Source organism: Marmota monax, unplaced genomic scaffold (genome assembly GCF_021218885.2).
Source record: "Marmota monax isolate L192 unplaced genomic scaffold, Marmota_monax_Labrador192_F-V1.1 WCK01_AAM20220418_F8-fsc00117, whole genome shotgun sequence".
NCBI lineage: Eukaryota > Metazoa > Chordata > Mammalia > Rodentia > Sciuridae > Marmota > Marmota monax.
In genome coordinates, this window is record NW_026693023.1 from 217,723 (window position 1) to 282,664 (window position 64,942).

The 64,942-nt window shown below is 40.7% G+C and overlaps 1 pseudogene; it reads right to left on the reverse strand.

The window, feature by feature from the left end:
• Window positions 1–485: 485 nt before the first annotated feature.
• Window positions 486–39,364, reverse strand: LOC124098473 (integrin alpha-V-like; annotated as a pseudogene).
• Window positions 39,365–64,942: the final 25,578 nt, after the last annotated feature.

Below are 64,942 nucleotides of genomic sequence, written 5' to 3' on the forward strand. Positions count from 1 at the left end.
ACACAATCCGCATTCACCCCTTTAATTGTGTTTGCATCTCTCAGATAAAGTCTTTGCTATTAGCTACTGACACAATGGTGCCATTTGATTTTCATTTGTGACTTACTGCTCCTGAACTGAGCCACAGTTAACAAAATTAAAGCCATGAATTTTTTCCCTACTTAGACATTTGTGACTTCCATAAACGACACTGGAATGTATAAGATGTAGGTTTCATGAATAGTCCACATCAATAGAACTGCGTGAAATCATTTGGAAACTTAAATTTAGATTCAATTGGTATTTTAGAGTTGATCCTCAGTGAATAGGAAACATTAAAAATAAACTCAAAACACCAAGCAATTTGGCATTATTCACTGTATCATGCCAATTCCCTTTATTTGAAAACAAACATTTTGCAAATCAACAATTCTTCCTTTAAATTCAAGCACTAAAAAGAAAGTAGACTTTTGATTGCTCAAGAAGGAAATGCACTTGCCCCCTGGTTAGCAGATTAGCAACAGCCCAGGGAGATCTCGCTTTGTGATGAGATGGTTCTGGTCACCTTGCCCAGCAATTGTGTCATTCTTCTTAGTTGTTTGTAAAGATGAGATCTTGATTCTTAAAGGGTTGATCTATATATCTGAAGTACAATTCATTGGCCCATCAATGTCTTAATGAAGGATGTTGTTGTTATGTTTATAAGGCCACTGAAGATTTAGCATGGCTTTGCTGAATGAACTTGAACCATTGTTTCTCAGCTCATAAATGTGCTGAACAACTGGTCTAATGTCTTATTCAGTCTTGGGTTTCTCCATGTGCTCCCCAATTTGGAATAGGAAGAAAGATATGATCAGAACTTGAGACTCCTCTTATCTCAACAGCAGCTATAACAGCAAGGTCAACTCTGTAAGATACAACTGGACTTACTTTATCAAAAAGATTAGAACTTTGACATTGTAAATAAAATTTCACAATCTCTGATTGCTGATGTAACACTGAATCAAAGACCAGCTAAAAGTTGAGTTCCAGCCTTCATTGGGTTTCCTATGTCACATAGCACTTGGTGGGTTTGGCTTTCTGTCTTAACTGCATGAGAAAGTCTTGCTAATCCTTCACTGTTCCAGTCAACCCTGATGAAATCAGCCTTTGGTGGCATGGAAATGCTGAGCTCAGCTTCATAGCCATGTTCTCCTTGATTCTGAGCCTTAACAATCAATGTGAGAGGGTTGTTGTCTCCAACATAGATCTTCTTTTGATCACTATATACAGAAACTTCCAGTTTGGGTTTACAGACATTGTCTTCACCACAGTCAAGTAGAAAATGAGTGCATCCACTGATGTTGGCAGGGGTGAACTGGTTAAGGATGGGTCACAAGCTGTGGCATCAGCAGCTGTCCTATAATGCAACTGATGCTCCATAAAAATAATAATTGGAGTAAGTTTGTCTCTAAATTCAGATTCATCCCGCAGATATGCTATCAGCTCTTTCACACTGCATCTGCTCCCTCTAGAAATTGTCATGTTCTTGGAGTGACCTGGGAACCTGTTATGGAGAAACAGTGCTTGCCGAATTGATCCTTTTTGCTTGAGTATATACAAAAGAAGCTCCATCTGGAAGTTAAGTTTCCTTGGAAGTGCTCCTTTGCCATCTTCCTTTAAGCAAAACCTGACATTAAAACAGGAAACTTTGAGAGCTGTCCCAGGCAATGGGCAGGTTTTATTGTCTTGCGGGTATACTTGAAAGCCAGCATTTATGGTGATAACAGGTCTGGTCCTGTATAAGACAGCTCCATCTACACAAAAAGCTCCTACAATGAAATCTGGATATCCATTCTTGTCTATGTCTGTGGCTCCCTTCCTGGAATAGTCAAAGCTTGGTGGCATGCTCTCTGCAGCCCAATGCCCTTCAAGGATCTGAGATGGCACCATGTTCAAGCCTGTTGATCTTCCATTGAAGATATAAACAATTCCTTTTTTATCTTCACCCCCATTTGGAGCAGCAATTGCAATATAATTGAAACCATCCTAGTCCAGATCTCCCAAAGGAGCTATGGCACTACCAAACTGTGCTAAGACCTCAAACCCATTCAGCTTGGTAGTCTGGAATTCTCCTGAAGCTTTCTGCAGAGACACAGAGACCTGCCCCACCTCTTGGAGTTTGACATCAGAGCCTCAATCCATGAAAAATGGTGCTCCAATAAACACATCTGCATAATCATCCCCATTAAAGTCAGTGGCAGCTACAGAAAATCCGAAATATGCAGCCATCTGCTCACCAGTAAAATTGTGCAAGGAAGACATGTTTTTCCCATCATAAAAATAAACCACTCCCAGAGTCCTTGCTGCTTTTGTAACTCTCCAAACAAAGTCATTTATGCCATTACCATTGAAATCTCCAACAGCCAGTGAGTAACCCAACTAACTGTCATCAAAAATTGCTTGAACATTGGGGTCATATTTCGATAAGATTTCTGCCAATTGATCCAAGATGAGCTGACATTGTTAATAAAAACTACCAGGGCCACCAAGAAGTACTCTGTCAGCTTTAGTAAAATCAATGCTGAATCCTCCTTGACAAAATCCCTGTCCATCAGCATCAATATTTTTTGACTTGCATGGAACATACTCATCAGTCTTTATTCCATCTTGAAGAAAGCAAATTCCAACAGGCTCTCTCTCGTGTTTCAGCTCACTCCTCCAGTGGTACAAGGGAGCACAGGCCAAAAATTTATCCAGTTTTGACCCCACAGTTGCTCTAAACCACTGGCGGGATTTAAACTCCCATGGATCATCCTTGGCATAATCTCTATTGCCTGTTGCATCAAATTCAGTTGGCTGGCACTTGTGGCTAGAAGGCCAGTCACATTTGAGGACTTACCTTCCTTCTACAATCCCGAGCTGGGTAGTGTTTGCTTAAAGGAGCTTCTACCAGAAAGGCGCTGGGCACGAAGAAGAAGAAATCCACCGCTTAAACAAAGTAACTTCCCTCTGGATCAGAGTACTCTGCAGGACTGTTCACTCTAGGTTGAAGGCGCTGCAGAGGCAGCAGGAGTCCTGAGATAGAAGAAAGAGGAGGCAGGGGCCAACGCGCACTTGGCCAAGTGCGCCCAAAATGCCAAGCTTGGAGCGGCCGCCACTACTGGGGCTCACGGTGCCAGGGGCACGCTGCCTGTGCGCGCCCAAACTTTTGGACTCGCTTCCTAGCTAGCCTGGGACAACACTGGGAGAGGCAGGAGGGCTGTTTCCAAGAGGCTGTCCTGGAAGGGAGGCGCAGGGTGCAAGAGTTGGGGTCAACAGTGCGGGTGCCCCTCGCCTCCTCTGAGCTCTGTTCAATGCAACATCACAGGCTGGGGACTCTAAAATAGATTTTAAAATATAACTTTTCATAAGTTTAAACCTTGCACAACTTTTATTCATTCTCACTTGCAAACACTAATATCCCATTCATACTTCCTCTGTAATTCATTGATTTTACTATGGCTTCAAGAATTGTTGCATCTTTGTTTTCCTTTTCCTTTTCTTTTTTTTGCAGTCTATATGGTGATCTGAAAAGAACATGTTAAAACTATCAAATATGTAAACTACAGTATTCCAAGAGCTTGTGCACAGCAAGGAAAAAAATTCAAGAAATTAAGTAATTCTCATAAGGAAGACGGGAGAAAAATGCTATAAAAGCATGCTTCCCAATTTCCAACAGAAATACCCAATAATTGGATAGGATACCAAATTTCACAGCACCAATGAATCTCCTGGTTACAGAATGAGAAAGATACCCAAGCAGGATTAGTGGCTTACAGTTAAGATAGGCTGTTATATCTACTCTTGCTAACAGCAATTTCACAAGAAAAATTAAAATAAATATGGGAAACATTATGGATCAAAGCCAAGGAATGCCTTAAATATAGATTTCTTCAGAAATATGCATGAATACTACCACATCTTTAAATGGAAATTTTTAAGAGATTGTCTTCAAAATACATGATGACTCATGATGTAATAATTGTCCTCTTTCCATCACCTTTTACAAATTAGAATTCTTGGAAGATCCCATGTCCTAATCTGCCTCCCAATTACAAGAAAAAAAATTTTTTCTGGTATTGGGAATTGCACCCCAAGGGCACTTAACTACTGAGTCACATCTCCAACCCTTTTAAAAATATTTTATTTAGAGACAGGGTATCCCAAGTTGCTTAGGGTCTCACTAAGTTGCTGAGGCTGGCTTTAAACTCCTGATCCTTCTTCCTCAGCCTCCAGAGCCACGGGTATTATAGGCGTGCACCCCTGTGCCTAGCTCAAGAAGAAGAAGGAAGTTCACCTTTTCACATTTGTAGTGCAATGCTTACTCTGTCAAGTCTATAGTTGATCTGGACATGTTTCTTTTTTAGAAAAGTTAACAAGAAGAATGAGGTTATTCTTCAAATGACTTTGATGAAATTCAGTCTTTATACTTGAGCTAATAACTCTTTTATTTCTTCATTGTCTTCCTCCCCTCCTTTTCTTCTTTCTGCCTTCTTTCCTCCCTCCTCTCTCCCTCCCTCCCTCTCTCCCTTCTTTCCTTCCTTCCTTTCTTCCTTCTGTGGTTAATCCATGAAACACTCCAGCTATGTCATTCTGATTGTACTAAGAACTTGAAATCCAGTTTTAATTTCCATAAATTTGCCTTATTCCTTGGAAATAATTAGCATCAGTTTTAAAAATCTGTTTGCCAGATCCTTATAGACTTGACAAACTTGACAAGATCATTTTATATAATGTGCATACACAGCATTACTGTATGCTATTAATACATCTATTCTCTTTCTATAACACCAAGTTTCTAGATGTTTCCCACTCTTGAACAAAAAGCAGTTCATACTGAATTCATCTATTGTCAGTCACCTTTACCAAATATGCACAAACACAAATATATACATGCACAGAGAAGTTCTAGTTTTTAAATTCCACATTCCTTAAAAATTCTTACATGTAAGACAAAGATTATGCTAAATATAATCTTTCTCTAGAGCATTTGCTCTTTGACAGTCGATGGAAAAGTAACAGAGAATATCACTCTTCTTGGAGCTGTGGGCTTCCCTAGACTTTCTAATTCTTCATGAATGCACAGTTATTTTTCTAAGATACTAGAATGTCCCCCATGCAAACTTAACAGATAAATGGATACAGAAATAGAGCTATAAATGTCTTACAGCTTTTCAGTAATGGCAGCTGAGACCTGGAAAGGATGACAACACATGGTCTGTGGTGAGGGCTGAGTGCAGATGCTAGTAAGCTGGGGGCTAACAGAGTGGAATGTCTCTCCAGACTGACTGATAAAATCAGCATGGTGAAGCTACGGGAAAGCCATGGCCCTCTGCCACCCCGAGCCATATGTGTGGTGCTGCGGACTTGACCACGAGGACAGCTGACATGCTTCTATATTTGCACCCAAGCCTAAAATTTAACCATCATCAGCACATCATGTTAGTTTCAAGCCAAAGCATTTTGTGGGACCCTTCTCTGAATGGTATAGCTTTCCAACTTACCACCTGGGATTTAAATAGTGTCCATCATCTCCACATCTATGTCACATGCTGACTGCATGTGCATAAAACAGGAATAAGACAATCCTCCCTGTGTTTTGTTATTTCAATTTCTTCCCCATTGATTGCTATTTGGTAAGGACAGCAAAGAGTGGACTGAGGATTAGGGTAAGTGAGTTCTAGGCCCAGTTCTGCCTCTTCTTAACTGTATGATCTTAGTAAATCACTTGCTACTATCTTGTGGACCGTTTCCTTATCTGTGACATTAGACATTTAATTTAATGTGAGATACTTCTTCAAATTTCAATGGTTTCTACTTTATTGGTAGTTTTCTCTTTTGAACCTGTATTCATTCCTCCATTTTTATTTTATGAATTTTTAATCTTTCACCTCCCACCTTCAAAAGTTGCCTGTCCAGGGGAAATATGACCCCTCTATACTTGGAGCCTCTGTAGCTCCCAGCACATTGCATTTGGATAACTCTTCCTGTATAGTCAATTTCTTTCAACAAAGACTTTTTGTATCTTATTTATAATATGTTCCCAAGTTCTTGGCACTTAGCCATGCATTCAATGAATATCTTTGGAATACCTGACCTTCCTAGCCTTCTCTTGGAGGGTCCCTTTAGGCAAAGGCAGAGGTCAAGAGGAGTCTAAGTTTGTTTCTGGCTAACTCTGTTCACAAGGAGCCAGGTTAGTGTTCAGACTTGTCTGAGTTATGAGTGTTCACAGGTGATTGTAATGACTAACCAGTTTGCATTTATTCACTTACAAATGTGAGCATTCACACACTATTATGTCAAGATCCAAGGAATATATTCCAAAGATAATAAAGTCCAAAATATGTTATCTCATAACAATTGAACAGTTTTCTATTACACTAGACTGTGTATTTGGTCATGGAACAGGCCATATTTTCTTCAGCCCTCTACAGTTCCTTCTTTATCTCCTTCCTCTGCCCAGTTCCTAATGAAGTTTGGGGAATACATTTTTACCAAAAGTTAGTTTGAAGTTTAACAACATCAGATCCAATCTCCTCAAAAGTATTCTGTGTACTTCTCTGTAAAAATATGCAGGTGCCCAGTTTAGCCTATCAGTCTCAGCTTATCAACATGCTCTTTTAGAGTATGGATATCTTCATTGCATATTTCACAGATTCACACCCAAGGCCCAATTTAGAAGCACTAAGTGTAGAGACTCTCTGCTTTATTTTTTACATTTCTCTTCTGAAGCCCCAGGAATGTTGGCACTTAAGATACCCCTTTTACACAAGGAACATAATAAAACAGTCCAATAGCCTGAATCTGGGTAAAACAGTTAGGATGGCTTTGGAAGAAGTGGAGTAAGAAGTTAGGTGGCCCAACTGCAGGAACTAAAACTACAATAACATAGCTTTTACTTAACAAGCCACTGCACATTGAAGCATGCCTTCACACTCATAAAAGTGTGAGCTCCTACCCAAGGACTATATTTTGGAGTGGCTCTAATGTAGATATTTAAAATTCATGAGCTTGATCAAGCTTTTGCATACAAATTATTTCTTGGACATGACCAACTGATTGCTGAAAGATTTGACGTTGGAGCAAATTTTAACAGCAGTATTAAATTTAAAGATATTAACATAGGAAATAATTCATAGTCTTAGAATCATAAAGGAATAAATTTTCTTGGTGACTAATCTACAACTACTCAAGAATGAAAAAAATCATTGTAAAACATGCTTGAAATCAGAGTTAATAATTACATTTAAGCATCATTTTGATATTATCATGAATACATCAATTTAAGAAAGGCCTGAAAAATTATGCTTTTTCTGTAGTCATTAACATCTTTGAGACCCTGAGTTAAGAATACAATTTACTCTCTAGGTGCAGTGATGCACCCCTATAATTCCAGCAACCACAGAGGCTGAGGCAGAATAATAGCAAATTCAAGGCCAGCCTCAGCAAATTAATGAGGCCCTAAGCAACTTAGTGAGACCCTGTATCAAAATAAATTAATAAAAAGGGCTGGGATGGGCTCAGTGATTAAGCACCCCTGGGTTCAATCCCCAATACCAAAAAAAAAAAGAATGTAAGGTAATTTCCTCAGAAGGAAACAATTTTCCTGCAATGGTCATATTGGTACATTTCTTATACTTAGTTGAAAATCTATTTGTTGACTCAAATACTACCCCATCATATTTTGCTAAAGGCGTGTATTTTGAATTTTTTTCAATCAAGAAGAATACATGCAGATTTAGGCTTCAGAAACACACACTGGAAGAGTTTCTGTCCTGCTTTATAGTCAAAAAATAATGGATTTTTAGGCTCTTTGTCCAGAAAAAAATTTAATGCTTTAAAATTGTTGAAATAAAGCTACTGGCTGGAAATAAGTTTGAAATAAATTCAAGGGTTTCTGAATTCACAAATCTTTAGAAACATGCACACAAAACATCACACCAGTGCTTCCGTTTATCAAGAGAGTGTATTTAGTCACCCAAACTCTTACCACATAAATCCCACCTACTACTTCATCTGCTGAAGAGAAAACAGTTGCAGATGCTGGCATATCACGAGGCTAGAGAGTGAAACGAGTAACAAAATAGGATGCTCAAGTTTGGGGAAATAATTACTATAGAAGTCATCTTGCTCAAAATACAGTGGAAATTATGCATTCCAGTAGTAAATGATATACTATTATCAGTCTAAAAGGCAGAAGAAGTAGTGAGGGTGTAGTCATGTGTATATGGTCATATTGCTTCTGCTTTGCTTTCAATCTCATAACTGCCTATTAATTAATGGTGTGATTCTATATGGCCCACGACCATGCCACCAAAAATGGAGTTCCATGAACTACTTAAAAAATAGTGTGCTGGGTGCAAAGGCACAAGCCTGTAATCCAATGGCTTGAGAGGCTGAGGCAGGAGGATCACAAGTGTAAAGACAGCCTCAGCAACTTACAGAGGCCCTAAGCAACTTAGCAAGACCCTGTTTCAATAAAATAAAATAAAAATAAAAAGGGCCCGCAATGTTGTCCAGTGGTTAAGCACCCTGGATTAAATCACTGGTAAATAATAATAACATAATTATAAAATTTTAAAAATAGTGCAGTGAATTAGGGTGGGAGAAGGAAAGGGGAGGGCAAAGGAAAGAAAAGAACAGAGAAAAAAGGAGGAGGTAACCTCTGGAAGCAAATATCAGAGAATGTCTAATATATAAAACTTTTCTAATTTAACTTCTCAATAATCAGGGGGGAAAGGGTAGAATAGGTGCTTCTTCTCACTAGAGCTTTATGCAAATAAAAATATTAGAGATGATTTGTTATGTTTTTATACTATTCCTCTGAGATGCATGATATAATGAAAAACTCAGACTGTCAGAATACTAAATTATCCTGATTTAGAAATATACCAGCAAAATATTTCAATTTGTTATTGGTCAAAATAGGTTGAAGCCAACATCCAGCACTAGGGATCACACTGAAAGTAATCTTACTTGTTTTATATTAAAAACTTTCTACATGGGAAATATCAAGAGGCCCATATAGTCAACCTAGAGTTAATGCATGTGAGTATTACAGGAAGGAAGAAAATTTTGCAGATATTTACTCACAAATACAGATATGAGAAAAAATGTGAGATCTTCCTACTATAAAAATATTGTCATCATCATAATTCCACATGGCATTTTAATACATGTCTTCTCACCCTTTGAACTCACTCACATATCACTGTCAATGTATGATAATAATTATTACACACTATTTGCTAATTGCCAAAGCATTTCACTTACCTTATCTTATGATGCTCATCATGGTACTTTGAAAATGATTTTCATCATTTTTCAGAAAAGTACATAGAATTTTAAGAACACATAACTAAATTACCTCTACTCATAAAGCTATTAAATGGGATTCAAACAAGATTTTCAATCCCAGCAATGTGTCTTTTCTATAATATTGTGATACATGCAAGCTTGATAAATTATTTTGAAAAATATATATTTTTTGGTTTTGCAACTGAAGTTGTTTGGCTTTAAGACTTTTGAATAAAATGAATAATCAGGCAAGATACTATCAAGAAATTTTTAAAAATAATTATTACCTATGGTTCTGAACATATCTTCAGAAGAACATTTTATTTCGAGTTTTGAATAATAATAGTTCTCATTGGATTCTTAGCACACTTCAGAAGTAACAGATTTATATTATAATAATGATTAGCATAACATTTTGCATAAAGTAGACAATAAATACTATCAGAAAAATTTTAAAGGAAGTATAAGGTTTCCTAACAAGTATGCATTCTCATCATAAAATTACATACAGAAATTAGGGATATAAAATTGATACAGATTCTCCTAAAATAGCTTTGTGGAATTATGTCTTTACATTTCACACTGTCCTTCCACTTTAGCTTAAATAACTAAACTAAGATGTAGACCAATATTTTTCTACTTTCCTCAAAATCTTTGACATTATTTATCAATTAATAGAAATAGAATATAAATAAATAGAAAAAACAACATCAAAACAAAAAGTAGTATTAGGATGCTTATTAAATATACTGTAGTCATTACAATGGAATATTATTATTCAGATAGAAAGATTTTATTTCAAAAAGCTTTACTTATACATTCAAGATTTTTTATACAGACCTACCCAGAAAAAGGAAGATCAAAATGAAAACTATATATACTATAATGTAAAAGGTGACAATTTCTGGTTGCTAAAACTACTTAAAATTTTCTTCTTTTAAAAATATTTTTATAGAAACACTTAGGATATTTTAAAAATCAGTATATTTTCCTGAAGAGGGTGGTATTAGAAACTTTATCACTGAGCTACATCCTCAACTATATTTATTATTTTTATTTTGAGACAGGGTCTTGTTAAGTTGCCAAGGCTGGCCTCAAACTTGTGGTCCTTCTGCCTCAGCTTCCAGAGTCACTGGGATTACAGGTGTGTGCCACCATGCCCTGCTAAAATCACAATCTTAAAAATGGTCAAAATTAATTTAGTTTTTACCGTGTATCAGGCATAGATATAACTTTTTTTCACATATTATCTAATTTAGTTTTTGTAAAAACCATTTACACACACACACACATGTATGTGTGCTAAAAAAATTAAAAGTAAAAAATGAAAACAAACCTGTTTAAGGCCATGCACTTGATAAAATAGAAGATCACAGAAACTAACATCTTTAAATATTTAAAGCACTATTATTTTATTTTCTAACACAGATTTGACAACTGCTAGATATTTGAGTTGAATTAGAATGTGCATTTGAATTTGAGGAAAGAAGTTGACTGATGTTATCAACCTAAATGCATTCAAGAAGCAGCTACATGACCTAGATTTTAACACAATGAAACTTCTTGCATGGAGATTTAATTCTACTTAATGCATACACATATTTGATATCTATATCTAAAATCTATAAAAAATATAGACAGGATCATTTTTATCTAGAGATTTCTTTGTGGGGAATGAGACATCATGTTGTGAGTATCCTGGTTGGTCTTAATTATGAAAATTGATTATTATTTTCAGACAGCTCAGATGAGATTTCCACATATTTTTCAAAAATTTAAAAAATATTTAATTATGTAATTAAAACAAAAAAAAACCTGTCCTGGAGCACAGTGGCACATGTCTGTAATCCCAATAGTTTGGGAGGCTGAGGCAGGAAGATCACAAGTTCAAAACCAGCCTCAGCAACTTAGAAAGGCCCTTATAAATATAGGGAGAGTGTAAGCCACTTTGTGAGACCCTGTCTCCAATAAAAAAAAATCAATAAATGGAATATAAATGTGGCTCAGTGGTTAAGCACCCCTCAATTCCTGGTATCAAAAGAGAGGAAAAAAGTTTTAAATAGTTTTAAATTAAAAACTTGTCCTGGGACTGGGGATGTGGTTCAAGTGGTAGCGCGCTCACCTGGCATACGTGCGGCCTGGGTTCGATCCTCAGCACCACATACAAACAAAGATGTTGTGTCCACCGAAAACTAAAAAATAAATATTAAAAAAAAATTCTCTCTCTCTCTCTCTCTGTCTCTCACTCTCTCTTAAAAAAAAAAAAAACTTGTCCTAGAAATGTTTAAAAAAGGCAGTTTCTGCCAGCCGTGCAAGCACCGTACTCAGGGCTGAATTCTGGGTTCAAGACAGGGGAAGGAAGCGGTCCATCTCGGTTCTCCACACCGGTCAGACCACAGAGGAGGCCAGCAGCCACCATGTTGGAAAGCTGACGTCACCATACCTGTTTTCGACTGACCGCAGCTCATTCAGCCATAGAACAGGTAATTTCAGGCTGCCATTCACCTGCGGCTTGCAGACAGATTGCTAGGGTTCAGTGCCTGGGTGCTTCTTAGAACCTGATCTTATTGGAGCGAACACCGAGCACGGGGCGGCCGAGTTCCGGCTCCTGGAACCGCCCTGGCCCAGGGCTGCGGAGCCTGCGGAGGCTGCTTCTTGGACCCTGCTCCTTTCAGAGCATACACCAAGCACTAAGCGGCCGAATTCTGGCTCCCGGAACTGAGCCCACGGGGACTGCTTCTTGGAGCCTACTCTTATAGGAGCTTACACCGAGCACGGAGCGGCCGAGTTCCGGCTCCCGGAACTTCCCTGGCCCGGGGCTAGGAGCCCGCGGAAACTGCTTCTCGGTCCGGGTCCTGCTGAGGGCCGGTCAGGACTCACCTGTTGCTTTGGTTGCCCGGCAAGGGGAACAAAATGCTGCCATTCGCATAGGATACCAACATGGCAGAGATCTGATGTCATCAGAAAGCGGTGGAGGAGAGAACTTCATCAATACCAGCGGCGACAGAAACAGTTGGTCTCCTGGTAGGGGGGGTGAGGCACAGACACCCGAGTATCCTCAATTTGTCCTCGAGCCAGAGGGGAGGAGCCAGGCTGCCGCCAGTGCCCGGAGCAGGCCCAGCGGCTCGCCAGCGTGGTGACCACGTGACCCCAATTGGAGAGGGGGCGGAGCGGAGCCGCCACCCGCACCCGCAAGGTGGGCAGACCCGCGACCCAGTGGTACATGGGTGTGGTAGGAGGGGCAGGGCAGACCCGCCGTTCACGCTTGCAAGGTAAACAGACCTGTGACAGCCTGGCGGGTCAGGCCCAGTGGCCTGCCAGTGTGGTACACACGTCACCCCAACAGGAGTAGGGGCAGAGCAGATCCTTCTCCCACGCCCGGATCAGGCCCTGCCGGTGTGGTGGCCACGTGACCCCAATTGGAGTGGGGGCGGAGCAGAACCGCCACCCGTGCCCGCAGGGTGAGCAGACCTGTGACCAACCTGCAGATCAGGCCCAGGGGTCCGCAGGCATGGTAGGAGGGGCAGGGCAGATCCACTGCCCACGCCTCCAAGGTAGGCAGACCTGCAACAGACCAGCGGATCAGGCCCAGGAGCCTGCCGGCGTGGTACACACACCACCCTAATTGGAGTAGGGGCAGAGCAGAGTCGCCGCCCGTGCCAGGAACAGGCCCAGCGTCCTGCAGGCGGGGTAGTCACGACACCCCAATTGGAGTAGGGGCAGAGCAGAGCCTCCACCCGTGCCCGAAAGGTGGGCAGATCTGCGACCGACCAGCGGGACAGGCCAAGTGGCCTGCCGGTATGACAGACACGTCACCCCATTTGGAGTAGGGGCAGAGTAGAGCCGCCGCCCATGCCTGCAGGGTAGGCAAACCTGCAACCAACCGGCGGATCAGGCCCGGTGGCCTGCCGGCGTGGTACACTCGTCACCCCAATTGGAGTAGGAGCAGAACAGAGCCGCCACCAGCGCCAAGAACAGGCCCAGTGACCTGCTGGCGTGGTAGCCACGACACCCCAATTGGAATAAGGAGAGAGCAGAGCCGCCGCCCGTGCCTGCAGGAAAGATACGCAAGCAGTATGAAAAGACAAGGAAAGAAAGGACCACAAGCAATGCAGGTCAACGCAACTTTAGAAGAGGTAACAGCTGCAGCAGATGGAATGTCAGATAAAGAATTCAGGATATACATGCTTCAGATGATCTGGAGTATCAAGGAAGACATTAAACAGCAAAATCAGACAATGAAAGATCACTTCGACAATGAATTACACAAACAAATCCAGGAAGCAAAGGATCAACTATACAGGGAGATAGAGGTTATAAAAAACAAACAAACAGAAACCCTAGAAATGCAGGAAGCAATAAACCAACTTAAAAACTCAATGGAGAATACTACCAGCAGAGTAGAACACTTAGAAGATAGAACATCAGACAATGAAGACAAAGTATTTCAACTGGAAAAGAACATAGACAGCTCAGCAAGACTGTTAAGAAACCATGAGCAGAACATCCAAGAAATATGGGATAACATTAAGAGACCAAACTTAAGAGTCATTGGGATACAGGAAGGTACAGAGCTCCAAACCAAAGGAATGAGCAGTCTATTCAATGAAATAATACGAGAAAACTTCCCAGACTTGAAGAATGAGACAGAATCCCAAATCCTAGAAGCCTACAGGACGCCGAATGTGCAAAATCATAAGAGATCCACACCTAGACACATTATAATGAAGATGCCCAACATACAGAATAAGGAGAGAATTTTAAAAGCTACAAGAGAAAGGAAGCAGATTACATTTAGGGGTAAGCCAATCAGGATAACAGCTGATCTTTCAACACAGACTCTGAAAGCTAGAAGATCCTGGAATAACATATTTCAAACACTGAAAGAAAATGGGTTCCAACCAAGAATTGTGTATCCAGCGAAATTAAGCTTCGGGATGGAAGATGAAATTAAAACCTTCCACGATAAACAAAAGTTTAAAGAATTCGCAGCTAGAAAACCATCTCTTCAAAACATCCTCGCCAAAGCATTACAGGATGAGGAAATGGAAAATAACAATGAAAATCAACAGTGGGAGGTAGGACAGTAAAGGGGGGGAAAATAATCAAAGAGGAAAACAAACCATGTTTAGTAACAGAAATAAACAAATATGGCTGGAAGAACAACCCATATCTCAATAATAACCCTAAATGTTAATGGCTTAAACTCACCAATTAAGAGACACAGGCTAGTAGAATGGATCACAAAAAAAGACCCAACAATATGCTGCCTACAGGAGACGCATTTGATAGGAAAAGACATACATAGGCTGAACGTGAAAGGTTGGTAAAAATCATATCACTCATATGGACTTCGGAAACAAGCAGGAGTGTCCATACTCATATCAAATAAAATAGATTTCAAGCCAAAGTTAATCAAAAGGGATAAAGAGGGACACTACATACTGCTTAAGGGAACCATACACCAACAAGACATAACAATCATAAATATTTATGCCCCAAACAATGGTGCAGCTATGTTCGTCAAACAAACTCTTCTCAAGTTCAAGAGTCTAATAGACCACCATACCATAATCATGGGAGACTTCAACACACCTCTATCACCACTGGACAGATCTTCCAAACAAAAGTTGAATAAGGAAACTATAGAACTCAATAACACTATTAATAACCTAGACCTAATTGACATATATAGAGTATACCACCCAACATCAAGCAGTTACACTTTTTTCTCAGCAGCACATGGATCCTTCTCAAAAATAGATCATATATTATGTCACAGGGCAACTCTTAGACAATATAAAGGAGTAGAGATAATACCATGCATCCTATCTGATCATAATGGAATGGAACTGAAAATCAACGATAAAAGAAGGAAGGAAAAAGAATACATCACTTGGAGAATGAACAATAGGTTACTGAATGATCAATGGGTTATAGAAGACATCAAGGAAGAAATTAAAAAATTCTTAGAGATTAATGAAAACACAGACACAACATATCGGAATCTATGGGACACATTGAAAGCAGTTGTAAGAGGAAAATTCATTGCTTGGAGTTCATTCCTTAAAAAAAGAAAAAACCAACAAATAAATGATCTCATACTTCATCTCAAAATCCTAGAAAAAGAAGAGCAAAACAACAGCAAAAGAAGTAGAAGGCAAGAAATAATTAAAATCAGAGCTGAAATTAATGAAATCGAAACAAAAGAAACAATTGAAAAAATTGACAAAACTAAAAGTTGGTTCTTTGAAAAAATAAACAAAATTGACAGACCCTTAGCCATGCTAGCGAAGAGAAGAAGAGAGAGAACTCAAATTACTAACATACGGGATGAAAGAGGCAATATCACAACAGACACTTCAGAAATACAGAAGATAATCAAAAATTATTTTGAATCCTTATACTCCAATAAATTAGAAGATAGTGAAGGCATAGATAAATTTCTTAAGTCATATGATCTGCCCAGATTGAGTCAGGAGGATATAGAAAACCTAAACAGACCAATATCAATTGAGGAAATAGAAGAAACCATCAAAAGACTACCAACTAAGAAAAGCCCAGGACCGGATGGGTATACAGCAGAGTTTTACAAAACCTTTAAAGAGGAACTAATACCAATACTTTTCAAGCTACTTCGGGAAATAGAAAAAGAGGGAGAACTTCCAAATTCATTCTACGAGGCCAACATCACCCTGATACCTAAACCAGACAAAGACACTTCAAAGAAAGAAAACTACAGACCAATATCTCTAATGAACCTAGATGCAAAAATCCTCAATAAAATACTGGCCACTCGGATACAAAAACATATCAAAAAAATTGTGCACCATGATCAAGTAGGATTCATCCCTGGGATGCAAGGCTGGTTCAATATACGGAAATCAATAAATGTTATTCACCACATCAATAGACTTAAAAATAAGAACCATATGATCATCTCGATAGATGCGGAAAAAGCATTCGACAAAGTACAGCATCCCTTTATGTTCAAAACACTAGAAAATCTAGGGATAACAGGAACATACCTCAATATTGTAAAAGCAATCTGTGCTAAGCCTCAGGCTAGCATCATTCTGAATGGAGAAAAATTGAAGGCATTCCCTCTAAAATCTGGAACAAGACAGGGATGCCCTCTCTCACCACTTCTGTTCAACATAGTTCTCGAAACACTGGCCAGAGCAATTAGACAGACGAAAGAAATTAAAGGCATCAAAATAGGAAAAGAAGAACTTAAATTATCACTATTTGCAGATGACATGATTCTATACCTAGCAGACCCAAAAGGGTCTACAAAGAAACTATTAGAGCTAATAAATGAATTCAGCAAAGTGGCAGGATATAAAATCAACACGCATAAATCAAAGGCATTCCTGTATATCAGCGACAAATCCTCTGAAATGGAAATGAGGACAACCACTCCATTCACAATATCTTCAAAAAAAATAAAATACTTGGGAATCAACCTAACAAAAGAGGTGAAAGACTTATACAATGAAAACTACAGAACCCTAAAGAGAGAAATAGAAGAAGATCTTAGAAGATGGAAAAATATACCCTGTTCATGGATAGGCAGAACTAACATCATCAAAATGGCGATATTACCAAAAGTTCTCTATAGGTTTAATGCAATGCCAATCAAAATCCCAACGGCATTTCTTGTAGAAATAGAGAAAGCAATCATGAAATTCATATGGAAAAACAAAAGACCCAGAATAGCAAAAACAATGCTAAGCAGGAAGTGTGAATCAGGCGGTATAGCCATACCAGACTTCAAACTATACTACAGAGCAATAGTAACAAAAACAGCATGGTACTGGTACCAAAACAGGCGGGTGGACCAATGGTACAGAATAGAGGACACAGAAACCAATCCACAAAACTACAACTACCTTATATTTGATAAAGGGGCTAAAACCATGCAATGGAGGAAGGATAGCATCTTCAACAAATGGTGCTGGGAAAACTGGAAATCCATATGCAACAAACTGAAACTGAATCCCTTTCTCTCACCATGCACAAAAGTTAATTCAAAATGGATCAAGGAGCTTGATATCAAATCAGAGACACGCCGTCTGATAGAAGAAAAAGTTGGCTACGATCTACATACTGTGGGGTCGGGCTCCAAATTCCTCAATAGGACACCCATAGCACAAAAGTTAATAACTAGAATCAACAAATGGGACTTACTCAAACTAAAAAGTTTTTTCTCAGCAAAAGATACAATAAGAGAGGTAAATAGAGAGCCTACATCCTGGGAACAAATCTTTACTCCTCACACTTCAGATAGAGCCCTAATATCCAGAGTATACAAAGAACTCAAAAAATTAGACAATAAGAGAACAAACAACCCAATCAACAAATGGGCCAAGGACCTGAACAGACACTTCTCAGAGGAGGACATACAATCAATCAACAAGTACATGAAAAAATGCTCACCATCTCTAGCAGTCAGAGAAATGCAAATCAAAACCACCCTAAGATACCATCTCACTCCAGTAAGATTGGCAGCCATTAGGAAGTCAAACAACAACAAGTGCTGGCGAGAATGTGGGGAAAAGGGTACACTTGTACATTGCTGGTGGGACTGCAAATTGGTGCAGCCAATTTGGAAAGCAGTATGGAGATTTCTTGGAAAGCTGGGAATGGAGCCACCATTTGACCCAGCTATTCCCCTTCTCGGTCTATTCCCTAAAGACCTAAAAAGAGCATGCTACAGGGACACTGCTACATCGATGTTCATAGCAGCACAATTCACAATAGCTAGACTGTGGAACCAACCTAGATGCCCTTCAATGGATGAATGGATAAAAAAAATGTGGCATTTATACACAATGGAGTATTACTCTGCATTAAAAAATGACAAAATCATAGAATTTACAGGGAAATGGATGGCATTAGAGCAGATTATTCTAAGTGAAGCTAGCCAATCCCTAAAAAACAAATGCCAAATGTCTTCTTTGATATAAGGAGAGTAACTAAGAACAGAGTAGGGGCGAAGAGCATGAGAAGAAGATTAACATTAAACAGGGATGAGAGGTGGGAGGGAAAGGGAGAGAGAAGGGAAAATGCATGGAAATGGAAGGAGACCCTCAGAGTTATACAAAAGTACATACAAGAGGAAGTGAGGGGAAGGGGAAAAATAATATAAGGGGGACAAACGAATGTCAGTAGAGGGGGCAGAGAGAGAAGAGGGGAGGGGAGGGGAGGGGAGGGGGGATAGTAGAGGATAGGAAAGGCAGCAGAATACAACAGACACTAGTATGGCAATATGTAAATCAATGGATGTGTAACTGATGTGATTCTGCAATCTGTATATGGGTTAAAAATGGGAGCTCATAACCCACTTGAATCAAATTGTGAAATATGATATATCAAGAACTATGTAATGTTTTGAACAGCAAACAACAAAAAATTTAAAAAAAAATACATGCAAATTTGATTGTTCCAACAATACATAAACAACCTGATCGTTCTGAGAGAATAGTACCAGACTGCATCCCATCCCCAGGTTTAAAATATCATATTTCTTGTCTCAGTGGTCCTTGAGGATTGGACAACCAAAAGTATGACAACAGTGAGGTTGTTACAGATCATAATGAATGAGACATTCTTAGAGATGAAAAGTCTGTGTTGATAATTTTTTTTCTATTTCTATGTCTTGACCTAGTCTCTTTGCCCATAGACCTATGAAACCACTTCGTTGAGGCCCTTTTGCCATTCCCTTGGACAACAGACTCTATGGCGTTCCTGAGGCAGATCCTGTGGCAGCATTGACATCAACTGGCCCTGTGTTCCCATGTGTGCAGTGCAGGTGTCCTTCTCAAGCATCATCTCTAGAATTAAGGTTTCCTAAGGTTCTTGTGTAGACATCAGGCAGGCATGGAGGCTTGTGCTGCAGTCATGTTCATTGATGTCCCAATGGCCATCCTTAGTCACTTGGTCCATACTCCCAAGGACCCATCTTTCATATTTAGCTGCTATTTTATTGGGCCATTCAATCTTGAAATTAATCTACTGAAGCTGTGTTATAAGGTAAGTGGAAATGTCAATGTATGTACAAATTCTCAGCTCTTCCTGTACCATGAGGCCTGTAGGGGTCATTGTCCATGTCTGTATGAGCAGCATACACATTGTCTATATCTGTAGGAGCACCATACACAATGCCAAGCAAGTTAAGCCTTGTATGTTTACCTTCTGTGTGTCCCTTTTGCAATCAAATGCCTATAGCATCTCAGTATGTCTATCCACACACCCTAGGGCAAACTTAAAAGCTTTTAGCAGGGGCAAAGGTCTAAGTGAATTCTAGCTGCCACTATTGGACAGTTGCCTACCTTGACTTGCCTTCCCATCACCTGAGGCACAGATCATGGCTCTTTTATGGAGCAAAGGAAACCTCAAACACACATATATTGACTTACATTCAAGTCCATAGGACAGTTGTCCAGGGAGCTCTTATTCTTCATTTTGGGTGGAGAGTTTTCTTTTTCTTGTGACCTGTCTTTATATATAGCCAAATGATCACATCTTCAGCTAGTACATTTCCAGCTATGCTTAAGTTGTCTACTTCCTGATTCTCTGGTGGAAAAGCTTAGTTGTGGGATGCCATATAATACACTGTTCCAAAAGTGACAGTTGATTTCAAATGTCTTTGCATATCTTTGCCCCCTTCTATAGCTGTAACTAGGCCCTAAGGGAATTCATTTATTGCCCTTATATTGCCACATGACCAACTCAAACACTTCAGGGAAGCAAAAAACATCCAATTCATAGGGCTGTTCATGGGCTATATACCCAAGTCTTATAATTTCCATAATTTTTGTTTTAGAAAAGGTCTTTAAATGTTCAAGTTCTCAGTCCCACCAGGCTAATCTTTTTATTAAATTATGCGATATTTTTAACATTAGTGATAAGTATGAAATTGAGTGATGCCAACATCTCAACATTCAGGAAGGTCTGTGACTGGAAGAAGGGAAAAATTGGACTTTAACTACAACAGCGAGGCCTAACCAGATAACCCCCAAACACTTGATAGACAGGCCAGGTCCTTGTAACTGGGAGGAGCTGACATCCCATCTTCTGTCTTGGAGGTGTGCCACCACTGTTTGAACTGCTGTCTCTAGGGCAGAGAAAGACTCAGAAGTTAACATCACATCATAACAAAACATTGTTACTGCTTCTGGTTTGGTCCACCAAGCCACAGCTGCCACCACCATCCCATAACTTTTGGTCAGGCTATGTAAATACCTTTGTGGAAGATCAAAGTTCATTGTTGACCTTCCCACATGAAAGCACATTGTCTTTGCTGTTTCTCATTGGACCTTTTATATTTCCTTTGCCCTCTATTTCTTCTAACTTTCCAAACTATACTCTGTATTCCTCACTTCCTGATCTTTTCAGTTGATCCCATACAGTCACATCTGTGTGGCTTGAAAAATAGGAAATCCCACTCAAGGGCTCAGGTTTGATCCCATAATGCTGCCTCACAGACACCTGGAAATGGTCCTTCATTTTTGCTGTGAATGGTTCACTATCAGGACCAGTGCCTGCTTCATTCCTGACTCTCTTAGAAAGTCTTGCAGTTCTTCCATAGATTTCCATCACAGGAATGCCATGGGTGACTCTCCCATATCACACCAAGCATTGTTACAGGCAGCTATCAGCCAAGAAAAAAAAAAATATGGCAGGGTCCTTGTCCACAGCTGAATATGAACACTGCTGTGGGGTAGGGTGTGCAGTAACTGATTTGATTTTACTCGTTTCACTTCATTCCCTATGATGAGTACAACTTTAGCACCAGTGTCCTAAAGCCACAGCAAGCATTCTGTTACATTTTTCCCTAGCTTCCTATATAAACTGTAACCAGTTATACCAACTGAATAGAGTATAATCTCTATAGACATATACATGTGCCAGTGGGGAAGAGGCAGGTGCTCAACATATACAAACACTAACCATGTTTGGTTTTCAACTTTTGAGTTATAACCCCTGGCACTGGAACCTAAGTCAGCTAATCCAGTTCCCATCATCTTGCTCAGTATACAAGTGTCCCACTTATGGGGGTTTCAGTCCTGAGCAGGTAAACTAGGCTACAGAGCTCATGATATCTGGTCATCTCTTTTTTCCTTGTCTAAAGGAAACAATATTGAGGGGGGAAAGCAAGCGATAGAGTGAGCGCACACGCGAAAACTCCTGGCAGTTTTTGGCGGACACAACATCTTTGTATGTGGTGCTGAGGATCGAACCCCGGCTGCACGCATGCCAGGTGAGCGCGCTACCGCTTGAGCCACATCCCCAGCCCCCTGTTTGATTCTTTTTTTTTTTTTTTTTTTTTTTTTTTTTTTAATTTTTTATTGTTGGCTGTTCAAAACATTACATAGTTCTTGATATATCATATTTCACAATTTGATTCAAGTGGGTTATGAGCTCCCATTTTTACCCCATATACAGATTGCAGAATCACATCAGTTACACATCCATTGATTTACATATTGCCATACTAGTGTCTGTTGTATTCTGCTGCCTTTCCTATCCTCTACTATCCCCCCTCCCCTCCCCTCCCCTCCCCTCCCCTCCCCTCTCTCTGCTCCCTCTACTGACATTCGTTTGTCCCCCTTATATTATTTTTCCCCTTCCCCTCACTTCCTCTTGTATGTACTTTTGTATAACTCTGAGGGTCTCCTTCCATTTCCATGCATTTTCCCTTCTCTCTCCCTTTCCCTCCCACCTCTCATCCCTGTTTAATGTTAATCTTCTTCTCCTGCTCTTCGACCCTACTCTGTTCTTAGTTACTCTCCTTATATCAAAGAAGACATTTGGCATTTGTTTTTTAGGGATTGGCTAGCTTCACTTAGCATAATCTGCTCTAATGCCATCCATTTCCCTGTAAATTCTATGATTTTGTCATTTTTTAATGCAGAGTAATACTCCATTGTGTATAAATGCCACATTTTTTTTATCCATTCATCCACTGAAGGGCATCTAGGTTGGTTCCACAGTCTAGCTATTGTGAATTGTGCTGCTATGAACATAGATGTAGCAGTGTCCCTGTAGCATGCTCTTTTTAGGTCTTTAGGGAATAGACCAAGAAGGGGAATAGCTGGGTCAAATGGTGGCTCCATTCCCAGCTTTCCAAGAAATCTCCATACTGCTTTCCAAATTGGCTGCACCAATTTGCAGTCCCACCAGCAATGTACAAGTGTACCCTTTTCCCCACATCCTCGCCAGCACTTGTTGTTGTTTGACTTCATAATGGCTGCCAATCTAACTGGAGTGAGATGGTATCTTAGGGTGGTTTTGATTTGCATTTCTCTGACTGCTAGAGATGGTGAGCATTTTTTCATGTACTTGTTGATTGATTGTATGTCCTCCTCTGAGAAGTGTCTGTTCAGGTCCTTGGCCCATTTGTTGATTGGGTTGTTTGTTCTCTTATTGTCTAATTTTTTGAGTTCTTTGTATACTCTGGATATTAGGGCTCTATCTGAAGTGTGAGGAGTAAAGATTTGTTCCCAGGATGTAGGCTCTCTATTTACCTCTCTTATTGTTTCTTTTGCTGAGAAAAAACTTTTTAGTTTGAGTAAGTCCCATTTGTTGATTCTAGTTATTAACTTTTGTGCTATGGGTGTCCTATTGAGGAATTTGGAGCCCGACCCCACAGTATGTAGATCGTAGCCAACTTTTTCTTCTATCAGACGGCGTGTCTCTGATTTGATATCAAGCTCCTTGATCCATTTTGAATTAACTTTTGTGCATGGCGAGAGAAAGGGATTCAGTTTCATTTTGTTGCATATGGATTTCCAGTTTTCCCAGCACCATTTGTTGAAGATGCTATCCTTCCTCCATTGCATGGTTTTAGCCCCTTTATCAAATATAAGGTAGTTGTAGTTTTGTGGATTGGTTTCTGTGTCCTCTATTCTGTACCATTGGTCCACCCGCCTGTTTTGGTACCAGTACCATGCTGTTTTTGTTACTATTGCTCTGTAGTATAGTTTGAAGTCTGGTATCGCTATACCGCCTGATTCACCCTTCCTGCTTAGCATTGTTTTTGCTATTCTGGGTCTTTTGTTTTTCCATATGAATTTCATGATTGCTTTCTCTATTTCTACAAGAAATGCCGTTGGGATTTTGATTGGCATTGCATTAAACCTGTAGAGAACTTTTGGTAATATCGCCATTTTGATGATGTTAGTTCTGCCTATCCATGAACAGGGTATATTTTTCCATCTTCTAAGATCTTCTTCTATTTCTCTCTTTAGGGTTCTGTAGTTTTCATTGTATAAGTCTTTCACCTCTTTTGTTAGGTTGATTCCCAAGTATTTTATTTTTTTTGAAGATATTGTGAATGGAGTGGTTGTCCTCATTTCCGTTTCAGAGGATTTGTCGCTGATATACAGGAATGCCTTTGATTTATGCGTGTTGATTTTATATCCTGCCACTTTGCTGAATTCATTTATTAGCTCTAATAGTTTCTTTGTAGACCCTTTTGGGTCTGCTAGGTATAGAATCATGTCATCTGCAAATAGTGATAATTTAAGTTCTTCTTTTCCTATTTTGATGCCTTTAATTTCTTTCGTCTGTCTAATTGCTCTGGCCAGTGTTTCGAGAACTATGTTGAACAGAAGTGGAGAGAGAGGGCATCCCTGTCTTGTTCCAGATTTTAGAGGGAATGCCTTCAATTTTTCTCCATTCAGAATGATGCTAGCCTGAGGCTTAGCATAGATTGCTTTTACAATATTGAGGTATGTTCCTGTTATCCCTAGTTTTTCTAGAGTTTTGAACATAAAGGGATGCTGTACTTTGTCAAATGCTTTTTCCGCATCTATCGAGATGATCATATGATTCTTATTTTTAAGTCTATTGATGTGGTGAATAACATTTATTGATTTCCGTATATTGAACCAGCCTTGCATCCCAGGGATGAATCCTACTTGATCATGGTGCACAATTTTTTTGATAAGTTTTTGTATCCGAGTGGCCAGAATTTTATTGAGGATTTTTGCATCTAGGTTCATTAGAGATATTGGTCTGTAGTTTTCTTTCTTTGAAGTGTCTTTGTCTGGTTTAGGTATCAGGGTGATGTTGGCCTCGTAGAATGAATTTGGAAGTTCTCCCTCTTTTTCTATTTCCCGAAGTAGCTTGAAAAGTATTGGTATTAGTTCCTCTTTAAAGGTTTTGTAAAACTCTGCTGTATACCCATCTGGTCCTGGGCTTTTCTTAGTTGGTAGTCTTTTGATGGTTTCTTCTATTTCCTCAATTGATATTGGTCTGTTTAGGTTGTCTATATCCTCCTGACTCAATCTGGGCAGATCATATGACTTAAGAAATTTATCTATGCCTTCACTATCTTCTAATTTATTGGAGTATAAGGATTCAAAATAATTTTTGATTATCTTCTGTATTTCTGAAGTGTCTGTTGTGATATTGCCTCTTTCATCCCGTATGTTAGTAATTTGAGTTCTCTCTCTTCTTCTCTTCGCTAGCATGGCTAAGGGTCTGTCGATTTTGTTTATTTTTTCAAAGAACCAACTTTTAGTTTTGTCAATTTTTTCAATTGTTTCTTTTGTTTCGATTTCATTAATTTCAGCTCTGATTTTAATTATTTCTTGCCTTCTACTTCTTTTGCTGTTGTTTTGCTCTTCTTTTTCTAGGATTTTGAGATGAAGTATGAGATCATTTATTTGTTGGTTTTTTCTTTTTTTAAGGAATGAACTCCAAGCAATGAATTTTCCTCTTAGAACTGCTTTCAATGTGTCCCATAGATTCCGATATGTTGTGTCTGTGTTTTCATTAATCTCTAAGAATTTTTTAATTTCTTCCTTGATGTCTTCTATAACCCATTGATCATTCAGTAACCTATTGTTCATTCTCCAAGTGATGTATTCTTTTCCCTTCCTTCTTTTATCGTTGATTTTCAGTTCCATTCCATTATGATCAGATAGGATGCATGGTATTATCTCTACTCCTTTATATTGTCTAAGAGTTTCCCTGTGACATAATATATGATCTATTTTTGAGAAGGATCCATGTGCTGCTGAGAAAAAAGTGTAACTGCTTGATGTTGGGTGGTATACTCTATATATGTCAATTAAGTCTAGGTTATTAATTGTGTTATTGAGTTCTATAGTTTCCTTATTCAACTTTTGTTTGGAAGATCTGTCCAGTGGTGATAGAGGTGTGTTGAAGTCTCCCATGATTATTGTATGGTGGTCTATTAGACTCTTGAACTTGAGAAGAGTTTGTTTGATGAACATAGCTGCACCATTGTTTGGGGCATATATATTTATGATTGTTATGTCTTGTTGGTGTATGGTTCCCTTGAGCAGTATGTAGTATCCCTCTTTATCCCTTTTGATTAACTTTGGCTTGAAATCTATTTTATTTGATATGAGTATGGATACTCCTGCTTGTTTCCGAAGTCCATATGAGTGATATGATTTTTCCCAACCTTTCACCTTCAGCCTATGTATGTCTTTTCCTATCAAATGCGTCTCCTGTAGGCAGCATATTGTTGGGTCTTGTTTTGTGACCCATTCTACTAGCCTGTGTCTCTTGATTGGTGAGTTTAAGCCATTAACATTTAGGGTTATTATTGAGATATGGGTTGTTCTTCCAGCCATATTTGTTTATTTATGTTACTAAACATGGTTTGTTTTCCTCTTTGATTATTTTCCCCCCTTTAGTGTCCTACCTCCCACTGTTGGTTTTCATTGTTATTTTCCATTTCCTCTTCCTGTAATGTTTTGCCAAGGATGTTTTGAAGAGATGGTTTTCTAGCTGCAAATTCTTTTAACTTTTGTTTATCGTGGAAGGTTTTAATTTCATCTTCCATCCTGAAGCTTAATTTCGCTGGAAACACAATTCTTGGTTGGAACCCATTTTCTTTCAGTGTTTGAAATATGTTATTCCAGGATCTTCTAGCTTTCAGAGTCTGTGTTGAAAGATCAGCTGTTATCCTGATTGGCTTACCCCTAAATGTGATCTGCTTCCTTTCTCTTGTAGCTTTTAAAATTCTCTCCTTATTCTGTATGTTGGGCATCTTCATTATAATGTGTCTAGGTGTGGGTCTCTTATGATTTTGCACATTCGGCGTCCTGTAGGCTTCTAGGATTTGGGGTTCTGTCTCATTCTTCAAGTCTGGGAAGTTTTCTCGTATTATTTCATTGAATAGATTGCTCAATCCTTTGGTTTGAAACTCTGTCCCTTCCTGTATCCCAATGACTCTTAAATTTGGTCTCTTGATGTTATCCCATATTTCTTGGATGTTCTGCTCATGGTTTCTTAACAGTCTTGCTGAGCTGTCTATGTTCTTTTCAAGTTGAAATACTTTATCTTCATTGTCTGATGTTCTGTCTTCTAAGTGTTCTACTCTGCTGGTAGTATTCTCAATTGAGTTTTTAAGTTGGCTTATTGCTTCCTGCATTTCTAGGATTTCTGTTTGTTTGTTTTTTATAACCTCTATTTCCCTGTGTAGTTGATCTTTTGCTTCTTGGATTTGTTTATGTAATTCATTGTTGAAGTGATCTTTCATTGTCTGATTTTGCTGTCTGATGTCTTCCTTGAGACTCCAGATCATCTGAAGCATGTATATCCTGAATTCTTTATCTGACATTCCATCTGCTGCAGCTATTACCTCTTCTAATGTTGAGTTGACCTGCATTGCTTGTGGTCCTTTCTTTCCTTGTCTCTTCATACTGTTTGCGTTCCTTTCTACTTAGTGAAACTGTTGTGTTATTGAATTTTCCCCCTATATATTTATATTGGTCTTGTATAGTTGCAAAGTCTCCCTCGCAGGCGCGGGCGGCGGCTCTGTCCCTCTGCGGGCCGCTAGGCTTGTTCTGTGGGTGGTCACAGTTCTGTCTACTTTGCAGGTGCAGGCAGCGGCACTGCCCCTCTGCAGGCCTCTGGGGCTGTACTGCCAGTGGGTCGCAGGTCCGCCTACCTTGCAGGTGCGGGGGGAGGGGGGCGGCTCTACCCTTCCTCAGGCCACTGGGCCTGTTCTGTCTCTCGGTTGCAGGTCTGGCCTGTTCTGATGGTGGTCACAGTTCCACCTACCTGGCAGGCGCGGGGGGTGGGGGGCGGCTCTGCCCCCCAGCAGGCCCCTGGGCCTGCTCTGTGCGTGGTCACAGTTCCCTCTACCTTGCCGGTGCAGGGGGAGGGGGCGGCTCTGCCTCCCAGCAGGCCGCTGCTCCTCTTCTGCCAGTGGGTCGCAGGCCCGCCTACCTTGCAGGAGTGATTGGAAGCTCTGTCCTGCCGCGGGCCACTCGGCCTTTTCTGTCGGTGGTCACAGTTCCACCTACCTGGCAGGCGCGGGGGGTGGGGGGTGGCTCTGCCCCTCAGCAGGCCGCTGGGCCTGCTCTGTGCGTGGTCACAGTTCCCTCTACCTTGCCGGTGCAGGGGGAGGGGGCGGCTCTGCCTCTCAGCAGGCCGCTGCTCCTCTTCTGCCAGTGGGTCGCAGGCCCGCCTACCTTGCAGGAGTGATTGGAAGCTCTGTCCCGCCGCGGGCCACTGGGCCTTTTCTGTCGGTGGTCACCTGGCAGGGGCGGGGGGTGGTGAGTGGCTCTGCCCCTCAGCAGGCCGCTGGGCCTGCTCTGTGCGTGGTCACAGTTCCTTCTACCTTGCAGGTGCAGGGGGAGGGGGCGGCTCTGCCTCTCAGCAGGTCGCTGCTCCTCTTCTGCAGGTGGGTCGCAGGCCCGCCTACCTTGCAGGAGTGATTGGAAGCTCTGTCCCGCCGCGGGCCACTGGGCCTTTTCTGTCCGTGGTCACAGTTCCCCTACCTGGCAGGCGCGAGGGGTGGGGGGCGGCTCTGCCCCTCAGCAGGCCGCTGGGCCTGCTCTGTGCGTGGTCACAGTTCCCTCTACCTTGCCGGTGCAGGGGGAGGGGGCGGCTCTGCCTCTCAGCAGATCGCTGCTCCTCTTCTGCCGGTGGGTCGCAGGCCCGCCTACCTTGCAGGAGTGATTGGAAGCTCTGTCCCACCGCGGGCCACTGGGCCTTTTCTGTCGGTGGTCACCTGGCAGGGGCGGGGGGTGGGGGGTGGCTCTGCCCCTCAGCAGGCCGCTGGGCCTGCTCTGTGCGTGGTCACAGTTCCCTCTCCCCTGTTTGATTCTTGAAATTGAGAGAAGAGTGTGTTTGATAAAACTTGGAGGCGGGGGAAGATGGCCGCTGCGTACGGGGGTTGCTGAAGTGCTGAGCGTGGTGCTCAGAGCAGTGGCTTTAATCGAGATTTCGAGCAGCTTGTTAGAGCTCCTTTCACCGTTAATCTGTAGCAGACCACTTTGCCAAGCAGCAGGAAGAACAAAGAGATCGAAAAAGAGACGCTTGGCTCCCAGACGCTTTGCTTCCCAGAGCCGCGGGGGCTTTGCTCCCATCTGCTTCCTCTTTCGCTTCGCTCCGGGCAGAGAAGCTGAATGTGTAATCAGCAGTGGATTGTAAGTACCCGAGGCAAAGAAAGCTCAGTGCACCCTGCCTTTTTTTTTTTTTTTTTTTGAATATTTTTTATACAGGGAGAGTTTGTGGATTGGGATTGTTGGCGGGGCTGTGGTTTCTGTGCCGAAAATCCACTCCGCGGGAGCCGCCATTTGCTTTCTGATTGCTGTCTTGATGGCTCTGTCTACACTGTCCGGCAGCCGCATCTAGAGGTTGGAGCTGGGCTGCGTGCTGAGCCCTGTCCTCTGAAGGCTGGACCGCGGCCTCAAGTGCCTCGGTTGCCTGTTCGCCGCTACACCTTCGGGCAGAGCCTGCTCTGGGGTCATTCTGCACCCCCTGCGAGGGGACCCGTGCTCCGGAGGAGGGGGCCGGAGACCCGCGGCAGCAGCCGCTTGGGCCCCAGGGGCCGGGCAACGGGCAGAGGAGCGGCGGAGGCCATGGAGGCGTGGCGCCCGTGAGCACGGCCCAGACGCGGAGGCGACAGCGGCAGGGTTTCATTTCCAGAAATCTGGACTGGAAACAGAAGCAGCAGTTTGTATAATCCCAAGAACTTGCTTATGCCAGGAAGCTGTAAGGGTAACATGAATATCATTGAGGAGATCTAACATGGCGGCGGGTGGAGAGATCAAGTCTCTGACCCCTTCAACTGCGCGGGCATAGGGAGCCGTAAATTGTCTAAATGCTGTTTGCTCAGGATCACTAGGCAATGCTGAGCTGATGTGGATCTGGGGTGTACAGTCTGGGCCCCTCAGAACACACACACCGAGCCTGGATCGGCTGCATTCAAGCTCCAGTTCGCCTGCTTCTTGTGACTCAGCACTAATGATCCCCCTGAAATAACTGGTCGGCCCTTATGAACTTACAGAGGTAAAAGCCAACTGAGCCTTCATAGGCAGTGGCCACAGGATTGAAACGGGGATTGGGAGAGACAGTCAGGACCCACCCGTTGCATTGGTCACCCAGCAAAGGGAACGAACGGTCACCATTTGCATGGGATACCACCTTGGCAGAGAACTGACGTCACGGGTGGAGGAGATAACTTCATTGAAACCAGCGTGACAGGTGGGTAATCCCCTAGCCATCTCTCTCCACACAGCGGGGAAAACTTAAGGGACCTCCCAGCTCTCCCATAAGGGCCCCTCCCAGCTCTCCTGTGAGTGCAATAGCCAGATGAGGGAATCAGGAGTGGCGCAGGACTCGTGGCACGGAACTCCCGGCTACCGCTCCAACCAGTGTTGACAACTGAGGTCTCTTGCACCAGCTACCGGGGACGTGACTACCGGAGGGCAAGAAAATTCGCTGGGGGTTCTCAGCCCCAAGCTCTACAAACTTAGGGTCTGAGGGAGGCAAACAGGGAGAGTGTGCCCAGGCGTTCATGAAAACAGGGCTCCCAGGAGCAGCAGACTGGCGTGTAGCCAGTATTGTGGTGAGCATCACAGGTGAGCGGGGCCTGGCTTGAGGAAACACAAGAGAAGGCCCTAGGCACTCAGGATTGGAGACCCGCCCAGTCTGGGAGGAAGAGCTGCTGCACAGTGATTGGTTCCCACCTATTGAGAGGAGAAGCTTGACCCAGTGGGCACAGCTCCACCTACTGGAAGAGAAGTTAATCGAACTCGAGGACTGCATTTATTATTATTATTATTATTATTATTATTATTATTATCATTTTTTTTCTTTTTCTTTCATTTTCAATTTTTTTTGTTTGTTGTTGTTCTTTAACTTTTTTTTAATGTTTTTAATTTTTTTAATTTTTTTATTTTATTATTATTATTTTAAATTTTAATTTTCATTTTTTTATTATCATTATTATTTTTGTAAAAAATTTTTTTTCTTTTCTTTCTTTATTTTCTATTTTTTTTTGTTTTTGTTTCTTTTGTCTTTTCATTTCTTTTCAATTTTCTTATTCCCCCTTCCTTGAATTCTACCTGTCTACTCTCATTCTCTTTAGTGACTTCTTCCCTTCCCTTCTAATATCTTTCCTCCCAAGCATCAAATAAATTTATAAGAGTAAACAGTAACTCAGCAGTCAAACAAAACAAGAAGTAACATGAGCAGCATAAAAAAGCAAGGAAGAAAAGGAGTACAAACAATGAAGGACAGCCTAAATATTCAGGAGGACCTAGAGTCAGCAGAAAAATGGTCATATAAAGAACTCAAGGAATACCTTAGACAGATGGAATGGAACCTTAAAGAGGATATGAGACAGCAAATCCAAACAGTGAAAGAACACTTTGAAAATGAATTACATAAACAGATAAAAGAAGAAGTTAAGCATCTTTATCAGGAGATAGAGATTATAAAAAAAATCAAACAATAATTCTAGAAATGAAGGAAACGATAAACCAAATTAAAAACTCAATTGAGAGTATCACTAACAGAGTGGAGCAAGTAGAAGCCAGAACATCAGATAATGAAGACAAAATATATCATCTTGAAAAGAGCCTAGCCAACTTAGAAAGGCTGGTTAAAAATCACAAGAAAAACATCCAAGAGATATGGGATAACATAAAAAAACGAAACCTACGAGTCATCAGGTTAGAGGAAGGTACAGAGATTCAAACCAAGGGAATGAGTAACCTGCTGAATGAAATAATTACAGAAAACTGTCCAGAAATAAAAAAGGAAACAGATATACAAATTGTAGATGCATACAGGACACCGAGCACACAAAATCACAGTAGACCAACGCCAAGACACATTGTTATGAAGATATCCAATATACAGAACAAAGAGAAAATATTAAAAGCTACAAGAGAAAGGAGGCAGATTATATTCAGGGGTAAACCAATAAGGTTAACAACGGATTTTTCATCACAGACGCTGAAAGCGAGAAGATCCTGGAACAACGTATTTCAAACACTGAAAGACAATGGATGCCAACCAAGAATTCTGTATCCAGCAAAATTAAGCTTCAGGTACGACAACGAAATAAAAATCTTTCATGATAAACAAAAGCTAAAACAATTTGCAGCCAGAAAACCAGCATTGCAAAGCATCTTGAGCAAAACACTACATGAGGAAGAAATGAAAAACAATAACCAAAACTATCAGTGGGAAGTGCCTCTATAAAGAAAGAGGGTGGGGGGAAAGCTAACTGTGGAGAAACAAACTAAATTTAAAAAAAAAGAAGAAGAATATAAATAATCAAACATGGCTGGAAGTACAAACCATATATCAATAGTAACTCTAAATGTTAATGGCTTAAACTCTCCAATAAAGCGACATAGGCTGGTAACATGGATTAAAAAAACAAATCCAACAATATGCTGCATCCAGGAGACACATCTGATTGGAAAAGACATACACAGGCTGAAGGTGAAAGGTTGGGAAAAAATATACCACGCACACGGTCCTCGTAAGCAAGCAGGGGTGGCCATCCTCATATCGAATAAAATCGACTTCAAGACTAAGTTAATCAAAAGGGATAAGGAAGGACATTATATACTGTTAAAAGGAACCATTCACCAACAAGACATAACAATTATCAATATTTATGCACCAAATAATGGTGCTGCGACGTTCATAAAACAAATTCTCCTCAAGTTCAAGAATCAAATAGACCACAACACAATAATTATGGGTGACTTCAACACACATCTCTCACCATTGGACAGATCCTCCAAACAAAAGTTGAATAAAGAAACTATAGAACTCAATATCACAATCAACAACCTAGACTTAACTGACATATATAGAATATATCAACCATCATCAAGTGGATATACTTTTTTCTCAGCAGCACATGGATCCTTCTCAAAAATAGACCATATATTATGCCATAGGGCAACCCTCAGTAAATATACAGGGGAGGAGATAATACCATGCATTTTATCTGATCATAATGGAATGAAACTGGAAATGAATGATAAAAGAAGGAAGAAAAAATCCTACATCACATGGAAAATGAACAATATGTTACTGAATGATCAATGGGTTACAGAAGACATAAAGGAGGAAATCAAAAAATTCTTAGAGATAAATGAAAATACAGACACAACATATCGGAATCTCTGGGACACAATGAAAGCAGTTTTAAGAGGGAAATTCATCGCCTGGAGGTCATTCCTCAAAAAAAGGAAAAACCAACAAATAAATGAGCTCACACTTCATCTCAAAGCCCTAGAAAAGGAAGAGCAAAACAACAGCAAATGTAGCAGAAGGCAAGAAATAATTAAAAATCAGAGCGGAAATCAACGAAATTGAAACAAAAGAAACTATTGAAAAAATTAACAAAACTAAAAGTTGGTTCTTTGAAAAAATAAATAAGATCGACAGACCCTTAGCCATGCTAACGAAGAGAAGAAGAGAGAGAACTCAAATTACTAACATACGGGATGAAAAAGGCAATATCACAACAGACGCTTCAGAAATACAGAAGACAATTAGAAATTATTTTGAAAACCTATATTCCAATAAAATAGAAGATAGTGAAGACATCGATAAATTCCTTAAGTCATATGATTTGCCCAGACTGAGTCAGGAGGATACTCACAACTTAAACAGACCAATATCAATAGATGAAATAGAAGAAGCAATCAAAAGACTTCCAACCAAAAAAAGCCCAGGACCGGATGGGTATACAGAGGAGTTTTACAAAACCTTTAATGAAGAATTAATACCAATACTTTTCAAGTTATTTCAGGAAATAGAAAAAGAAGGAGCTCTGCCAAATTCATTCTATGAGGCCAACATCACCCTGATTCCAAAACCAGACAAAGACACCTCAAAGAAAGAAAACTACAGACCAATATCTCTGATGAACCTAGATGCAAAAATCCTCAATAAAATTCTGGCAAATCGGATACAAAGGCACATCAAAAAAATTGTGCACCATGATCAAGTAGGATTCATCCCTGGGATGCAAGGATGGTTCAATATACAGAAATCAATAAATGTTATTCACCACATCAATAGACTTAAAGATAAGAACCATATGATCATCTCGATAGACACAGAAAAAGCATTCGACAAAGTACAGCATCCCGTTATGTTCAAAACATTAGAAAAACTAGGGATAACAGGAACTTACCTCGACATTGTAAAAGCTATCTATGCTAAGCCTCAGGCTAGCATCATTCTGAATGGAGAAAAATTGAAGGCATTCCCCCTAAAATCTGGAACAAGACAGGGATGCCCTCTATCACCACTTCTATTCAATATAGTTCACGAAACACTGGCCAGAGCAATTAGACAGACAAAAGAAATTAAAGGCATAAAAATAGGAAAGGAAGAACTTAAATTATCACTATTTGCGGAAGACATGATTCTATACTTAGAAGACCCAAAAGGGTCTACAAAAAAACTACTAGAACTAATAAATGAATTCAGCAAAGTGGCAGGATATAAAATCAACACGCATAAATCAAAGGCATTTCTGTATATCAGCGACAAAACTTCTGAAACGTAAATGAGGAAAAACACTCCATTCACAATAGCCTCAAAAAAAATAAAATACTTGGGAATCAACCTAACAAAAGAGGTGAAAGATTTATACAATGAAAACTACAAAACCCTTAAAAGAGAAGTAGAAGAAGATCTTAGAAGATGGAAAAATATACCCTGTTCATGGATAGGCAGAACTAACATCATCATCAAAATGGCGATATTACCAAAAGTTCTCTATAGGTTTAATGCAATGCCAATCAAAATCCCAACAGCATTTCTTGTAGAAATAGATAAAGCAATCATGAAATTCATATGGAAAAATAAAAGACCCAGAATAGCAAAAGCAATTCTAAGCAGGAAGTGTGAATCAGGCGGTATAGCGATACCAGATTTAAAACTATATTACAGAGCAATAGTATCAAAAACAGCATGGTACTGGTACCAAAATAGGCGGGTGGACCAATGGTACAGAATAGAGGACACAGAGACTAATCCACAAAGCTACAACTATCTTATATTTGATAAAGGAGCTAAAAGCATGCAATGGAGGAAGGATAGCATCTTCAACAAATGGTGTTGGGAAAACTGGAAATCCATATGCAACAAAATGAAACTGAATCCCCTCCTCTCGCCATGCACAAAAGTTAACTCAAAGTGGATCAAGGAACTAGATATCAAATCAGAGACTCTGCGCCTGATAGAAGAAAAAGTTGGCTCCGATCTACATATTGTGGGGTCGGGCTCCAAATTCCTTAATAGGACACCCATAGCACAAAAGTTAATAACAAGAATCAACAAATGGGACTTACTTAAACTGAAAAGTTTTTTCTCAGCAAAAGAAACAATAAGAGAGGTAAATAGGGAGCCTACATCCTTGGAACAAATTTTTACTCCTCACACTTCAGATAGAGCCCTAATAACCAGAGTATACAAAGAACTCAAAAAATTAAACAATAAGAAAACAAATAACCCAATCAACAAATGGGCCAAAGACCTGAACAGACACTTCTCAGAGGAGGACATACAATCAATCAACAAGTACATGAAAAAATGCTCACCATCTCTAGCAGTCAGAGAAATGCAAATCAAAACCACCCTAAGATACCATCTCACTCCAGTAAGATTGGCAGCCATTATGAAGTCAAACAACAACAAGTGCTGGCGAGGATGTGGGGAAAAGGGTACTCTTGTACATTGCTGGTGGTACTGCAAACTGGTGCAGCCAATTTGGAAAGCAGTATGGAGATTCCTGGGAAAGCTGGGAATGGAACCACCATTTGACCCATCTATTGCCCTTCTCGGACTATTCCCTGAAGACCTTAAAAGAGCGTACTACAGGGATTCTGCTACATCGATGTTCATAGCAGCACAATTCACAATTGCTAGACTGTGGAACCAACCCAGATGCCCTTCAATAGATGAATGGATAAAAAAAATGTGCCATTTATACACCATGAAGTATTACGCAGCACTAAAAAATGACAAAATCATGGAATTTGCAGGGAAATGGATGGCACTAGAGCAGATTATGCTTAGTGAAGCAAGCCAATCCCTAAAAAACAAATACCAAATGTCTTCTTTGATATAATGAGAGCAACTAAGAACAGAGCAGGGTGGAAGAGCAGGAATAAAAGGTTAACATTAAACAGATACATGAGGTGGGAGGGAAAGGGAGAGAAAAGGGAAATTGCATGGTAATGGAGGGAGACCCTCATTGTTATACAAAATTACATATAAGAGGTTGTGAGGGGAATGGGAAAATAAACAAGGAGAGAAATGAATTACAGTAGATGGGGTAGAGAGAGAAGATGGGAGGGGAGGGGAGGGGGGATAGTAGAGGATAGGAAAGGTAGCAGAATACAACAGTTACTAATAGGGCATTATGTAAAAATGTGGATGTGTAACCGATGTGATTCTGCAATCTGTATTTGGGGTAAAATTGGGAGTTCATAACCAACTTGAATCTAATGTATGAAATATGATATGTCAAGAGCTTTGTAATGTTTTGAACAACCAATAAAAAAATAAAAATTAAAAAAAATTTTAAAAAAGGAAACAATATTGACATCCCAAAGGCAGCCTGAAAAATGGATGGTGGCAGCAAAGGCCACTAAGGAAGAGGAGAGTCATTGAGACACAGGCAGGATGATGGAGAAAGGAATGCCCCTAGCAATGGGAAAGTAGGACCATCCAAGCTGTCATGTTCACAAAGACCATATTTTGTTGATCTTATTTGAATCCAACACATTCAACCTGAGAATCAATTATATGTTTGCTTTCTAGACCTATTTTAGGAAGGCTACACCAAATGGCTTGTTATATATATGGAATAATTCACTGCTGAATTTCCTTCAGCATGACTCCAAATTGATTTAAAATATAACCTTTCCATATTTGAACCCTTGGAACTCAACCAAGAAGTAATCTGGGCTGCAGGGCTCAACTTAAAGATAGATGGAGGGATGATGCTCTGTTGACAACTGGCACCCTACATCTTCTGAGTAGACTGGAGCCCAGAGTGGGTAATTCATGTGCTCCTTATTGACTGGGAATGATGCTCAAGACCAAAGAGCTACAGAAAAAGAAAGGATGTTACATGTTGCATGTATAATCTACAGAGGTACCAGGGAGCAGAGCATGAGCTCTTCAGTACACAGTCTGGGTTCAAAGCCTGGCTGGACCACTACCAGGTGACTGAACTCAGGAAGGGTACGTTCTTACCAAATGCATTCAAATAAGTGAATAGTCTGCCTAGTGGAAAGGGATGGCATTGGATTGCAACATCCAGCCAACTTAAGGCACCACTTTCTCTCCTCAGAAGCCCAGGCCCCACAAGGATGGCCATGACAGCCATAGGGAAAGTTCAGGGTGACAATGTGGCATTGAGGCACTGGAGAGGTTGCTGGAGGGCCTGGCAGAATCTGAGTTGCCCTGTTGCTGGGCTTTCAGCACCACCTGCTTGCTGTGCCATGTTCCAGCAATCCTCCATCCCTCATCCCTCATCCCAGCACCCCTAACACTCTCCTGTCCCCCTTTATGCTTTTAAGCAGAGGGCTGAGAACACACAAGCACTGGGTTCCCAAGCTAGTGTTCTGGGCCAGGCACCACAAAGCCTTCAGAATGGGTATCCAGGACCCAGGAGCAATGTGGGATCCCGCCTATGTTCATAACAGTTCCCTTGTAGTGCCCCAGGTGCCATCACACACCTGCAAGGAGCAGAGGGAAGTCCCCAGGAACTACAAAGCATAGCCCTGCAGTGGGCAATGGGCAATGGGCAGTGGGCCTTGCCTTTTGCCCTGGGGTTCTCCTATTGACAAACCAGGCTTTGCTGCCAGCTTCCTGTGAGCCTTTTATTTGTCATGTATTCTAGCCAGAGGTCACAAGGTCTGAACTGCACAGTGTATCTTTTGCCAACAGAAGACAGCAGTGTTCAAGCCCAGCACCTTGGTCTCTTCTCCTGTGTCAGGATTGGATCCACACCACGTACTCTGAATGCCTAGTATTGTCAGTAAGTGCTGTCAGGTGCCCTGTGGCCTGGCCTTGTCCTGGCCTTGTCCTGCCCTTGCCACCAATCAGACTCAACAAAGAAGTACTCGCCACAGGGCAAGATCACCCTGATACTCCAGCACCTGCCATCCGTGCTACCTGCAGGCACTTAAACAAGAATCCTGGTACTAGTATGCCTTGTTCAGCTGCTCTAGAAGACTGCGCAATGGGGTAATTCCCCTGGAGAAAGTGTATGCTATCTACTAGCAAATCACACATGTTCAGACCCTTCAGAAACATAAGGATACCTCTTCCTTGGCACAGACCCATTCTCCTGCCTTCAACATCAGAGCATCTAGACCAGAATGTGGAACTCTCTCACCCAGTCACTTCCCTTTTCCTCTGAAAGAAACAGAGGTGAGGGCACAAAAGAAGCCTGAAGAACTAATGGCAGCCACAGGAGCAGTGACTGAGGAAGAAATAGATCAGCAGGAAGATGGGGAATGGGGTGTCCCTGTCAGTGACAAAGTAGCACCATCCAAGCCTCTGGAGACCCGGGGAGAATTCACTTCTGAGCCTAGGGCCTTAGGAGCCAAATACTTTGAATGACAGCACCCAGGAGTCACTTGTGAACTTCTTCCCTGGTGAGTATGGGGTGTCTCCAGCTCACACAGCCCTGCTGAAAGTGTGCTGAGTCTGGAGCAGCCTGATGCAAAGGAAGGAGGAGTGCTACCAAAGCGAGCCCCAGGTTGCTCCATGCTGCCAGAAAAGTGGGCCAAGGAAGGGCTGGATGAACACCTTCTGCTCAATTCTCCAGGTTCCTAGAGGTCAGGTAAGGGAGGCAAGACAAAAAGCCTTTACCTGGCCCATTCCAGAGCTGTCCTCCACCCACATCTGCTAGGCAGAGTCCCCACAAGAGAAAGAGGCCCATGCCAATGGCTCTGCTGCTGCCATTGCCACTGCCATGGCATGGAGGTGAGCTGCCCCCTCTCCTAAACATCCTCTTGTTTCTATGGAGGAAGACGTGGGCACAGTATGGAAAAAGGTCCTGGGTCAGAAGAAGAGCAGGATCCTGGAGGATGACATGGAGGCCTTAGAGGGTAAAACAGAAGCTGTGGCAGCCTATACCACCACAGCCTTCCCTTTCTTTCTCCCAACATGCCTAGGCCCCTGTAAATTCACTGACCCTGCCCGCTGACATTTCCCAGATCCCAGCTATTCCTGCCATCTCTCAACTAGCAGCCCAGGATGCTGATCCTGTCTGTCCTTCTACCTCCCTCCACACCAAATAATGATAAGGGGAATCAATAGATGTCTTCCTCTGCCTCCTCCTTCTAGCACTAGTCCTCCCTTGAGGCCCAGTCCCAGTGTGGAGGTTCATGATAGTGAATATCAACACCCTACTCACTTGACAAGAACTGCAGCACCTCCCATTTCTCACTTCCCTACACTTCCTATCCCTGAGACTTTTCCCCTTGCAGAATGGAATTCCCATCCCCCATGTGCATAGATTCTTCTCCTCCTCCTTCTCTTTCCTTCTCTACCTTTCCTCTAGTCCCTTCCACCCTCAACCCAATTTACATTGGCCAGCCCATAACAACAGCAAAGGTCTCTTCCACCACTAGAGCCAATGCTTCTATGCACCAACCTGGAAGGCAGCTGTACTGCCTGAGGTCACCGCCATGGACACTGGCCCCCCTTCTAAAGATGTGATTTTCTGACCACCCCCAACAGCAGCTCCTGCACACTTCCCCAGCTCCACCACCCCAGGCATCACAGGCAGCCAACAAAGAGACCAGCTTCTACGGGCCAACCTACACCTCATATCTTCCATCTCAACCCCAACTAGAACCATCCCTTTGTCCCACTAACTACTCCCCCTTATGGGAGCCCTCTTGGACAACAAGGGAAAGCCTCTCTCCACAACACTCTTCTGCTCATCATGTTCCCAGTCATGGATCTGTCACTGGCCTCCTTCCTACAGGCAGAGCCTCTGCACCATCCTCCTCCAAGCCAGCCACCAAAGATGCTATGGATACAACTCCAGTTTCCCCCTGTCTCCCAGAACAACTCCAGCCCATACTAGAGTGTTTCCTGGGAACCTCCCTCCCAGTGGAAGCATTGCCTCAGACACAGTCTCCACTAGTTGGCAAGCCCAACTCTACAGCATCCCAGCAGGACACAAGCCACACCTCAGTTCACATCTAGGGCTCCTGGTGGACAGCAAGAGCACAACTCTTTCCCCTTGAAAAACCCAGGAACTCCAGCACTGTCCATGGGTTTAACCTCTCCACAGTTCAACCACAGAATGGCAGCACAACGCAGCCAGGACTTGCAGATATGCCATCACCTCAGACGTGATTTGGCGTGTCACTCCACATCAGGACAGCCTTTCCCAAGAAGCCAGTTGTGGTGAATGTGAGCACAGTCACAAGATCTGACTAATGAGACTTACCACCTACCTTCTCTACCTAGAACTGATTCTAAGGCAGTACTTGGCTTTTGCTAGCATCACTCCATTTCTGCCATGACCTTGGGACCTGCTGCTGCTAGTAGTTAAGGAAACATTGGGTTTGGCGTGCCCACTCCAGGTTCCATGTTCAAGTCTGGAGCCCAGTCTCAACCACTCGAGATCTGAGGCACCTCTCTGTGGAGCACAGCAGACACTCAACTTGATAAACTCAGGCTTGATAACTAGCCTGCCTGATATGAGCTCTGGACCATTTTCTCTGGCTTAGACCTGGCTAGGGTGTACACTACTAGTTACAGGTGCTCCCTCTCCCCTTATCTGTTTGCCTCAATGGCTTTCTCTTTCCCCAGTGTTATACATAAACTCCTGTTATTTCTAATTAATCTGTGTCTGTTCATGTGTATTCCTTGCTCTTTGACTAGATAGTGGGCAAAAGAAGTAGCATGTGTGCATGGGGATGTGTGGAGCCCAACATTATGGAAATTTTCTGGGTCCCAAGGAAAAAGACATGAAGCAGTCACCTTTATGACAATTTGCAGAATGAAGCTAGATGGGACATTAAGTAACACACTAGACCCACTATTCTTGAGTGTTATACTTTTTTCAGAACACACTACTGTACCTAGCTCTTTAAATGTGTATATTTGAATAGAACTGACATATCAAAAGCCTCATATACTGAAAGAATACAATTTTTCACACATTTTGTGGCTGTCCATTCCCTTAAAACCAATGACCCAGTGAAGAATATGGACCTATCTCTTACTCCCCAAAGTTTCCTACTGCCCCTTCCTGTGTTCTGTGTTCTACCTTTCTCTATGCTTTTTCAATCCATGTCCCCAGACAGGTGGGATCTGCTTTCCATTACTGTAGCTGTATCATCATTTTTTTAGAAATCTATGTAAATGCATTTGTACAAGGTCACCTCTTGGATTTCAAGAGGAAGCAACAGTTTTGTGTGAGTCTATAACCCATTCCTTTGTTTTGCAAAATCATATTTCATTGTATAGATATACCACAGTAAGTTTACTCACCCAGCTCTTAGTGGATACCTGTGTTACAGTTTTCAGTTATTAAAACTAAAACTGGTATGAATGTCTCACAAAAGACACTGTAGAATATAAAAAGGAATAGAAGGCCAGTGTCATATGCTAAGAATAAGCTTAAAATTTTAAAGAGGCTAATTTCCTTCCTTCTGAAGAAATGGAACCAATACCAGTGCAGAACAGTTGTAGTTCCTACACATTCTCACCAACATTTTGTGTGGTCAGACTGTTAAACTTTAGCTCTTCAACTGGCGTGCAGTTGTATCCTCTTATGGTCTCAAATTTTATAAAACTGTTGACTGTGATGTGAATTTTTGTATGATTATTTGATGTGTATATGACCTCCTTAATGAAATCTCTTTTCAAAGCATTTTACCAGTGCTTTAATTTTAATTTTATAATACTTGGACTTAGCTATTTTTCATATAGAGAGAAGTTCTTTTTGAATATGATTTGCATTTTCTACCAGTCTTTGTCCTGCTCTTTCATTCTTATAGCAATATCTTCCAAATATCTCTTCTTTATTCTCAGTTGTCATTTTTGCTCTTTTCTGGTTCTTGTTATGATATTGTCTGTGATATAGGTAATCTTCATCTCACCCAAGAGCATAAAGACTTTGTCCTACATTTAGTACCATAGATATTTCATAGATGTATGTTTTGCATTTTGGTCCTTGATCCATTTTCATTTAACTGTTTTTTTAAATATATATATATTTTTAGTTGTCAATGGTCCTTTATTTTTTTAATTTACATGTGGTGCTAAGAATCAAACCCAGTGCCTCACACATGCTAGGCAAGAACTCTATTACTGAACCACAACCTCAGCCCCTCATTTAATATTTATATACTATGAAGTAGGAGACAAAATTCCATACCCATATAATACTACATGTGTCCAGAACCAAAGTATATAATCTTTATATACTATAAAGTAGGAGACAAAGTTTCTATTTTTGTATTCCATACACATACATGAGTCCAGAACCATTTTCCAGAAAGTCTCCCCTTCCTCCTCTACACTACCTTTGTACCTTTCTTCAAAATCAATTGTCCCTATATGTGTAACTTTGGAATTCTCTATTCTGTTCCACTGATCTATTATGTCTGACTCTTAATTATAATAAATTCTCTCCCTGACTGCTGCTGTTCAGTTACTTGTGCAAATTGGCTTCTAGCATTATGGCATCCAATTTTACCACACATAGCTACATATATCTAAAATGCATTTTATAAAACCATGCAGCATGGGTCTAACTGGGATTATTTCCAAAAGTCACTTTAAATATTGAGGTATAAAACTTCCATATTATACAACCTGATACACTCAAACAAACTTATAGTAATGTGTCACAAAAAAAAACTGTTTAGCATAATGAGGACACATACGGTGTTGGTCAGAACTCACACACAATGCATTTGAAGGTCTCAACAAAAAGAATCAAGCAGAAAAAATATATATAGTATATGGGTATGGTATACAACTTGAAGAACTTGAAATAATTTAGTCAAACAAAGAAAAGATGTGAAGAAATGAAATAAGAGGGCACATAAGACATTTTGGACACCGTTAAATGAACAAAAGTCCACATTTTTGGAACATCTAAAGGTGAGCAGAGTAGAGGTAAGAACATAGAAAACCTATTCAACAAATTCATAGCTGAAAACTTCCCTGATCTTCAAAGATATGGACATCCAGGTACAGGAAGTTTATGAGATCCCTGACATTGCCTGAACAGATATTCACATGGGGTATCACACTCAAACAGACAACATACAAGACAGAGAAATAATAATTCAAAAATCTACAAGAAAAGGCATCAAATGACATTTGATTTCTCAGCCAGGAGGGAGAGGAATGACATATTTCAAGTGTCGCAAGAAAACAACTGCCAACCAAGATTACTATACGCAGCAAGGCTATTTTTCTGATATGAAGGAAAAGAAAAAAACTTCCAGGACAAATAAGTGAGGGAATTTATACCAACTCCAAAAGGTTCTTGTGCTTTATAGTAGAAGAATCACATAAAAACACAAGTGAGACAGGAATAAGATTCTTGATTCTTAGGCTCAAGCACAAAGGAGGAAGCTGTAGTGGACAGAAATTCTAGGCTGACTCAAATAAAGGACAGTTGTGCACATCTTTTATGGCATCTACAGGGAGGCGGGAAATTATCCTATTGAGCTCATTTCATGCAGAGGTGGAGTTTCAGTTGTGCCTATGATCTTCTTCATCATGCCTCTTGGTGTGTCTCATGTCTCATTGTCATCTTAAGTCTCTACCTCAGGGGGTGATTTTTTTTACTATGTTAATGAAACAAAGGTATGTATGGACTTCTTTAGTGACTATTCTACACATGTGCTTGATTCTCAACACCTGGACTTTTCCCCTTATCATGTGGGAAAGTTCCTAATTGGGATTTGGAGTAGGGCAGTAATCTGTGGGTTTGTTTTTAATTGTCTTACTTTTCGTGGACCTGGCTTCTTGTTACCTCTGTTGACTACACAGTCTTTTAAGTGTAAGCTGACTTTCCAGCTTCCCATCTCCAGGTATATTACCTTAATTGCATAGCCTTAAAGACTGGTCCAGTTTTCAACTCCCAATGTTCTGGAATGTGTGTTTACTCCCATAAGACTGAAGCCTACCTAGATTAACTGTCTCAAATTCAAGTCCACCAGACCTGCCTTACAAAAAAAAAATGCTTAAGGAAGTCTTACATCAAGAACTGAAAGAAAGATAGCTATTGTCATGAAAGTGTGTGAAAGCATATATCCCATTACAAGAGCAGATACACAAAAGGAAAATAGAAAAGAACCAAACATTATCATTACAGTAAGCCTTCTCAGTCCATGGTTATGTGGCTCTATCTCTTATAGCCTGCAGCTGGGAAAATGTTATAGTAGGGAGCTCATGCTGAAGCAAAACTGTTCACATCATGGTAGCCAGGAAGGAAATAAAAAGAAAGAAAAAGAGAATGGGGCTGGGTCCCAATATACTCTTTAAGAGGATACCCCCAATGACCTAACATTCTAACTTCAGGAGGCCCCTCCTCCTCCCAATAGTTTATAGCTCCCAATATGAAAACTTCAAAGGTTTTCAAAAGAATGACTGATTCAGAATTTTGTGCCTAAACTATAGGCAGCTACAATACTGTTGGCAAATTGAACAAAAGAATGATGGGCTATTTTAAAAGGTCAAATTAATATAACATCAAAATCTGTATCGTTACTATTTTGTTAGTGACTTTACTATGAATTTTAATAATATTCAATTCTCCATACTTAGTAAAGGACAATATAGTCAGAAAACTTCTGCTCTTTTGTTGACCATCAGTAGTAATTATTAATCATCATTTTTCTTTGACAAGGATTCCTGGTGGTAACATCAGATATGGAATATTTTCATTCAACTTATACAATCAAAAAATCACCTCTTGTGTCTCTAGATCTCACTAAACTTGTGCCCACAGGCATGTCCTGTGAATTAGGCTAGCAAATGGTCATGTTCCATTGATCTCTTGTCATCAGTATGATGAAAATCAGTATCCTAATATTTTAAAGATCAAATAGGTACAAGAATATCTAAGAGGTTAATAACTATAAATATTTGTATTCTGATAGGATGCTCATAATCTTTTGTGTATCACAGATTTAGTTATGTTAGTAGTATAAGACATATCACACTTTGTTATGCAAAGTATCTTTTATGTTCAAATTAGACTAAAATATCTTGCATTCCTAAGTATGTTACATAGAGATATTGTTTCAAATATACTACACTTTTATTTTGCATTCTTTATGCTATAGGTTTTTCCTATAACAAGTTTAAGAACCATTTGTCACTATGAAATTCCTTTTTCACAATTCTCACAAGACTTACATACAAGTTAATTGTTTTTCTAGTATTCAAATCAAAGTTTATAATATTTCTGTTATTACCAACTTCATTTTACTTTGATTCAAAAAATGTTAAAATCATATAAATTATTAATAGTTTATAAACATGGTTTTTCTAAGTTAATTTGTCAAAATCAAATGTGCTATTTATCCATATCTTCCAAATTGTATTTGCAACATTAAATTGGACTTGGCCTGATGATGCCTTCACAGTTGAGTCCTTGGTAACAAATCCCAATCTAATTTAGTAGTTAAACTAACTGATAGACTAGTTTCTTGAAAGGAATAGCTAAAATCAGGCAATGAAAGCAGCTGGGCTTGTCCATTGCAGAGCTGTAATGAGCTGCACTGTCTTTGTAATCAATAAAGTGTTTTTGTGCCTCATGTCAGTTCATAAATATGCCACATGGCACTGCAAGCCCTAATTCCTTGACCATGTTTTGATTCTGAGGGCCAATTGGCTTACCAAACCAGGTAAGCCAATCTTTCCTTGTTTTTTTTTTTCTTGCTTAGATAAATTTTACTCAGTTTAACTCATCCAAGGGTTTTTTTTTCTTTGAATATTAACTATTGATTGAAAATTAAAAGTTTATTCATTCTAAAATAATTATAAGGAAGTGATTTATGTTTATGATCTATTTACAGCTTTGGAAATACAGGGTGGGGATGTAGGTAGAGCTGACTAGAGTTGGCCCTGCTTAAACAGCCCTGCAATTCAGCCTCGTGGTACCGACCTACCGGTTGGCCAAGGAAGGGCGCCGACTGCAGTATCCTGGAAGGCTTAAAGCTGTGGTGACAGCTGTTGGTCTTGGAGAGGTCAAAGAGCAGAAGCCAGGTCATAGCTGCCTCTTTCACCAACTCACATCCCTGGTCACCTACGTAACAAGCTGCGCTCCTCCTCCACAGACCCAGCAGCACCCTTCTCATGTTGGTGCCCTAGGGTCTTGTGTGGGGCAGGAGCCAGGGCGCTCTGCCTGAGGATGCTGCGGACTGTGCCGAGGCCCCCAGCCCCTGAGCCCAACCACTCAACTTGGCAGTGGCCTTCCTGGCTCCCGCCACATAGGACCCCTCCACCATTCCCCAGGCACTGATGAACACGTGCTGCAGAGAGCAGCAGGTAGGGAAGGATCAAACCCGCACTGGCAAGGGGCCTGTCCTCAGGCAGGCAGAGGTATCAAGGTTGAGAACAGACACTCAATGGGGAGGGGACACCTTCTGGATTAGCACCGAAATTTTGTCCCCCCTCCCTCCCAGATAACGGCCAAAGCTGGAGGCGGTTAGTGCAGCTAGTGGAACCAAACCGCAGGGCTCCCGCAAAGGGCCTGGTAGGCTGTTTCTACACTTTCCATTCCTTCTGTCTTGGGGTCTGAGCAGACAGAAAGATCCTGTTATTTCTGACCACCATCTCTAGGGGCCGAGTTCATGGCCAGGTTTGGCCAAAGTGACAGGATGGATTTAGAATGTGATTGAAAGGAAAGTGAGAAAGCAAGAGACTGGCAAGCAAGAAATGAAGGATGGAGACCAGGCAGAGATCCACACAAAAGTTTATTTGTCATAAAGCCCATCTTTCTTTAGAGAGGAGAGAGGCCCCTAGATATTCAGGTGTTCAGCTGTTGTGGGGTAAGGGTTTGGAGTTGTAGTTGTGGAGCTATGGGGTAGGCTCAGGTACTTGAATTAGAGCTAGGTGGGTGAGGAATAGCATGGGATTGGCTTAGGTGATGGCACCATGGGGTTTTCCAGAGTCAAGGGGCAATGTCCTTCTGGGATTAACTTAGGGTTATGGTACCATGGGGTAGGTCACTAATGGGGGTGGGGTGAGTTCAGGTAAGAGGAAGTACAGGAAAGTGAAGCATCTCATAAGATGGCGGTTATCATTTCAGATGGCTGCTCAAATGTTAAATCAATACCCTATATTCCTTTCTTTTTTGTTTGCTATTGGGCCCCTTATGGGATGGTGGCTTAGATCAATCTTCTGTAGCTTCTTCCTGCTGGGAAGGGGCCACTTCTGGACCCTTGTTAGGGCTGCAGGATGTTATTGAGGTAATGGTGAGAGTTGGGAGTTGGTGGTGATGCTGACTCTGGATGGCCCAATTTTGATGAGGGATTGGTAGTCCTGTAACAGAAGTTGGTTCATGGTTTGGTTAGAGATTTTTTTACTCTTGTCTTGAACAAATCTAATGATGCAGGGGTAAGCATTGGCAAAAAGGCCTCTGACAAGGAGAGGGGTCAGGAAAGGAAGTGCCCACTGAAGAAGAGAATTACTTAGCTGTCATCCTTCAACAGAGGAGAGCTGTTGTTTCCAACATTCAAGGCCCTGTTGGAGTTTTTTGTCTTGTCTTTGACTACATCAGATTGGTTGACATAAAAACAGCATTCCTCCTGAAAGTATAGACAAAGTCCACCTTTCTATGCTTTTAATAGGTCCAGTCCATGGTGGGTTTGTAGGACCACAGAGGCTAAGGAGTCCAATTGATTCTGGAAGGTTAGTATAGACTCTGCTACTTGTTGGATATCCCCTATCAGCTGATTGGAGAGCTGATGAAAATAGATAATGGATGTGGTTATTCCTGCCTTTCCTGTGGCTAGGCCTGCCATAACCCCAGGGTGGCTAGTAAGGAAACAAATTGAATAGCCCATTTGTGTTGAGGGCTTATATGAGTAGGGACTTACCAATGAGCTGTTTAGGCCTAGTGAAAGGTTAATAATCTTGAGAACTGTTTGCTAATCTTGTTCCCAGAATGTGCTGTCCCCAACTGCAGCATGTACTCCCTTACCCAGTTGCACACAAACCGCCCACTTGCCCTGACCCGTCAATGAACTTCCCTCCCTGCTCTCTCCAAGGAAAGTATATAAGCTCTGCTTAAGCTGTTCTCAGGGCTCTCTGCTCTATTCAAGTGAGCTCTGAGCCCCAGCATGCTGGACCCCCAATAAACCCTTTGCTGTTGCATGAGACAGTCTCTTGGTGGTCTCTTCCTCCGACGCTCGACCAACCTTTACACTAGAAGACCAATATTAAATGACAGAAGCCAATAATCTCTCACCAGGAGGTATGAGGGCTGAGAAGTTGTCCCCATAACAAGATTGGAGAGAACAAGGCCTTTATTTGGGGATATAAATCTTTAACATAGCCAGAGTTATCAGGAATGTAAACACAACAGTTAACTTTTAATGTTACAGATGTCCATCCCCATAAGATGTAGTTAAGCTATTTAATGTCATCTGATCTTGTAAAACCTTTCTACTGGTAGGACCTCTGTGTCTAGTAGAGAACTCTTTATTTCTGTCACTTAGGGCTAGATAATCATGTTAGTAAATATTAATCTTAACTGTGTAGGAGGTTAGGAAGATTTGTAGGTCTCAAACTGACTAAAAACTTCTGACTTGGCAGTTTCACTTAATAGTTATTAGGCATTCCTTCCTAAGACTCTCTCTTTTGTAGCCTCCAGTCTTACTTATTTTGGGGGGTTAACACAAATGTATATCCCAAGTTATGTTTAACTATTATTTTTTTAAATGCCTAGGGATGGCTATGTTTTGGTTTTAACTGTTTTTGCTAGGTATTTAAGATAAAGCAAGTCAAACTGACTTTTGTTTCTATCTGTTGTTAAAGATCAGCTGAGCTCCCATTTAGAAGTCATTCTTTGGGGAACTTGAGAGCAGATTTTAGCTCTGCTAATGCCGTTTGTGCTAGGATGGGTTCAGGTCTTGCTGATCATGTGGCTTCCTCTGGAAGCATCAGGGATGTCTCCCTTCTCCAATGACCCTCCTCTTCATAGCAAGTGCACTGATTGGCTTTCTGTTCTCCAATGGCCTCATTAATCTCCCCAATTAGGAAGTTAGGTGGCCCGAAGTGGCAAAGTTCTTTAGAGAAGTTTCCTGTTCCCTGGATTCAGACTGACTTGAAAGGCAAGAGTCAAATATTGGTTTTCTTGGCCCTTTTAATTTAACTTTAATTTTTAAGTCCTGATCTTAAACATCTAGCATATCAGCCTCACCATACTTAAATTAAGAGTACTAGGCTTTAACTTTAATGTCTATAATCTTACAGTCATTTTTCCTTTTTATTAATTGGGGTCTGTATTATACTGTAGGTGATAGATTATTATCTTAAATTAACCCAGGTTGTGTGTTCTTGAAGTAATACCTCTGCAAAACATTAACAGGCAACATTTAGATGGATTTATATGGATTTATAAGGAAAACACAAAATAAAATTAACAAGAGTAAAAACATATTACAATATTCCAAAATGAGAGTTGTTGTTTAACCACAGTTGTATAGTCCTTAATTCCTTCAAGATTACTTGCTCAAAAAATCAAAACTTATAAACAATGTTATGGGCAAATTAATGTTTTAAGAAATCCTTGTCCTTTTAACATAGATTAACCTTTGGTTTATATCAGTAAATTAACAATTGTCCTTTGGGGGGAAAAAACAAACCTTAAATAGCTTTGACTGATTGTTTCACATACATAGAACTTCTTTATTGCTTATTTAAACCCTCTTATTTACTTCATCACATAAACACTTTCTTATCCACAAACACTTCCTTTTCCTTCTATTAAATATGGTTTCCATACCTAGAACCTTCTAATTTCTCTTTCCCATCTATTAACCCTCTTTTCTGTTTACATTCTGAAACAATCCTTGCAAATTCCTGAATTTAGATAAATTATTTCATTTTAATAAAAAGAAATACTTTATGTTGTGATAGTCAAGCCAAAGTGACTCCATTTTGTTTAGTAACTCTGTTTTGTAAAAACAACTGTGCCAAATAGAAAGGTCATGACTGGGGCAAGTTGTTCTTTTCCTTTTGCTATAGAAACCCTTAAGAACACGGAACTACCTAATGGGGCATGTTTCTGTAACTAGGGTAACTGGGCTGTGTTTCTGTAATTGGGGTGACTGGGCTAATTGTGACTGGCTAAACATCCCGCCACATGACTGCACTCTCCTGCTTTTATAACTTGGCTTGCTTGCATTGGATAGACACCCAAACATCCCTTTTGTGGCTTTCAGGCTTATAAGGAGCAGCCTTGCAATTGTTCAGGGCTGATCAGGGGAACAGCTTTATGTTCTGGTCAGTCACCACCAGTGTGCTTCAATAAAAGCTTGATTCGATTATATGTGAGTGGTCTGGAGGTGAATTTATGAAACCCTGGGATGCTGCTTTAACTATAACAATGTTATTTACAGTACTCTTAATTGAAATGGTTGAAACTTTTGGGCCTTTGTATACAGAAATCTTCTATAAACCTTTGTATATAAAATTACCTCTGTTTACCATTTCCTGAAAACACAGTGTTCAAGTATATAAAATTATACCTGTTGGAACTTTAAATTTTTAATAAACTTTTTAAGTGGTGGCAAAGCAACTTTAAATCCTTTTATTTTTCACTTACCAATTTATGAAAACATCAATCATGTCACCCAATGGAGTTCAAGGAGTTAAGAATACTTGGTGGTATATTTAACACTTAGCATTTTAATCTTATAAATTAATCAAATGTCTAACAAACACATTTTTGAGAAATCCCATGTCAAATCTACTTTACTTATTTTTTTAATATATGTGCTATTTTTCTTTTTCATTTTGTATTGATTTTATAAAAGAAAAATAAAACAACAGCAGAATGCATTACAATTCTTATTACATGTATACAACACAATTTTTCATATCAATATATGAAAAAATGAATGACCCCAAATGAATTGGTGTCAATATAAAATATGTTGACACCAATTCATGTCTTCATACACGTACTTTGGATAATGATGTCTATCATATTCCACCACCTTGCTAATACCATGCCCCCTCCCTTTCCCTCCCAACTCTCTGCCCTATCTAGAATTCATCTATTCCTCCCATGCTCTCCCTCCCTATATCACTATGAGTCAGCCTCCTTATATCAGAGAAAATATTTGGCATTTATTTGGGAGGGATTGGCTAACTTCACTTAGCATTATCTTCTCCAACGCCATCCATTTACCTGCAAATGCCATGATTAAATCTCTTTCATTGCTGAGTAAAATTCCATTGTGTATATATGCCACATTTTTTTATTCATTCCCTCCACTGAAGGGCATCTAGGTTGGCTCCACAATTTAGCTATTGTGAATTATAAACATTGATATGGCTGTGTCTCTGTAGAATGCTGTTTTTAAGTCCTTTGGGTATAGACTTAGGAGAGAGATAGCTGGGTCAAATGATGGTTCCATTCCCAGTTTTCCAAGGAATCTCCATACTGCTTTCCATATTGGCTGCACCAATTTGCAGTCCCACCAACAATGTATGAGTGTACCTTTTCCCCCACATCCTCGCCAACATTTATTGTTGTTTGTCTTGATAATAGTTGCCATTCTGACTGGAATTACTTAGAGTAAAAAAATCTACTTAGAGTAGATTTGATTTGCATTTCTCTAATTGCTAGAGATGATGAACATTTTTTCATATATTTATTTGTTGATTAATTGTATATTCTCTTTTGAGAAGTGTCTGTTCAGGTGCTTGGCCCATTTGTTGATTGGGTTATTTGTTTTTTCAGTGCTTAGCTTTTTGAATTCTGTATATACTCTAGAGATTAGTGCTCTATCTGATGTGGGAGGGGTAAAAGTTTGCTCCCAGGATGTAGGTTCTCTGCTCACCTCACAGATTTTTGTTTGTTTTGTTTTGTTTTGCTGAGAAGAAACCTTTTAGTTTAATTCCATCCCATTTATGATTCTTCATTTTAATTCTTGTGCTGTAGGAGTCTTATTAAGGAAGATGGAGCCTAATCCCACATGATGAAGATTAGATTAGAGCCTACTTTTTCTTCTATTAGACACAGAGTTTCTGGTTTAATTCCTAGGTCCTTGACCAACTTTGAGTTGAGTTTTGTGCATGGTGAGAGATTGGGGTTTAATTTCATTTTGTTGCATATGGATTTCCAGTTTTCCCAGCACCATTAGTTGAAGATGCTACTTTTGTTCCAATGCATGTTTTTAGCACCTTTGTCTGCCGCAGTCCGGCTGGGCAAAATAACCAGGAGGTGACAAGCAACTTGAAGGTTGAAGCGGGAACTGCTTTATTGCGGAACAACAGCGGTATATATACCTAACTGATTACACACAGCTTGACTCAATTAGCATCATCCAGATACAGCAATCAGCCAATAAGGAATCCCCATCATCTTAATGGCTCAGTGGCGTTGCCTCACAAACCACTCTTCCTGGCAAACTGCCAGGCACCATCTTGACTTGATTGCAGCCCCTAACATCTCCCCCCTTTTGTTTTATTAAACAACAAGTATGTGTGTTGAGAGCCACAGCCAAAGGGGCCCCAGCAAACTTCCAGCTGCCAGCTGATGATTGGCTCACAGCGGTCCCAGCAAACTTCCAGCTGCCAGCTGATTGGCTCCTCTGCGGTGATGCTCATTGGGCTGTTTCCCCGCCCTTTAAGACCACGGAGCTGCTCATGGGGGGACTTTTTTGGCTCCGCCCACACAACCAGCCAATCGGCCTCAAGAGCAGGAGGAGTGGGGGGGGGGGGTTGAGAGGCTTGTGGGAAGCCGGTGGTGGCAGTTGGGCTCTGAGGGAATTCCTAAAGAGCTCCTGTGGTGCGGCATGTGTGTTCTAAAAATAAAGTTCGTTTCTGCTTGATAAGTGGCTCCTGAATTGTGCCCAGCCAGACTGCAGCATATGTGGTTTAGGGACTGTGCCTGTTTTAGGTTGTCCAATAGTACATATGGTCCTTACCCGTCATTGGATGGTCTGACCTCAAATCGTCAGCCTCCTGGCTTAGGTTGATACCATTGTAATTGGATCTTACCCATCTTTGACTACCAGCCCAATATATTTAGCCATATTTATGGATCTGTGTAATCTATACAAACACCATAAACAACCTGCCACAAGCAGAAGGATATGGGCACTTTCTGAAACTGGCAGGTGAATGGGTAATGTGGGAACTCTGCCACCTCCCAAACAAGTGTGAGCCCAGCCTTGGCTCTCACAGTACCCCACCCCGCATGTACAATTTTATACTATCCTTCCCTTCATGTTACCTTGTCTAATTCCCCTGCCTGTGACTCTCAGTCTCTCCTGGACCCTGGCAAGGAATCACATGAGCCAGAAACTGCTGCCTATGACTGCCTGTGATCCAGAGATCTCTGGCCTCTGCTGCATCTAGTGGCAGAGTGGATGGCAAAGTCCCTGGTCAGCCAAGTGCAGGGTCTTTTTTCCTTTCCCCTTCCCTCCCCTTCCTCTGCTTATCCTGTCCCCTTCCTTTCAACACAGGCAGCCATCTACCATGCATGGCTTTATCTGGGTAAAGCCAGTCCTCATAGGGATAGTTTGACCTGTTAGTATTTTCTAAACCAAACTGCAACTAAGAAGGCCATGGTCCAGGACCTGTAGCTGAGGCTATCATACCTGGCCTCTTTGGGGGCTTCTAAGGGATTCTTAGATAGCAGAATGCTGGGTAGTCCCCACAGGATATAGTAGTCAGACCTCTTGACTGTAGAGCCCTCCAGGGACTAGCTCTAAAGTGTGGATCTTTGTGAGATGCAGACTTCTATGCATACTTCAGGGGACAAGTGTGGGTACACCTGGCTGCAGGATCCTGGTAAGCACTGGGCATATGGAGCTGGCTTAGGTGGGATGGGCAGAATTGGACCCTGGCTAAGGAGCCAGGGACTGGTATGGCCAGAATAGGTAGTGAGGCCCTCAACTATAGGTGACACATTGGCAGCTCCGCTGGGTCAGGGGATGGTGGCCTTTGTGGTGGGACCAATGGCCCTTGTCCCAGGACCTAAGTACAGATAGCCTCCTGTGCCAGGCATTGTTGCCCTGGGAGGGTGGCCTGGGATTGATGGTCCATGCCACTGGTTGTGTCCCTGAGTCTCAGGCATTGGGGCCCCTCAGGACCTGGGAAACTTTTAAACAGGATAGGGGCCCAGGACCCACATTCATATATCTTTCCATGAAATGCTCCACTGCCTCAACTTCTCAGTTTTCAAGGTGAGGCTGCCATAGTTATCAGTGTTCTTTCTCCCATATATCCAGGACTCTCCCACTGTTGCAATTATCCTTTCCTTGTCACTGTAGACAGATAATTGTCAGGCTGTCTGTCTTCTCATCTGGACTGACCCCTGGTACCAGAATCACCTGTATCTCACACATTCCATTGCAGGAGCCCAGAGGATGGATGAATTTGTGAAGGCATGTATGACCAGGGTGGGTGGATCCTCTGTATGCTGAATGGGACAGGTTTGTTCTGAGAGGCTGCATAGGGATGAGAGTCATCCCTGAATTTTCCTTCTAGATGAACTTGATAATCTAAAAAGAATCCTGCCCTTCAGACGTCATATTTGGATATAGACCTGCCTATCAAGCTGGAGTACTGGGGCCACAGAGGAGGAAACATATTGGAATTCACTTTGCTAGAGGATTCCAGTGGCTGATTAGAGTTACAAAGGCTGATGGGAGGGAAGGTCAAGAGCTCCTCTGAACACCTTCCTGGGACACTTGATGAGAAGGGCCAAGAGAAGAGGGAGGCTCCTGGGTAGCTGGTAGCTGAAGGGGTAGATTGAATACAAAGGGTAAAAAAGGCCCAGGCTAAAGTTGGGATGATCTCAAGGATCAGAGGGACATCCCAGGCTCTTTGGCATCTCACTGGTTTGAAATACATGGGAAGCTCTGTTATTCTCCAGGTCCCATCCTGTACTTGTTCCTATGTCCATCTCCTGGTAATGAAGACCAGAAGTAAGCCTAGTGGAACCAAGGACACACACTGCATATCCCAGTTTCTCAGCCAGCAGCAGTTGACACTATTTGATTTGTCTTCATTGTATGCTCCTGTGGTAATCAGTAATGACTGGGAGGTTTGTAGCTGTGTCAACATGCAAGGTCATATACATGATGAAACGAAAAGAAGCTCAGCACATAGAATATAGTCCTATTTTTCACTTCCACTGCAAAGTCCAAAATAAGATTTTTTTCATGGAGCCAACTCCTGACTCTACTGGAAAGATCATAATACATATCATAGGTATGTTTTGTGCAGTGACTCTAATTCACAGAATTCTTTTGTGTTTTTTTTTTTACACTCTAAATTTTAAAACCTTAATTGAACCTTTTTTCCTTTTGACTGTAGAGTCTCTGCTATTAGAACCCTTTTCCTACCACACTGATGAATGAAAAAATGAATGATAATGAACACAAAGAAAAGTAGCAATATTAAACAATGTTCTGCTTCCACATTTACTACTTCAGTGTTTTGGATATTATTTGAGGCATTTGTTTCCATGTTTGCAACAAATTATATTTATAGTTCTAACAGTAGATGGGGTATCTCTGCAGATGACCATATGGCCACATAGGTAACATTCCTGGAGTGCAAGGACAGTATGAGGATTGGCATCTTCATTCAGAGTACTTTCCATACTATGTAGAAGATGAGGCCTTAGTCAAAACAATAATGGGCTAAAATTTAAGAGGTAAGAGAAAGGTACTTAAAAGTTAATAGTCAAACCGGAAGTGATAGTGCACACCTGTAATCCCAGCAACTCAGAAACCTAAGACAGGACAATGGCAAATTCCAGGTCAGCCTCACCAACTTAGTGAGACCCTGTCTCAAAATTTTAAAATAGGGCTGGGGTGCAGCTCAGTAGTAGAGAACTCTTGGTTCAATCTTCAGTACAAAGAAAATGTTATTAGTCAAAATTGACTTATTAAAGAGAAAATAGGCAATGAATAATATAAATTATCATTTTAAGGAATTAGGTATTTAATTGAAGTATGGGGCTGCCCATGTCAATAGAGGAGGAAGGAAGGAAAAGGATGAGGTAGCCTAGACAAAATTAATATTCAGGAGCATTCTGAAAAATAATTGTCCAGAGGGTCTCCTTCCATCTTCCATGCAATTTCCCTTCTTCCTCCCTTTCCCTTCAACGTCTCTTCCCTATCTAGAGGTAATCTTCCTTCCATGCTCTTCCTCCCTACCCCATTTTGACTCACCCTCCTTATATTAGAGAAGACATTTGGCATTTGTTTTTTGGGGATTGGCTAACTTCACTTAGCATAATCTGCTCTAATGCCATCCATTTCCCTGCAAATGATATGTCAAGATCATTGCCCTGTCATGTGTAACTAATTAAAACAAATAAAAAACTTTAAAAAATAATAATTTTCCAGAGCATCTTTAAGGGAAAAGATAGCTTTGATCACCAATGTAGCTTTTGTAGATTAAAATAAATATCAGGTGACTAATCTCTGCCTGATAGTGAAACTGTGAATGAAATGTCATCTGGACACATTGTCAGTAAAAGAGCTAGTATATTCCAAAGATGAGAAGAGAGTGAACCTGTTCTCCCATTTCATGCAGAGATCAGATATTGATGAAGGATGGGCAGAAATCAGGAGTGTCAGGGAAGACACATTGCAGAAGCCAACAGTGTTGGGTTCATCATGGGAATGAATACAACATCATGTACTGGTGTAGTCCTTTGTCAAAATGATCATAATCTTTTCATTTAAATGTCCTTTACCTATTTATGTATGATGTGTCAAAATGCATTCTATTGTTATGTATAACTAATTAGAACAAATTAAAAAAGAAAAAAATGTCCTTTACATCTAATGAATCCAGGGCCACCATTGGTGCATGAATCAGGACATCAGATTCTGGGACTCACCTGACACCCAGAAGCACTACCACAGGTACTGGATGCCAGCCTATCCAAAATGGGGAAGAGACCATCATGTGGGATGTGTGTTGACATGCTCTACACATTAGAATCAGCTAGGGGATTTTCACATTACATTCCTGGGCATCTCAGCCACAAAGCTCAGACTCAGTGGCTCCAAGTGTTTGCCTCTCTGTGTGTCATCCCCAAGTCAGCAGTATCCTGGCTGAACTCTCCCAGTCTAGAAAATGCTCCATCCCAACCTCCCCAGGCAGTCTCAGTAAGTGTAGAATATCCTTTATCTAAGCCACTACAAGACATTAGCATTTATGTTAAAGATCCCAAGGTGATTCTACACATTATTAGGACTGAAAATCATCAATGCCACAATGACATCACAATTTTAGGCACCAGACCTCACCTAGTCCCCAAAAGGAATGCAGAGTCAACTGCACAGGTGATTTTTCCTGGTCATGTACTGGGAAGGAGGCAGGGTGTGCAGATGTCTTACCTTGAAACTTCTACATTCTTCAGTTCACCCATACAGTAGCTTGCAGTCAGGGCTCCAGTTTCTTGATCTTGGAAACCAGCTTTGCTAGCTGCCAATTGGGCCTGATGTCCTTCTTATGAGAGACCATGGGACACAAAAGGCACCAGAAAGCCTACCCACCACATTCCTTCTTTGGGGAATTCTAGCAGTTGAGACAATAGATGCATCCACACTTCAGGTATAAGGGTTTTTCAAGATAGGTGAGGCAGATAGGATATCTGCATACTTCTTAGAAGAGTTTAGCCATGTCCCTCTTTAAGGGTCAAATGCATATGGGAGGGAATTTCCATGAATTCATTAACTGTTAATTTCAAAATGCCAGGACTTTTATTTGTGCAGAGCTATTATATTACAACTTTGTCATTGCCAGAACAATACCATAAGAGTATCTCCCTATCTTCAGAGATTTTAAGTTGTATTTGGAAAAAAAGTCACAGATTGTCACTTTGAACTGAAATAGAGAAAGGACCTCTGGTCCTGGAGTCCCTCAATCTGCGCTAATAGATGTGACATCTATGTCAGAAGCAGTGAAGGTGACATCATCTCACCATACACAAGGGACCCCTAGCAACTATCATGGATGCAATTAAGACATACATCCCTCTGTAGCCCCTGAACTGTATGCCCCACTCTGTGTCCACCACCCCTAGAGGTGATCAAGGGTGACACTTAGTGAGCAGCCTGACAGCACATGTGGGATGGAGTACTTACCAACTTCTCTCATCCCACTGGGTCATAACTGCTATTGATAGACATCTGAAAAGGGAAAACCAGATACACCACAGAGGACTCACCTGTACTGCTGGAATTTCCCGTCCTCTAGCTGCTTCCAAGGCAGCTCAAGTCACTGGAATTACAGTGATTCTGTTGACAGGAAACAGTAAAATCCTAATTCTGACAGGACATTTCTCTTTAATATGAAGATACGATTCATTGTACCTAGCATACTAATTTCACAAGTGTATTTTAGAGATTTTTTTCTCATCCTTTGTAAGTAAGGAAAGTAACTTATACACATTACATACGTAAAGCTTTGCTTATAATTCTAATATAGATTATTCAGCAGAATTGTTTATGCAATATCATAGAATGCTAGAATTTATACACATCAGAATTAGAAGTCACAGAGGCATGCATCCCATAGAGAAAATTTTAGAGTTTCTTTACTTTCATTTGTTTATCTTTCTTTTTAATTTTTTTTTAATTTTTTGTATGTACACATATATTTTAGTTGTTAGTGGACCTTTACTTTATTTATTTACATGTGGTGCTGAGAATTGAACCCTGTGTCTCACACATGCCAGGCAAGTGCTCTACCACTGAGCCACAACTCCAGTCCTTGTTTATCTTTCATGACAAAAATTTTTGAGAATTTATAAGAATAACTTAAACTAGAAAAAGGGACTATCAACATCCTAGTGGATTTCAGGCACTTCACAGCATCAGAAACTAATCCTGGGGGAGAGAAGGAAGGACATTTCCTCAGGGTGCTCATGTTTTCAGATACAAACCATTCACAGTGAGGAAAACTGTGTTCTCTTTTCTTTCTAACAAACCTGAGTCTTTTAATCTCCTTCTGTGTGCTGGCATTTTTATATAGCTTTTTTCAAATTTTAAATAACATGAATATAATCCAATTGATTTCCCTACCTCACAACAGATCATGTAGTAAATGAATCACCTACTTTCTCATACCTTATTTAAGAAGACCTTATTCTGTTCCTCTTCAAATGTAACTCTTCATGGGATAACATGAGATAGAGAAACTTGGGTTTGAAACAAAAGGACTGATAAATCAGCAGATTAACTGAAGTGATAATATTAAGTTCTACTTAATTCATGAATCAACAACATTTTTATCAAATTTTAAATAATTAGAATGTAATGGTCCCATTCAAATATTGTTTTATCCTGGGATAAAATGACTCCAGGGAAACCAGCCTCAGAACAATGGGAATGGTCTCTGGAGATGAGCTATAGGAGGCCAGACTAATGGAAAGTGGTTGAATAGTTTGAATAGTTTGTTTCATTTCTCAAATTATTATTTGGTGTTTATTTTTGCTGCAATCATATTCAAATGCAAAGAGAATTCAACCTCCATTGTTTTCTATTTATTAAAAAAACTGAAAAAGACACAACTCTAACTAAAAATGGTGAGCAGTAGGGTCTTCAATTTCTAATGAAAGATAAAATCTAGTGGAAATAACTAATATTGAGCTGACAAAAAGTCAGGTTAGAAACAACTATGACTTTGAGTTTCAGTTGAATTTGTCAGTCAATTGAGCTTATTTGCGGGCACCATGTGTCTCATAGGAAGCATGAAATACCTTGGACTGTTTATTAATCCTGTCAAAACTTACAGAGAATCAAGAATCCTGATGTTCCCCTTAATGGACAAATGCACAGGTTTCCTTTGAGTGTCCAAGAGACCATTTCCATCTCTGTGGAGTAATATGTAAGCAGAATTACCAGCAGTGGAAGAGACAATAATATGTTGCAAAGAGGTCTGCACAGTGCCTAAATGTAAGTTTGTGGAAAACAGTAGAATCAAGAACCTAAGCCCTTGGAGCAATAGTGGGGTAGAGCCGGCAGCACTCAAGTGACAGAGAAGACTAAAGCAGGTAGTACCAAAAGAGAACATCCCCCAAGTCTCCAGGGGTCTGGTTAAGGCAGTAGCATGACCACAGGAGAAGGAGATACCAGTCATGGCAGGAGAGGAAGAACTTTCAGAAAAGTGGGTCCAGACATGCAGAATCTATAGGTGAATATCCATGATTCCACAGCACCATCAGGGTTAGGGTTGGGGTGATGATCTGTCATGTCTCACCTGCCAAAGGCCAGAGTGATTGAACTACAATGGGGGGACCAGAGACATGGAACACAGGCATGCAGCATTCAGATGCCAATTACCACTTTATGGAACAAATTTTATAAATTATTGGAATACTGACGGCATCTTTACTTAAGATTTATTAAGACCCAGCCACTGAGCCACCAATGAAGACAGAGCAGCCTCCCCCTTGAGCACCCTTGCTTCCCAATGCTGCATCCCCCCACCCCTCTTCTTCCATAGCTGCCTTATGCAGAGGAAGTTTCCTCAGTTGTTTCTAGCAGGAAAAAGGAATAATACTGTATGACCTGCTTCCTGCTGGCATTAAGGATTATATCCAAATAAGAATTCAACAGAAACTAGAGAAGGCATTTAAGAAGAATTTGCCTGCAATAGTACTGTAATTGAGCATATCAGGAAGTAATTCAGCTACTGGGTGACCAGCACAAGGACATAGGGTAGTTCCTGGTAGAGATTGGACTGAGCAAGGACGATCATGAGTTTTAAGTGCTTATGGCTCACTGAAGCTTAAGTGAGGATTACCTTGCAGTGAGTAGAATTTCCCTTCTTTTCCTTATCACAAGTTTAAACCCCTCAAAGCTTGTATAATGTAAACCATTTGGGGTTTGCTTTTAACTTGGACGAATATAACTCTTTCATGCAATAAACTAAAAAGAGTCATGCAGTCAGTAGTCTAGAAGTCCCTCATTTAAATAGAAGTCAAGAGGTAGGTGCCTGGCAGTGTCCACCCTGAAACAAAGCAATAACATGATGTTTCAACAAAACCCAGAGCCCCAGGATCACAGATGGCTGTGTCTGGCCAGAAGTTCCTCAGCTCTCCCTGAACAAGAGTCCCCTTCCCTAACAGTAACATGACCTGAACAATAAGAAGAGGATGAGATAAGGCAACAATGGCAGCTATATCACTAGGGGGAACCTTTGATATTAAAAAGAGTTCCTGGTGTCTCTTACCTGACCAGGTGGGCAGACCTCAGATCACCTTCCTTCCAGTGAGGTGATGCAACATCTGGCTTTCCACAAAGGTTTTCTTTTTGACTAGACATATTCTAGCTAAGGGGTGTCCAAAATAATAGAATGTGAGGTCAGTCTAATATCAGTTAAACTTTTCACAAGGAAACAAGCACCAAACTAATGTTATCAGTCATGCAGCTAGCTATAGAGCTTGCAACTCACCAGCCACAGCTGCCCAGTGCCATGTGAAATATTAAACTGATTTATGTTTTTCTATTTCCCTTCCAATTTTAATGTTATGTGATGTATTTAAAACCTAATTTAAATAAACTAGTTTTCAGAAATTAAAAATATGTATAATTACTATGAACAGCATTGGCTCTTAACAATAGCACACAATTGGTACTTTTGAATCATTTTCATCACACATATTAAGAAACAAAATTTCCGAATTCTGCTATGTTTTTACATGATGTTGAATTTCAAGTGAAAAGAATTACTTTTATTTAGAAATTTCTTTTCAGTGCATTATTTTTTAGTAGTGGTTACTAAGCATACTTGACTTCTAGGAGGACATTTATATAATAAACAAAGTTAAATTGAGGTTAACTTCATTATCATATACTACATTTTGCTATATTATTATAAATTTGTATTTAATAATGTGTATTATATTAGTATATGTTATATAAGTGTGTTTGTATATGTATTATAGATATTCCAATATATACATGAGTGTATAAATATTACATGCTTTTATTTAGTGGGTAAAAACTTTTGAATGTTCAATTGGTGGTTTCTTTTACATTTAAATCTTAATGCCTCCTAAAATGTTAATATTAAGAGCTGTTATACTACACTGTTAGGGAATGTCATTGTTTGGATATGAAGTACGCCCCAAAAGCTCATGTGTTGGAAACATGATATCCAATATAACAATGCTCAGAGGTAAATGTTGAGATTATGAGAGCTATAACTTCCTCAGTGGATTAATCTATTTGATGGGTTAATAATTTTCATACTGTGTAGTAACTATAGGCAGAAATCTTTTGCAAGGGGCGGAAAGAGTAATAGGTGCCCATGGCACCCAAGGGCAGAATGGGTGAGCAGAGCATTGCCGCACCTGACCAGCGCAGGCAGCTGAACAAAGGTCGCTCATGTGAATTTGTAGGGATACAAAATAAAACAGACACAATTTACCTTTATACAAGCTTCAGGACAGCTTCCTCGGCTCTTGGCCTCAGGATCCCCAAAAGGGAGAGCAAGAGAAAGTCACGAGAGGCTGACAAGAGAGAGAGTACACTTGGAAGTCAGCTTTTATTGGGGGGGACACTGTTCTTAGAAACTTCTATCCATAATAGGGCAGAAGGGGTAGGATTACAAGAGAACAGGTGAGTGTAACTCAACCCTAAAGTTATGCTCACAAAGAAGTGACCTTGCTATCCAAGCAGGTCACTGCCCAAGCCACAATGAATGCATGGTTGGCCAGAGCCTGGTGCATCAAGATTGGAAGGCGTGGTCATTCAGTGTGGCTCCCCACAGAGCATCTGATACCAGAGGCATAACCTAAACTGGAAATTAAATTTCAGGTTTTCTAACACCAAAAAGCACTGGTCTAATAAAAACGGTGAAAATACATCTTCTATCTTCATATTACGCAGGGATTTGTCCATGTTTGAACTGGATGCATATACACCATATATTTTTTACCACCCATACTCCCTTGACATAAGATGGGACTATGTCTGATAAATGCAAAAAGTTTAAAAAAAAATCATAAGTGAAAAATGCATTTGCCAGGTGCAATGGCACAAGCCTGTGATCCCAGCAGCTTGGAAGGCTAAGACAGGAGGATCGTGAGTTCAAAGCCAGCCTTAGCAAAAAGCGAGGTGCTAAGCAACTCAGTGAGACCCCTTGTCTCTAAATAAAATACAAACATAGGGCTAGGGATGTGGCTCAGTGGTTGAGTGCTCTGAGTTTCATGCCCAGTATCAAAAAAAAAAAAAAATGCACTTAATTCATTGGTTAATGGTTTATCTTAAAAGCAGATCTGCTCTAAAAGCCAGAAGGTTGGGTCACTAGTGGCTCCTGGTTTCTAGGCATGTGCTGCCCTGCACTGCCTCAGGACTCTGCCAGAGGCAGAGTGTGACCTCTCAACCTTGAATGAGAATTGTGAGCAAAAATAAACCTTTTTTAGTTTAAACCTATCCAGTGAGGGGTACTATGCTGTTTGCCACAGAAAAAGGATGATTGGATTTGTGAAACTTGATTTAGGAAATATTCCACACTTTTCTGCTGTGTCTCACATGTGTACCAAGTGGGAAAGTTTTAAACTTTGAGCACAAAGTGATTTGTTTATAAATATTATTGTGGATAAAAGTGTATTTGCAAAAAAAAAAACTAAATGAGGCACTTGAAGCAAAGACTTCAATAATTAAAATAGTTAGTTAATGCAGGGGAAGCATATTTACCTTAATCAGGGTAAATGAAATATGACAGTTCCCAGACTCATAACAAGACAGATACTCAGGAAGCCATGATAATTTTCATTGGATTTGTAGAAGCAAAATTTGAGCACAGTGACTCAGCCTCAAAACTTCAGTGAGTGAAAAGATATGGAATCCATCACTAATGACATAAAAGGACATAATTCAAAAATATGATAATCAGAAGTATCCCTAAGTAGCATAAGCAGGGTCACCCAGAGAGTAGTTAATAGCACAGTGCTGGCTGATAGGAGCACTTCAATTCTGAAACCAGAAACCACATTCTAAACAAATTTAGTAGAATGCTACTTGTTGATTAAAAGTGTCTTTGCAAACACCCACAAACCATTGTTTGCTTATACCCAGGTTCACAAATAATAGGGATGACTGGAGGTGAATTAAATGAAGCTTTGGACATAGATTACATGTTTGAGTCTCTCAGCATGCTGTGTGTTTATGTTTGAAATATCCTGGTGGACATGCTTTAGTTCCTCAGAAATGGTGTATTGATTGTTGGCTATGTCTATATTCAATGCCCTGATCTCTGGGAAAGAATATAAAAAAAGTAAATTAGCAATTACTCAGGTCCAGCCTACAATTGACTGCCCAGTCCTATAGAGTTAGAATTGCATTTTAATGATACTTCCATGGAATTTAATATACATTCTAGTTTGAGAAGCCATATTTTCAGCAAATGCTACACAAAGAAACCAGGAGAACCATGCATATGTTCTTAAATATCCCTGTAGATGTACTTCTAAACTTCAATGAGAAAGATGCAAAGCACTTTAACTAATATCCTTTAATGCCGTATATCCAAAATTATTGCCATTTCAACATGAGGGCCTACTCACATGTCAAGTGCTCAGTATCTGCCAATGCCACTTATTGGACATCACATGACCTAAACATTAAATATTTGCATAAAAACCTCCAGTGAGCTCAAATCTATACTCGGAACTGAGAATAGTTGCTTGGTAACATATAAATTTTAGGTGCCAGAATTCAACTAATGCTCAGATTTCATGGAGTACTGTTTGAATGGTTGTTTTCTCCAGAGACATTTATGGGCTGAGGGAGGGCTGTATAGATTTCTTACCCTATCAATTCAGTATCTATAGATTCAGGTGTAGAATAGATCTCAACTGGGGCTCAGCATTTGCTCTATGATTAAATTGTACCCTCAGTCCCTATATGATGCTTTTTATGGTGTGACATGTCACCTGGGTAAGCAGATGGTTTTAAGTAGTATACAAATACTTTTTTCTAAACAAATATGTTTGTTTAGTAAATATAAGAATAAAATGTAGGGGGCTGGGGCTATGGCTCAGTGGTAGAGCAGTCGCCTAGCACTCGTGAGGCCCTGGGTTCAATCCTCAGCAACACATATAAATAAATAAAATAAAGGTATTGTTTCCACTACAACTAAAAAACAAATA